Source organism: Neltuma alba, unplaced genomic scaffold, assembly GCF_004799145.2.
Source record: "Neltuma alba isolate B1F8T4 unplaced genomic scaffold, ASM479914v2 tig00010558_pilon, whole genome shotgun sequence".
Lineage (NCBI taxonomy): Eukaryota > Viridiplantae > Streptophyta > Magnoliopsida > Fabales > Fabaceae > Neltuma > Neltuma alba.
The window spans coordinates 219885-291973 of record NW_021635425.1 but is presented as its reverse complement, the minus strand read 5'-3'; the positions used below and the strand labels follow the sequence as shown (position 1 = coordinate 291973).

Sequence of the window (72089 nt, the reverse complement as noted above, 5' to 3'; positions counted from 1 at the left end):
GCTGTACAGTGGAATAAGAAAGGACAAGCTGTACGGTCAAATAAATTTATCAGCTATATTGGGGCAGTGGCACGAAGCACCGTGCCCATTACAGCGCAGCACTGGAGGAGGGTTGATCGTTCAGTGCGAGACACTATTTGGACAGATGTATCGGTAATATATTATAACAACTCAAATTTCATTTTCTTACAAGCTGCGTGACACTAATGTGTTGTTTTATATGTTTTGCAGTCTGCATTTGATATAGATGAGAGCAGGAAGAAGTTTGTGGAGGGGAAGGCTGGGAGGGCACTGCGCTCTTTTCGATATTTTGTGACACACAAGTACTTGAAGGATCCTTCCACAGCCGACGAGTCCCAGGTTCTAGCTTGATACGGGACTTGGTCAAACCAAGGATTGGGCTGCTTTTGTGACGTCACGTCGTGATAGGCAATTTCAAGTAATAATCCTCGCTCTTTTTATATTAAATAGTCCATTTTGTTTAATTATATATTGTTTAATTGTGAATCTACTTTGTTTTTGCAGGAATTAAGTTCCCAAAATAAGGAAAGGATAAAGAAGAATGAGTATCCCTACCGAAAGGGGCGCTTGGGTTATGCAGGCCTCGAGCAAGAGGTGACTCAGAAGGAGGGATCAGATGTCACTGTATCCCGTCAGATGCTGTGGGCACTGGCCAGGCAAAATAAAGATGGCCAAATTGATAATCCTCGCGTTAAGGAGGTCGTGGACAGGATGGTGAGTATTATTCTAAATTAAATAATCCTCACGTTATTGTCAAATATCTTTAAGTATGAATAACTATATCAATGTTTGTTTCACAGGAGAGTTTGTCCCAGGAAGTTTCGCAGGGGGCATATTCTGCAGATGACCAGGATATATTGAGGAGGGCATTGGGGACTCCTGACCATCCTGGTCTTCTTAGGGGCGTCGGTTATGGAGTCACCAAAAGAGATTACTTCGGGTACCGACAAAAGCCCTTTTCATCGTGCACGCCTTCCTCTGCTGAGTTCATGGAGTTGAAGGAAGAAACACGCTGGTTAAAGGAGCAAGTTAAAACGCAAGCGCTCCTAATCGAGCAGTTGATCAAGAATCAAACACCACAGCCGGCTCTGAATCTCAGCCCAAGTGGCAAAGACAGCTGCACATTCCCCTTGCTACCTGAGGTATAATACTTGTGTTTATATAATTACATTCAATAATTTATATATCTAGCTAACTTGTCTCTCATGTTAAATCAGGGTGAAGCGGACGTTCAATGTATGGCGGATAGCCCTAAACATCACACTGTTGCAACGGGCCGCATGTTCAATTTACCAGGGGAGAGTTTGATTCATAATGTGCCTCTCCCTGCTGATCATGTGAGGGTGCAGTTGAACACTGCTATTGATGCGAATTATGCCCTCCCGATACCCACCCCAGATGCAGAGACAGTGGCTCAAGCAGTGGGTAGCTTTGTCGCTTGGCCTGGCCGTCTTCTTATATTAGGACATCCTTCAAAGGTATATATGTATAGGTCTACAAATTTAGCTGATTTAAAATAAACTCTATTTTAATTACTAACAGTCTGTTTGTCAGTCTAAGGGGAAGAAGAGCCTATTGGGTGATCACTCATTATCATCACCACAGAAGCAGCCCTCTGAGCTCGTTCAAGTGGTATCATCAAGATTCCGAATATGTCTTGAGGAATATGCAATTGGGGCCAGATTAGAACATGGCGAGAATTTCATGATTCCCCTAGAGTTTGAGCCAGAGGTATACGGTCGACCCTCGTCAGATTATGTCACAAATGAAGTATTGAAAGAGATTCTGACGCATGGAATGGCCAGCACAAATGCCTGTAACTTTTATATCAGGTATTTGTTAAAACCTTAACTAAATACTTAAGTACTTGAACATTTATCCTATTGATATCTTCGTTTGTTGATTTAGATATCTTTTCAAGAACTTCATAGCCCCTGGTGGCCTTGATGACAAGTTCAAGATTATCAGCCTCCACACTTTTGCTGGCCACGGACCTAATATGAAGAAAGACTTATCCAGAGACTTGTTGGATATCTTCATTTCTAGGGCAACACCGGGGGCTCAGACTTTGTTTTTGGCGCCTTACTGTCAAGGATAAACTTTCCTAAATTCTTTCATTTTCAAAATAATTTGTAATAGTTCTAATTGTCTTTCTTATACTTAGGGGACACTGGATGCTGATTGTGGTCAATCCCACAAAGCCGAGGATTTGATATCTTGATTCTCTTTATGGGGATCCAACCAATTGACCATTTATGGTTTCATTGTTCAACAAGTAATATTTATCTCTATTATTTAAATTGAATTTAATTTCTTGTTTCAATCAAATTTTTGACAATTATTAATATTCAATTTTATTGTCTTCTCAGGGCTTTGTGGCTATACCGCACAAATCAGGCCTTACCCTGCCCCCAGTAAAAAACGCCAATTTGACGATACCTTCCCGTGGAAGAAAGTGAAGGTATTCACTACCATTATTTACTATTCTACTAAATATGGTTTATTTATATGATTGACTAATATTATTTCCTTTTCCATTCTTTACAGTGCCCACGTCAGCCCAACAAGAGCTCCCATTGTGGATATTGTGTGATGAAATTTATGAAGGAGATAATTCTGCACAATGCTGACACAATTCCCACGCAGGTAATATGCATTTGTTAAGGTTCAATTTATATATTTAAGAATTATTGTACTTACTGTAGCTTTACATTTCTATCTAACTTAAGTCATAATTTGTGGTTGCATACAGTACTTTGCCGACACATGTTGCATAGTGTATTCATCTGCTCAGATGGAAGAAATCGTTGAGGAGTTGGCGATGGCCTTATTTCGTCAGTGGGCACAACATAGATAGGGAAGCGTACATTAAGACAGTGTATGTACGTACAGCTAGCTTTGGTTTCAATATAATTTTGGTTTTGGTTCATTTTTGGCTGTTGGTTAGTTTTAGGCATTGCACAACTTTGGCAATTGGCTAATTTTGGAATTGGTTCACCTTTTGTACTTGCCAGAATTTTAATATATCACAGTTGGTTTTCATTGGTTCATGTATATATATGATAATGTAAATTATTTTTGGTTCATTAAGATATATGTATATGGCTGAATTGGTTTGAATGCTGGCCTGCATGATTCTGTTGAATGAGCCTTTGTTATCGGTTTCAAAATTGCAGGGGGCTGCTGGCAAAGGAGAACGAATATAAAAAAAAATAATACCAATAATACTTGACGGTTATTAGTTAAAACCGTCAAGTATTCTAACATACTTGACGGTTACTTTTACAACCGTCAAGTATTAAAGAATACTTGACGGTTTTTCAAAAATAACCGTCAAGTATGTCTCATAATACTTGACGGTCACTTTTGGAACCGTCAAGCATTAAAGAATACTTGACCGTTTTAGGAACCGTCAAGTATACTCCCAAAATAATTGACGCTTTTTCTGAAAAACTTTGAATAATAATTGACGGTTCTTTCTTTAAAACCGTCAAATATGATTTAAATATTTGACAGTTAATAACCGTCAAATATTTGCTGTTGAAATATATGACGCCAGTATAGTTGACGGTTTTTAACTGTCAAATATGATCCAAAATAACCGTCAAGTATTTTTCATTTTGTAGTAGTGAACCTATTACATTAATTAAGGTATGGAATTTATTATAAAACGTATTGTCAATTGTTAAACGGTACTGTAAATAGCTAATGAGATGTTGTCAAAATATCCAATGAAGTATGGCATATATCCGGGGACCTTTTATATTAATTTATTCAGGTGTGAAATTTGCTAAAACATATTGTTAATTGTTGAATAATGGCGTTGGTGAAAAGCTAATGAGGTGTTTTAAATAACTAATATAGTATAGTAAATATATATCTTAAAATATTTTTAATATAGATAATATAATTCAGAAATATGGATGTGATTGAAATTCAACAAGAAAGACAATTTGATATTATAATCTAGTTTTTTTTACCAGCGATATTATAATCTAGTTTAATAATTATAAGAGGAAATTAGAGAGGATATATTCCTCTCTAAAATATGATTGACAAAAATTTCAAGTGAAAATTCATAATACTTAAAAATATTATTTTTCTCTTCAATAACGTAAAGATCTGTCAAATCCGCAGTTGAATGCAGATCTTAAAAAGTTTCAGCGATGACACTACTAGTCGCTGTTGAAGTGAGACCTCCAACGGTTATTGTAGAAAGTCCTACGAAATTTATGCCCTTTAAAAACTTTCAGTGGTGACCAACAAAATTGCTGCTGAATGTGAAACCTTCAGTGGTAACTTTTATGCTGCCATTGAATGATACTTTTAGTGGTGATAAAAAAAGTTGTCGCCAAATGACATATTTTTAGTGGCGACTTCTTCTGTTGCTGCAAAAAGTCTATTTTTGGGTAGTGTAATCAATATTTGAGATTTTTTTAGGGGATAAAAATGCTTAAATATCCCGAAAGTATCCACTAAGGGGTACCCAGTACGTCGATTTTTTTCAACTCTTATATGTCCTGAAAGTTTTATTTCGTAGCATTTCTACCATGAATTGTTATATGTCGTTAAGTTTGACCATTAAAGACACTAGTCAAATTGCATAATTTATTACTCAAACTTAACGGTGGATAACGTACGGTTAGGGTATTATTACTATGAAAATAAATTTTTGTGGCATATAAAAGCCAAAAAAAAAAAATTCAGGTGTTGGGTGATCCTTCATGAACACTTTCAGAATATTTAAGTACTTTCTTTTTTAATTTTGATAAAGATATGTTGTAAGTGACTTAACAAATTCATCTCGTGATAAACCATAACCAACGTCACTTTCTTCAAAGATTGAACTAAACCTAGACAATCTTGAATGAGGCATGCAAGCCTACTGACTTTATTTAAAATAAAGTTCAATTTATAGAACAACAGCAGCAGCAAATTATGCTTCTGGGTGGGGTCGATTAGCTCTATGAATCAGAGTATTCTATGCTATCCAACTCTTTAAATAAACTAAGTTGCTTTTAATAAGTTTCTTGATTATTGATATAATCTTAATTTTTCTCCACCTCTGTAAGATTCAAAACTAATTATTCAATTATTTGTACAATAAAGCAGTTTTATAGAATTGATATGTGTTCATCAAATCTAATATTTTAAAATTTAAACTGAGCATCATCGTCTCATCGTAGAAATAAAATAGTCTAATTATTCTCAATCACGCCACTTTTGCTTGTTCACTCTTTGATCTATTGTTATTTTTTTTGAAAGCGAATATACCCTCATAAAATATGTATACCAAAAGTACTCATCTACTAAACTAAACAATTATGTTACCAAATCTCGTTTTTTCTTCCATTGTTTAATTAAGAAGCCTATATATATATATATATATATATATATCTCTATATATATATGACGTGCTTTAGGAGCAAATTAATTTTAAATATCAATAGAGATGTACGAAGTACGAATTACTAATAAATAATGTATTTTGTTTTGCCCTTAAAAAACAAAATATACTGTTGGTAAGGTCAGTCAACAAAAATAAAACAAAAGCTAGTTAATAAGAGAAACTTTTCTGTCATTAATTCAATATTGTTAATGATTAGGAATTGTGACCTATCAATTGAAGGGTCGTCCTTTGAACCCACCAATTTCTTATATAATTATATATTTAGGATACCCTAGTAGCAAATATTTAATGCTAATAAAAAGCTTATATATATAGGGTTAATACCATTTATAGTCTTTGAAATATAATTTTATTTTGATCTGTCTAACAATTTTGATATCTAAAACGAGAACTGAAATCAAAATGAAATCAAATTGTAGAAATCAAAACCATTAATTTCAAATTTTAAAAACCAAAATCCAAAATGAAATCAAATTTCATGAATCAAAACTATTGCATGGTTTCAAAGTTTTTGAACCAATACCAAAATAAGATCAAATTTAAGGAACTAAAAATGACAAATGAAGTCTAATTTCAAGAATTAAAACTAAAATAAAGTCAAATTTCAGGAATCAAAACCAAAATAAGGTCAAATTTTAGGAACTAATTAAAAATGGTATTAAATCTTAATAAAATTTTAAATTTCTGAATGATGAAAAGCTTATTGGATGTGGTACCATACGATACAATTCATTTTTTAATATAATGATTGAGAAGTTTGAGATCAACATAATGGGTTAATTCATTTTAAATGATGCCCAATACACCCAAATAATTTCTTTCAACACATGTTACTTATTTTGCACGTTACTACGTAAGCATTGTTAAACTAATAATATTCTTTGGGTGCTACTCTTTTTCTTGAAATTCATGAAAATAAAATTGTTAAATTATGTTTTGGCAATGTTTAATTAAGTTACTTCGTTCCGGTGTATTAAAGAAAGCAAGTGGATGCTTGTGAGGCTGGTTAATTTAAAAATTGGTTAGAAACTTGTTATGAAAACTACGATGCTATATACATATCTTGCTTCTTTTCACAAAATAAAATAAAATAAAATAATTTCTTCCAAAATTAAATTTTAATACAAATATCAAAGTATTCCTTCTAATTTAAAATATGAGCATTAAATTTTTTAAGGAGTCTGATTTTTTTTAATAAGTTTTAAAAAAAAACCTTTGTGGGAGTGTTAAAGGGAGGTTGGCAAGAATAATACCATAAGGTTTTTCTTTTAATTCCATTAATTAGCAAACAAAAGAAAAAAGTTAAGCTAAGCTAGTGTTTGCAGGAATGGTTCTTTCAAGACCATAAGAAGAGATGGTGAAGAAATTGGTACACGATGTCATCAAGGCGTGTGCAGTACTTTTTTTCATGTTTAATTTGTCCTCACCTATATCTATTTTATAGGGTATAAGTTGAGTTGACTTGCAAATTTCTTTTAGGATACAATAAAAACTATTGAATATGAATTGCACTCTCAAAGTTCAAGTTAAGACAACAATGACATCTACAAAATGATGATTTGACTCTATCTCTGTGTGCACTTAAAGACAAAAGCAATAGGTTTAATCTTAATATGCTTGTATTGTATTCTATTTTTCCCCCTCTAAATAGAGTGATGGTGAGAGATTTATATAGATCATGAAAATAATGGCTTGAAGAGATGGCTCTTAGAGCAATACCTCTTCAATTAAAAATCACAATTATATGTTGGTATATGACCCAACATAATTTAAATAAACAAAGGTTATTTGATGACTTATCCATGAAGAGTTATATCTTTTTAGTATGTAGGGTTGACTTAAGAAAACAACACAACTTTTCACCAAGTGGTAGTTACCAGCCACATCTTTATTTATATATCTTTAGAAATCAACTTTTGTGTCTTTTGATGTTGTAACTTCCTATATAGTCCTTCATATAAATATATATTAATTTATATGAAGATACCCGTCATACAAATATATTAATGTGTATGAGAATACAATTCTTCATACAAATTTATTAATTTAATAAATTTGTATAAGAACATGACTTTTTAAAAATATATCTTTTTATTTTAAAAATACTCCAACAGCTAGGTGGAAAAAAGTTTTTTTCCAACCAATACTAAATGAGAAAATCAATTAATACGTGAAATGTTCAATTTACCACTTACCTACATACCTCTGCGTGTGGGGACTCATGAATTAGGTCAATAAAATTATTATATATATATATTTGATATTGTACAATTATAATTATAATTATACTCCTCCGGTCCTAATTATAAGACCCAATTGACTTATTTGAGGAGATTAAGGAAGTAAGTTAAGTTGGTTATTTATAATAAATAAGTGTTGTTATTCCTAAAATATCCTTGCTAATTAAGTATATTGACTAAAACTATCACTATTAGAAGGATTATTTTGGAAAAAAATGCATAAATATAAGAGAGAAAATGGATTGGGTCTTATAATTAGGACCAAATAAAAAGTCAAATTGGGTCTTATAATAAGGACCGGAGGAGTAATAAGTTAACTGCTGCTACTTTTTTTTTAATAAATTAGTTAAAGCAACTTATATTATAAATTGAAATTACTATTCTTTTTGGTTGATTTTTATAATCATAGGCTCAAATTCAAAGCCACGCTTATATAAAATAAAGGGAAAATATTTAGGTCAATTTACTTTTATTTATTATGTTAAATTTTTCAATCATACATAATTATCTGTGCTACTTTTTGAAATGCGAGTTTATACTTTATACTTAAAGGATAATATTTCAAAAATAAAACACATGACCACGTGTAATTAAAGAACTTAATATAAATATTATCTAAAATAAAAATCCTCCATTATGAAAATGTGAAATCTTAAACTGGGTAGTTAATATAAGCACTTAAATTAGATACCAATTGCGGACTTTCCCGTGTCTCCATCTTCCATTAGCAATTAATAATTAATTAGTTTATTAAATCCATCATCAATTATGCTTCTTAATTTTTTAAAAGAAGAGAAAGAAGACAAGGAAAACCATTCCATGCGGCCGTGGCGGCTATTGTTTTTTTAAAGCGGGAAGATCTTTTGATTTTTTTTTTTCCTGTTTTCTTCATGTTTGATGGACAGAATAATTAGATAAACAACATGACCATAAAATAAAGGTGATAAGAATGCCATATTTTTTTTCATCAAATCGATAGTAATAATTAATAAACCAAATTCAATCGTAGCGTTCTGACAAAAAAAAAAAAATCAATCGTGGCGGGTGGCTCCTCCGGCTTTGGTTTACTCCTTTTACTATATATGTGTATTTTTTATTTTATCTTTTACTCCACCATCCACAAAATATTAATTACTACCTCCAGTCCTTAATATAAGACCCCGTTTGACTTTTAGTTTGGTCCTAATTATAAGACCCTAATCCATTTTGTCTCTCATATTTATGTATTTTTTTTCAAGATAATCCTTCTAATAATGATAGTTCTAGCTAATATACTTAATTAGCAAGGATATTTTAGAAATGACAACACTTATCTATTACAAATAACTAACTTAACTTACTTCCTTAATTTTCTCAAATTAGTCAACTGGGTCTTATAATTAGGACCGGAGGTAGTATATGGGGAAAAAGATGCTTGTCACAATACAAATAAATAATTAAATAATAATACGAATAATAGATCTTATATACTTAAATTTTTCTGGCAAAAAATATGTGTTTAAATTTTGACAAAAGTTAACCTTTGATCCTCTAATTTTATATAAGATTTTACTTTATTCTTAATTTTATAAAATATTTTTATCCTTTTAACTAAACACTGTTAATATTAAATAATTATTCTTTTATATCATAATTTTAATATGTCAGCACATTTATTAAAAGTGCTGATCTAAACTTAATATGTCAGTAAATATTAAAGCATTAAAAAAAGACACTTTATAAAATTCATAGATGAAAATGACATCTTGTGTTAAGTAAAGAAGCAAAGCCACATTTTTATCTGATTTTATTTACGTATTTGACGTTTGGATTCAAGCTTGAATCCAAAGGGTTGCACCACATTACCTATGAAATAAAATGACTTCGTACCATTATTGTTAATTCTATCAAATTGCTTTATTTTTTTTCTTTAATTCATTAATTTAAAGGCACTGAAAATTGAACCGGTGAGTGAATCAGTTGAAATAGCAACTCAAGTATTAGTGCTTCAAATCAATCAATCATAATTAAAGTATTATAATTTAATTAAAATATATAAAAATATTTATATATAATCATTCAAAATAATATTTAAATATAGAAGTGTTAATCTACAAGTAATCCAGATGCATTATACTTGTCAAACTAACATTATTCCCATGATTTGATCCACTCATATCTCTCTGATGACATAGTCCCAATGCGGGGAATCAGACTTCTAATTAGTCAAAACGAAAATCTATTTTTGATGAGCATTGAGGAAAAGGACAAATATGATATCATTTTTTATAAATAAATTCAGCGAAGGGGGTGTTTGGCAATTGCCCCAGAAGTGTTTCTAGACCCCAAACCATGGTTTGGGGAGGCTGATTGCCAAACACCAACTTTTTTTTTAAAACCTTGGTTTCCAACAAAACCTTGGTTTTGAGTAGACAAACCATGGTTTGGGCTTAAGCATCACGCGGGTTGCTTCTGAGGAGTAACAAATAGTCGTTGGAGTAATTATTACTCCTGTCAGTAGCTCCCAATGATGAAAAAGCACCTCTTCTCCCATTCTAAGCTTAACGAAGGCCTCTTCTCTCATTTCTCTTCTCCCATTCCGTCGCCCCTTCCGAAGATTTCTCTTCTCCTTTGCCGTCGCCTCTTCTCCCATTCGTGCTGTGCTGTCGATGAGTCGCCAAAATCATCCAACGACTCAATCCTCCCATAGGGTGGTTTGAAGACAGGGCTGGAGAGAATCGGCACTCGGCGTGACTTAGCGAAACGTACCATGGCAGCCTGATCGGACGACGTCGTATTAGAGTGGATAAAAGCGATACCACCAAGGGCAGCCATGGCAATGGCCATGGGAGCTTCGGAGACGGTGTCCATCGGAGAAACGACACGGGGGATATTTAGATGCACATTATGACTGACTCTGGTAGCAAGCTAAACGGCATCAGTAGGGAAGTCAATGTAGTGAGGGAGGAAAATGACGTCGTCATAAGTGTAGGAGTAACCTTGGTAGAAGAGCTTCTCGGCAGTGAAGCCGTCGTCAAACGGAGGCAGTGTGTAGTCCATTATCGTTACCAGCAGTATGCTGTGAGGGTTCAACGAAGGAGACAGAGTGACTTTGTTTTTTGTTGTTTATCAAATAGAGCGACTTCACTGCAAGAAATCAGAAGAAACAGACAAGCACAGAGTGCGACAAAGCTTTAAAGATAGGAAAGATAAACAGAAGGGGATAAGGAAGGAAGCAGGGAAAGCTCGAAGCTTGGGAGTACTTTAATAAATAATAATATTTTTATTGGCAAAATAATATTCATGTTTAAAATCTTTAATAAATAATAATATTTTGTTATTAGCAAAATAAATCATTTTCCTAAAAATATTGTAATTATTTATAAATATATATACACATTAATTATTTATTATTTATATTATTTATGTCTTATTTATTATGTTACCAAAATATATATTATTAAAAAATTTATTACTTCAAACAAACATATATTATGAAATATATTTTATATGTAATTATCATTTAAATTTATGTTCTTTTGAGTAATTTCTACATATAAAAAAGCACTTCTAACAACAACTATCCAAACACTCTCACTTTATCAGAATCACTTTTTCAGAAAATCTATTCTTTCAAAATCTATTCTTCCCATAATCTATTCTCCAGAAGCTATTTTCCAAACCATGGTTTAGACTTATCCAAACACCCCCTAAGTATGAGATATATATATATATATATATACATATATATATATATATATAAAGTTTTTTGCTTTAGGAAGTTAAACTCAAGAATGACTCAAGAAATTTCAGTCACATAAGCAATTCCAGATGACTCAAGTGTGGCCCTTTTGATGCTTCTTTATATACACAGCCGCGCGCGTGCGCACATATATGTATGTATATGTATATATGTATATGTATAGGTACGTATGTATGTACATATATGTACATAAATAATGAGGGTGCGCTGCAATTTAAAACATTTTATTCCCTCAGTTTCAATTTATGATGCATTTTAATTGTGGAGCGATTCTTAATGTTTTATAACATAAGATATTTTGAAAAATAACAATGATTCATATACACATAACCTGTTAATGAAGGATATTTTTGAATGTTTAATTTGTATATCTTTTTGAAAAAAGCAAGGTTTCTAATTGTATTTAATGATGCTTATTGGCCTTTATAATTTGCTCAAAAAACATCTTATAAATTGACATGGAGGAGTAATTTCCTAAATACGCCAATCAATTGCAAAAATCACATAGTAATTAATTAAGTGAAATAACTAATTAACACACGCAAAAAAAACTCACTACTATAGTAGTCAGTCTTGGGATGAGAAATTTTAACTACTAATGTATCAGGTTTTTCGGTTCATAATTCAAGCACGCGTTTCCCGTTATATCATTTATAAAAGGGTTCGATTTTACAAGCTCACATTTAAGAAAAGAAGGAATTTGGTGTTGGTTGAATAATTGAATTATAAGACCTTGACCCAAAAAAAAAAAGGAAAGGAAAGAAGTTATAAATTGTAATTAATTAAGAGCAATATTAATCCACGTTATTTATTCTTTGAATATATTTTTAAAAAAATACGAATAAACTATAAAGACATTGTATAGAGGGTGTCAAACAGTGTGAGTTGAAAGAATAAAAGAAAATGGGATCAAGGATTTATTTTATATTTGTATACTTTACTTTCTATATATAGTGCGATTCCTAAGTAAGTGTGTTCTCATTATCACAAGTAAATTGCTAATTTCATCTTCACCACACTCCACAATTATTTTGTTTATTGATTAAAAGAGGTCATGTTGAGTGGCAGAAGAATAGATTCTGGATAAAATAGATTTATAAAATTGATTCTCTTAAATCATGATTTATAATAACTGATTATCATAACCTACTTTGAATAATTTATGGTTAAACTCAGATTTTTAGCTCAAAAATATTTTTTAATTTTTTTATGGTTTATTTTATTATCTTGATAGATTCAAATAATGTTTATTTCTCAATTTGAGGTTTTTTTTATGATAACCATTGAAGAATTAATTTTATTCGAGATTTTTTGGCACAATAATTTCTTCAAGAGTTGCCGACTTAAGAGAGTGAAAAATAAGGTAATCTAGCTTTTGGTTTTTATTTAAGTAAATTAGGCTGGCATTATTAGCTTCACATTTGTGTAAAGTTTATTGTAAAAATTGTTGTGGATCGGATATTTTGACAATTGGAGTTGTAATTTGGAGTTATACGCTTGACTATTTTGTTATGAAATGATTTATATATGACAGGTGCTGAACAGCTCTAACAAATGTCTTGCTTATTTGTTGGCGTTCTACTCTCTCTCTCTATATATATAAGCATTTATTAATGGGAAAATTCTAATAAAAAATGACTGTTGAATTTTAAAATCCTAAATAAGTATTGGTTATTACATTCGTAAAGAAAATGACTACCTTTGAAAAGCAAATGACTACACATTTTTATAGTAATTCCTAATTTGAAATTTTGAAATTTAATAGTCTTTTTTTTTTTGGGAATTTTTCCTTTATTAATTGCGTGTAATTTTTAGTAAAAAAGAAACCCACAATTAAAAAAGAAATAGACATAGATAGTAATGTTCTTACGTCTATTCACTCAAAACAGACATAAAAACATAAGTAACAATATTTGTCTGCATCCGTTTTGAGTCGACATAGATATCTTTATCTATGTCTATTCTAGAACAGGCTTAGATAAGCATACTCACTACATTACTTTTATTTATGTCGCTTCAAATGTAATGTTAAAATTCTTTTAGAATATATATACATATATAAAAAGACTTTGCTGACACTGAAGCAAATCTTTTTAAACTCAAGAGTTAAGGATATGGAAAATTGGGCTTATAGGGTTTTCCACTTGTTAGAGCTTGACCTTGGCTCATGTTGAATCTCACTGAATCAATAGTATCAAATATCATACACTTGTTTTTTTTTCCGGGAAAAAAAATACTTTTAAAAATAACTACATTGCTAATTTAATTAATTAAGTGGGCCTCTTGTGTAGAAAATATGACAAATGCATGAGATGTACAAAAGCACAATCATATAGAAAGAGAATTAGCAAAATCCTACCTTTGTCACCAATAAAAAAAATTCTTTTTCATCTTCTAATAAAGAAATCAACAAAAGCTTTTCTGGGACGTGTCCATTTATCTTATAATTATCAATTAATCTATGAGCAGTGACCGTTAATAGACTATAAATTAATAACAAAAATCTACGTTTTAATTGCACACACATATGGTCAACGTCAAAACACTTTACTGTAGTGGGCCTTGTGTAAATATAAAGAATAGTGAATACTATTTGTTTTTCTCATTCAATTTTCTTTTTCCCCCCCTGATGCTGAAAATCCCTGTCTTACATAAATCATCCTTCAACAAATACAATATGGAAACTACAGATATATATATATATATATATATATATATAAAACCTACACTAAATTAATTTTCTAACCTAGGTATGATCATATGCTTCTTAGATTCTTGTATTCGACTCCAAGGCTAAGCCTAGTTGAAGATCCAAAGCTTTCTGAGAATGATTCGTTTTCTGGGTCGAAGTCTCCGACATGAAAGGCCTATCAGTGCGAGAGAAATCAAACATACAAGAAGGCTCCTGAAGAGAACGACGAGGATGATGATGAGGATTTGATGAAGATCTGAAGCTAATCTGGGATCCTTCATGAAGATTGAACAACTCGGCTGAGTTGTTATACGAAGAAGGATCGTAGAACCAAGAAGAAGAATTATAATTATTACTATTATCAGATCCAGATCCATAATACTGATAATAATAATTATTACTAGCTTGAAAAGATCGTTGTTGAAGATATAAGTTGAAGCTAGCCTTCCTGGCTTGAAGCTGAAGTCTCTTCTTCTTCATTCTCTCTTTCTTATGAGCATTTTGATGGCCTCCTAAAGCCTGTGAGTTTACAAACTCCTTGAAGCAGTATTGGCACTCGAACTTTCTCTGCTCATCTGAGGAAGAAGAAATCTTATTATTATTATCATTATTATTAGGTTTTTGATCTCTTGAAGATGATTCTGTGACGATAACGATCTTCTGATCTTGACCTGCTTCAGATCTGTCTGCTCTTTCTGATCCTGATGAAGAAGAAGACAGAATTGAGGTTGAAGAGTTCACACTTTCGTCTCCTTCATTTGAACTGGTAATTTTGTTGCTACATGGATTTAACTCAAACCCAAATAGCTTCAACCTCTTCTCCATGGAGTGTTCATTTTCTGAACCTTCCCATGTTGAAGAAACATCACACAGAACACTTTGCTTTTCCATCTTCTAGAGAGAGAAAGAGAGAGATAGATAGAGAGAAAGAGTTTTGAAGAAGGTGGTATTGTACCAAGAAGTGGTTTGGCTTCTTTAGCTTCTCTTCCTTTTATAGTAAAGCTGATAATGGGATGCTTACATTAAAAAAATCAAAGGGTCAATACAGAGAACATATAAAAGATGTGAGAAAAAGAAAAGTCAGATCAGATAAGAGGAAAATAAATATTTAATTGATTAATTGATTGATGATTAATTATGATACTAGTTAATTAATGAAATTAAAGTTTTGTTTATTTATATTGTGTTGTCTCTCTGTCATGCAATGGTGGTTGGTTCAATTACAACTCTTTTTTTAAATATTGTAGTAGTAGATAATGATACACCTCAAACTCCTCCAATAAGACGGTCTGGGAAGCACTTTAATTATGATATAATTAATTAAATTACCACTACTTAATTGGTGGTTTTGTTTAATGTATTTAGAAAGATATGGTGATATAATATTCGGTGTGCTTTATTAGACATGATTAAAGTTATTAAACTAACTGTAGCTGCACAAAGTCAAAGAAACAAAGGTTATAATTTATTTATCTCTCTCTCTCTCTCTCTCTCTCTCTATATATATATAATATCATATCATCTGGAAGGACAAAAGTGATCGGCTAGCTAGCTCTCTAACCTTAATTACTAATTAATATAATTTCCTGCTTTGTAAGAATATTTTAACTGTTCATCCAATGATTTCTTGGCTTTATGTATTGTTATCTACCGCTCAGCTTTATCATCATATTATAATATTAAGAAAAATTCATAGAAGAGCAAAAAATATGATACAAATATTTTATGAAATCTTTTAATCAGATGCTTGTTATTCACGATTCAAGAAAAATAGTTCTGCATCTTTATAATTAATTAGTAAGTTTCACATAAAATATTACAAATGTCTTCTCAGGTATTTTATACTAATTAACCATTTCATGCCAATTATTTAATTTATCAATTACACCTTTGTTGTAACTTTATTGCTATGGTAGCTAGCAGTTATGATAATAAAAATTAAAATAAATTTTCAGAGAGTTTATTTAAAGAAAATTCTCTATTAAATTATCCTCTCACTCCCTAATTAAAGTGGCCATATTGGATTAATTATCCAAAATATAACTAATTTATCTAAAAAGTATGTCTTTTTTTTTGTTGGAATCTAAAAATTATGTTTTAATCTCGAATCAACTCTCTCCATCTTAGTCTCAACAAGCGTAAATAGTAAATCTTTTATATCATACAAAGTTTAACAGTGAGTCATATTTCACCATGATGAATAATACAATTTGCCAAAATTTTAATAATATACTATAAAATTTGGTTTTAATACTCCTATTAGTTCAATTTACACTACAAACTAAGGATCAGAGGTAGTTTATAAATTAAATATTAATGTGAATGCCCTATTGGCTAGTACCATCTACTACAGCTCAAATGCAAATGAAGTATTTACAAACGCTTCAAAAAAAATGTGATTATTAATTCAGCACTAAAGGAAGCTTCTTTGTAATTATCCTTCCACCCACAAATAGATAAAGATATGGGAATTAATAATTAATTAATTGATTAACTAATGTGGGTTATCTTGACCATGTGATTAATCTATGATGATAGGAAAAGAGAAAAGTTGCTAAATGAAGGAATATATATATTTTTACAAAAAGTGGGGAATGAGGTAAGCTGATATAGTGAAGGGTCTTCCATAAGATCTCAGCATATCTTGTTAAAGCAGGAAAACCCTAATATTTTATACTCCAAAAGCATATGTTTTCTTTTCAGGAGAATTAATTAATCATCTTTTGCTTAATTTTTAATTCAAAAAATATATTGGCATTTGCCTTGGACAGTTGTTCATTTTCGACCCCACCTTTTGTTGCTTTTGGCCCATTTTTGAAACCATCAGATTGTGTTCTTATTCTATTGTCTCTACCCACATCTTGTCTATATATTATATTTTAGTGGGACTTCCTCCAACAATAAACTAATAAGATTTTCAAAAGATAACACATAAAACGAATACAATGAACTTAAACATTTTTTATAACTTCACGTTACATATAAATCTTGTTATGTTGATTTTATTAAAAATAAAATCAAGCCTATGAAATGACATATCAATATGTTTAATTATTAATATCAATATATATAAAGATAACAAGTTTCATCACTATTAACAAGTTGTCAATAATATAATTCATTTAAAATTCTATATGTAATCGGATTCAAATATAATTTTGTAAAAGAGTAATGATTTTAATTTATGTACAAAAAAGAATTATTTAGTTCTTATAAACTTGACTTAGTTATAATTTCTAAAGTTTAACTTGGTAGAACTTAATTTCTCAACTTCTACCGGCTTTAGTATGTTGATCTTTTTTTTTTTGGGGACTGAAATTTAGTATGTTGATCTGTACTCTTTATATCCCAACTACAACCTATACGGTCCATGAAAAACTGTGATTTTTTTTTTTAATTTAACAAGCAATGAATTCAATGATGAAAATTTTAAAGAATTAAATTCAACGAGTTAAATTTTAGGAATTAACTTGAGTCAAAAATTATCAATGATTCAATTTCCAATCTATTTATCATACTTTAACCAATTTTTAACTTATTCTTTATTATTATATTTTTTTTTCAATATTTTGGCTTATATATAGGGGTAAATCTTATTTCATTAATTACATTTAAATTTTTGTTTTATCAAATATCATATATATTCAGAATATCAAAACAATTCCTAATTAATTATATTTAACGACAATATTTTTTTTCATATTTTTAATATTAAATTCCTTTGAAAATATTAATATTTTATTTCTAAATAATTAATTTTATACTTTTAATATAATACTCTTATTTGGTTATAAGTCTTAAGCAAAGAGATCCCACCAATATAAATGTGTGTGTGTGTGTGTGTGTGGGTGGGTGTGTGTCTGTGTGCATACATATCTCATTGTGACCATCAATTCCCCCTTGTTTTTCTTTCATAAAAATCATGTTCAAGTTGGTTTCTTGCTTTAGGAGGAAAATTCCAAGTGGGCATATATACATGCAGAGTCATCAAAGCATGTTATCAATTCAAAATATACTTAATTAGTGGGTGGGTTTAGTGATTGATTTGATTTAATTAAATCAATTATTTTATCAATTCATTTCATTACACGTTGGTCCTTGAGGGCATATTAATTAATTGAGAAGATGATTTATTTTCATGAGGTGGTCCCTATCTTGCAACCTAACCATTCTTATTTTGTTTCAGTTACAGTTGCGATCCTATTCCAGAAACCTTGTTGCTTTTCTGGAAAAGTCTCAAATGCTTGGTCGTTTATCAATAGTTTTTCAAACTAATTGTTTTAATTTCTAAAATTATACCGGCCTCACTGTTTTAAATTGATCGAGCTTGAATCACATGTGTAAAAATCTCTCAGCTCAATAAATGCATAAGATCATCACTAATGAAAAATTCAGTTTTTACAGCGGTTTTTCTACACCGATTGCGACCAAGATAGTGTAGAAACTAAAAAGTATGATCGGTAATAATTTCATAATTTTTTTGGAACCACGACAAAATAATATGATAGAGTTCAAATATTATAAAATGTCATATAACATATATTAGCACATTAAAAGAAAGAAAATTACTTTTAGGAATTACATAACAAAAATTGTAAATAAGCGAGAGAATCTTCTCCCAGGTGATGGAAGGTAATAATTTCATAATTAAAAAGTGATATTATTACTTTCCTTCTGATTGTCAATGTAACTTGTGTAAAAATTTTGTGCCATTTAAGAATTAAAGAAAAATAATAATTTTTTTGGGGATTATAAGTAGTATCCTCTTAGTAGAAAAGACTAATTTTCAAGGTAGTTATAGGTATAAAAGGTAAATCCTTTGCAAGAAAGTTTCTTTTTAAGCAGCGAATATTAACAATTTGGAGTTATAGGTAAGATTAAATTCATGATCTTCCACTAATAAAAACATATTTCATGCCGAGATAGATAAATCCTTTTCAACAAGGTTAACTTTACCGAAAATGGAACTTCTAATTATTTGCTTAGTGACTGCAAATCCATATTACTTCTCTTTTTTTTGTTTCGTGAATTGAAGAGAGATCATAGACTGCCATAACTGACCAAGTGAGAAAAAAATATATTAATTAATTGCAAATTGCAATGTGATAAAGTAGTTGTTATAATTAAAAAAGATTGAAGAAAAGAGATTGATTTGAAATGTCTGGTAATGCCGAATATATATATATATAAATATATAATGATGGATTAAGCGCACTAATGGCACTTCGCTTAATGTCACAACAACGAAATTTCCAGGCTGCATCTCTCTTCCTCCTCGTTGCTTTCCTTCTGTTGTAGCTAATCGCTCAGAGTTCTAAATTTTCTGAATTCTTAATTTCAAATATATATATATATATATATATATATAATGACATATAGTTCCATGCTTCTTGAAGGGATATATTTGAGTTAATTTTTGAAAAAATGAAACCAAAAAAAGAAGTTGGAAATTATTAAATTCTAAATCAGGTTTAATAACAACACTTTATTTAATGTTGACAACACTAAATTTACAAGTAACAACAAATTTTTGTTGACATTCTTTATTTAACATTGAGTAATTTTTAGCTTCTTCTTTTATTATGTTTTCTTAATTTTTTCAGAAAGGAAATATATTCTCTTAAATTTTCGTTCATTTTCACACAGAGCTTCTACTTTTGAAATCATTAATCTCAAAATTTTCACATCCCAACAAACAAATTACTTCATCAAGGTTTTTCAACAATACTACGAACAAAGTATTCACTATTCACCAAGGTTTTTGTTGGCAAACAGGAAAAAAATACTCATCAACATCTAAATCCAAAAATTTTTTTTCTTTATGTAAGTTTCCTTGATTTTTTTATAATAAAAAAAGAAAAAATTAATCTTTTAGTCCTTATGGTTATGAAGCATTTGTAACTCAGTTTTTATATTTTGACTCGATATAACTCAATCTATATAGCCTTAACTCGGTTGTAACTCAGTTCTTAAAACTCGACTCACTGTCACTCGATCCCTATAATTTTACCTATTTTATAATTTAGTCTTTGTGTTTTTAAAAAATAAAATTCTATATCTAATAAAAGGAATGACTAAATTATAAAATGGTTAAAAGTATAAAGACCGAGTTGTAGCGAGTCAAACTTCAAGAATTAAGTTACAACCAAGTCAAAACTATAAAGGTTAAGTTGTACTGAGTCAAAGTATAGGAACTAAGTTTTCAATGCGTCAAAACTATAAGGATGAAAAGATTAATTTTTTCTGGAAAAAAATACTCACGTTTGGACATTTCAACGATAAGACATCACAAACATCAAGTCTTTGCAGACAGCGAGATAACTAGCTAGGGCTATTCCATTTTTCAAAGAAGTAAAAGCAAACCCGGAAAATGGGAGGAGAATAAATGGGTTAGATCAATTGAAAAAAAGAAAAAATTACATTTTTGCTAAAGATCTTAAAGTTCAAGTGTGCAAATCATTCCACGTTATTACTCCATTCTTCTCTTTTTTTATAAGAAACAACTACTGTATATCTATCTTTTTCTTGTTTATAAGAAAATTTATAGGATATCTCAAATTTTTAGCTCATTTTCTATTTAGCCCCATTAGTTATCATTATTAGTACTCAATATACTTATTATCTCATTTCTTGAAACATCACTCATTCATCTCTCTTCATGACACATTCCCTCTCTTTCATAATTTTTTATTTTAATAATTTTTTCACTCTCTTCCCCATAAATAAGAGTATTCTTTAGGGGGAAAAACTTATAATTTTACATATTTATTATCTTTAATATTTTAACTAACTTTTTGGTATACATGATTTGGTCATATGTTTCTTATAAAAAGAGAACAGGGAGGGCAATTATTGAGCCATTTTATATGCATGATAATTAGCTTATCAAAATAAGTTAAAATTACATTATTTGTAACACGTCCCATGTTCACCTGAAGGTTCGCCCATCACTAATATCGCCAATATAAAGTCAGTTCAAAGCCTGCCATCGCGGTCATCCCATGCATTGCCGTTGAAGTTGAAGCTACTATACATCTGTTGAAATTAACCCTACATACAGTGAAGCCGCCAATGAAGAAGACGACTCCCATGTCAATGACACAGATCGCTTCCCACTTGTGATGACCATAAGCATTTTTAATTTTTAGTGTACTTCAAGGCATCCCCGTATCATTTTGTACTTGAAACTAATTCTTGACAGGTCGGGAGTGTTTAAATTAAAGTTAAAACCCTTCTAATAAGTATTTTTATTTATAACTACCTGTGGTATAGTGGCATGCCATTTATCTCGATTGTGGGTTCAATCTCACTTGCTAGCTACCGCTTAACATTTTTGATTATATTTATAAATCACTTTCAATATTTTTTTCACCAAAATTAAATAAAATTTTAGACTTCATTAATCTAGTTCGACAATTTAATAAGTTTTCAATTCTTTCCAGATTAAATATACATAATTTAAAAATTAAATAGCATGGGCCAGTATTTAATAAGGGGTAAAAGGAGAAACTAGTGATAAAAATTAATGGCATATGCTTTATAATTATTACAAAAAATTGTTTTTTCCTCATCTTATAAATAGATCAGAGTGATGCAGTACAAACAAATTTTTTTTTTAATTTCCTCTTTGCCTTCCCTTAAACTTCTTTCTTATAAGTATGACCTAATTGTGTGAATTAATTCAGCAAACAAAAAATAATAATTGTGTGACTTAAATGTGATAGTTGCATGGTCCTGCATATTGGAAGTCAATTATGAATAATGTGTTGTACCAAACTCGCAATAAATCACTCTATACAAATTTAATCCACATGCAAGAATACGAAACTGCTTGGAACGTGCTTCTTCTAAAAGTTCACCGAATTGTTCCTAGGCATATAATATACAGATTCTACACAATGTATTATTTACTACTCCTCCGATACTTAATATAAGACCTAATTATTGAGTTAATTTTGGTCCTAAATATAGACATATTTTTCATATTTATCAATTTTTTGTAAATTACCCCTATAGATTTCCCTTAACCATGATCAAGTAGAAGAAGGAGAAAAGATATTAAAGAAAATGATTATGGTGTTTTAGGAAAAAAATATTATATTTTTTTATAATTAACTAACTTACCTAATTTTCTTAATCTAAACAAGTTAAATAGGTCTGATATTAAGGACCGAAGAAGTACACGCATAGTTAAATAATAAATACTATAAATTTTATTTTTATATAAATATGATTAATGATTTTTTAATGAAAAATATCATTATTGATTGAGTATCCTCGCCCTTGGTTAATTTTGTAAGAGTTTGAGTGCATTCTTGAATGAGTTACAGGCACTTTAAAACCAAAAAAAAAAAAATTACACATGACAATGACGGATTTGGATTATGTCCTTATCATTTTGTCCCCTTTTCTTCTCCTCATATTATCTCCACATTTGGATAAAAAATTGAACAAATGAAATTTAATATCTTATAAAATTATATCACTATTATAATATTATAGAAAACATTATCACATCAAAGCGTATTTGTCAATAACATCTGGAGTCTAAGGTTGGAATGATTTCTTTTCAGCCATCTTTGTTACGCAACCTTTTATATTTTATGTTATTATAAATAATAAAACATAGCTGCATTTAGATTCAGATTCAGATTTAGAATAATTAATAACACCCAAACATGTGATGTACTGAAAAAAACACAAGCACATCGCATAAATTTAAAAGCACAGGGAAAAAAAACATATTATAACACATACTTGCTCATATGAAGCACAAATCTGATGAATTAACATTAATTGTTAATTAATAAATAAAATACATAAACTTCCCTTTTCATTTTAGCTGGCTTTGCCGTCCAAGTTGTTCTTATTAAGATCATTAAATTATATGTAGGCATGCTATAATTAAACTTGATTGTTACGAATTGAAGATTTATTTCACATTTAAATAAATATTGTTTGATTTCAAACTGAATGATATGGAATAAATAAACAAACAAACAAATAAATATTCAATTTGAAAGGTACTTGATCCAAACCTATAGCGGCACAAGTGTCTGTTGTTGAACTAAAGCATCCAATAAATTAAACGCCAAGACTTGGATTTCAAATGACATCCAATATATCTATACCTTTACAAGGATGGATCTGTAAATTTGCCCAATATTTAAAATAGATCGTACTATTTTATAAATAATATAATTTTAAGCAGTTCTTATACTTTATCTTGGCAGCATAGGGAATAATCTCATTCAAAACAATCATAATAATATATGTTTAAGCTTCTTATACATAAATTCCTATTCCTTGTATGTTTATTTTTCTTCCCTTCCATGCTTATTTGGTATATAAGCATAACTTGAAGCTTAGAAACCTGGATTAAAATTTTAAAACATAAAACTAGTTTAACCACTTCTTTATCAATTTCCTGTCATATTTGGACTAAATACCAAATGCGTTTTCTATATTAGTGCTTATTTGAGACAGTGTTAGGAAACCAAGAAATCAATTGGGGCAAAAAAAACAAAGTAGTTGGATAGAAAATGATACTTGATATAGATTTGGATCAACTGAATTTTTCACCCAAAAGTCACTTAAAAATTGAATCAACTTTTTCTGAATTTCTAGCTTTTGGATTTTTTTTTTCATATCATCCAAACAAATTTTTATTAAACTGATTTTTTTATAAAACCCTATTCAAACATAAATTATATTACATTAATTAACTTTTATCCCAACTTCAATTTGTAAAAATCGGCAGGGATAAAGATCGATTTTACCCACATTAATTCAAATAGACCATTGACACTAAATCATAGCACTTTAAAAAGGCACATGGCACTAGTTTCGCTTTGTTAATTATCATTTTTGCCTTTTGATGTATAAAACAACAATTAGAGGAATTTTAAATATCATGGCATCATTATCCTGGTATTGTATATTTGTATACAATATATGAAATACTTTTTGAAAAAAATAAGATAGAAGGCCAAATTAACAAGATATAAACCTCTTTCTGCATCACCAAATGCATTCGATTCTTAATATAAAATTTATTTTAAAAAATTTAGTTATTTGTAATAAATATAAATTAATTTTTCCTAAAGTATCATTTTTAATCATGACCACCTTTAAATGAAACCCCTTCATCCATGTAATCAATGACAATACTTTAAAGAATAAATTATAAATTTGAGAGATAAAATCTCATACTTATGACCAAATTCAATTATCAACTAACTCTTATATTAAGAACCAAAATGCCACGTCTTATGATATAAGCTGCTCAAAATTTATTAATATTTGAACCTCTTTTTTGAAGTTTTGGAATAGCTTATTTAACCATCCATTATGAACAAAATCCACACTCTCATGGGAGACAAGAGTTGGACAAAAATTTAGTGAAATGATGGTCAAAAAGATTAGTCAAATTTTAAGGGCACAATCCTTGCTCCGTGGAAAGCAAAAGCACAAAAGCATGTCAGAAATTTGATCAATTACTACTCAGGACAAAGTGATGATCCCAGTATGACATTAGCTATTTATTTAGGGAAAATAGAAAAAGAAAAGGGGGGAAAAAAACAAAAGAGATATCATTATACGCATATCAATATTCCCCACACTTTATAGATCATAACCCAATCTTATGTTGTTATCCACAGAAAGGAACCAGTATATATATGAATGGGATAATATCCACCCCATAGGTTAAAAGGCCTATGTTATAGTCATTGGAATCTTCATGTGCATACTTCATCATCACCCGAAAAAAATAAGCTGGTGAACCCAACACGCGTTAGTGTCAGCACCAAGCACAATAGATGTCACTGTTGACGTTTGGCGCGAGGCAGGAGTGCAAGAAGAATTTTTTTCCTTGGACCCTGCAATTCAAGCATCCTTCATAAGAACACATCAAATTTTGCCCCCAAAAAAATGCACAAGAGCACATAAAAAACAATGTAACCAAGAATTTACGCAGCATACTTCTGTGCTCCACCAAATTCCCCTTGTAACAGGGGGTACAAGTACACAAGAAGCACGAAACAGCAGCAAAAGACAAGCAAAGTGCCAGGAATAAATTCACCAAAAAGAAGAAAATAACCAGGAATAACACCTTTCACATGGTTCAGATGACACGATTTTACAGAACGTATTAAAGCCACGTGTCCATGGCTGAGAAATAAAACGTTCACAAACTGCTATAGGATGAGGAGTTCCTGAGGCAGAGTGTAAGAAAAGGCATCCTCACAAACTGCTATAGGATTAGGAGTACATCCTGAGGCAGAGTGTAAGAAAAGGCATCCAGCACGTCATACAGTAAAATGGCAATAGCCCAAGAAACAAGTCTTTTTAAAGAATCTATAAATAGCAAAGCATATTATAAAATATGACACCAAAATGATATATGCTGTGGAGACATTTTGCCGTTTAATGGTTTTCATTTGGTCTTATTTAATACACCCAGGGAATGGAGATGCTGCAGAGGAAAACAGTAAAAGATAGGCGGTACATTGAACAGGACAGATAACACAGGAGTTAACATGCAAACATAATACAACATAAACTCATGATGCATTTCTGTTTCTTCAGCAAAATGACAAGGCTTTAGCGCAAGCTTAGAACCACTGTTTCCTTCTGCCAAAACGTGGTTCGGAACCACCGCAACATGATTCCAAAAACACTCTTAATCATCTATAAGGAAAAATATTCAAGCTGAAATTTCAAGCCTCATGGGACATCTAACTGCCACAAGTGAAACAAGGCAATTACCATGGGAATTCCAAGCTCTTTAAGATCATTCTCTCCCATCTGCTTCAATGCAGCCATATCCACCTGCATATACATGAATGGATAACATAAATACCAAATTACAAATCTAACCCAGACAGGAACGAAACTAAAACATCAAACGTATATTATATTTACATTATTTAATTAATCCATAATTTCATAAAAACACTAATATGATGAGACGATAACTTACTAGTCTATGCCAAATACTGAAGGAACTCATTTTTAATTAAGTTAACATAACAATAAGGATTTTCCTGAATGCCAAACATTGCTGAAGCTTATGAATCATTGTATGAGGCACTTTGGACGATAACCAAGACAGGGTGTTACAAAAGAAATTCAAAACTGAAACATATTTTGAAGAAGTCCTTCAAGCAATTGGTGTCATTACTCAAAGAACCATATTTCTCAGTCACATCGTCATTGTAATTTACATAATCAAGGATGATCAAGGATGCATTCTACGAATAACATGTTTAGAAACATTTTTTAAACTTAGAAACAGTAAAGCTCATGACGAACTCAATAGGTTTTTGACGTAAATATTTAATGTCAATCTTGTAAAGGATTAACTACTCAAAGGAGCCCATGATTCAAAAATACTCGTAGGGTTCTATTTATCAATCACTTCCAACATGTTTAACAAAACTTAAAAAAACTTTAAACCCCTCCATTTTAAAATTTAACAACTTTCCAATTTCACCCTTTAAAATATATAAAACTTTCCAACAAAATAACAATTCACATAATAATCAATAAAAGGTAAAATAGTACAATTATGTCAAAAATTTAATAATGTGATTTATAAATAAGACTAGAGGAGTACATTTTTTCTAATCATATTCTAGGGCATAAATAGTCAATGGCATCGATCTATGTAGCCTACCCTACTTAGTGAGATAACGCTTTGTTGTTGTTATTCTAGGGCATAAATAATCGGTGCATCAATACTTTTGAACTTCCATTAAACAAATTATGATTTTAAAATATCTTTCAAAATGTATCAAGATGATCATTGTTTACACAAATATACGAGTTTCATACTTCCTCAGCCTTGAAGAGAATAGCATATTTTCCCAGTCCCAGCGCATTTAACAGACCATCCACAGTTTGGGGTGTTTGCTGTTCGCTTTCCTACATGATTATCCAGGGAAGTCACATGTTAGAACATACTCTGTATCAACTCAATTCAAGGCCAATTTGGTATAGTGGAAAGATTTATTAAAGGAATTCGGAGAAATCCATAGGAGCATTGAAAATTCATCTGCCTCTGCTATAACACTGGGAAATTCACAGATAAGACGATTTAAAAGGTATTAATAAAAAGGGGGGGATCGAACAGAAAGAAAATTTAAAAAAAAAAAATCATGAAATTACATGAACAAAAGAAAACATTATTTCACACAAACCTTTCAGATTCAAATTTTCAAGTAGGATCCTAGTTCTAAGGTAAAAGTTGAAGCAATTTCTTGATAGGCAAGTAGAAAGGAGAACTTGCAAATAACAAATATTGAAAAGACATAATCAATAATTTGCTGAAATTCTCACTCAATCTCATCAGAATATCACATAAGGCACATATCTCTGGCATCAGCTAATGACCAACCAGACAAAACCATTCAACAAATGATTGGTTTATATTGGAAACAACCTCTTTTATGTCAGATTTTCTCTTGTACATCCTCATTCTATCACCAAGACTCATTATCACTGTCCAAAACCTTTTGATTCTCCCAAAATTGCTTAAGCATCCTTCTGAACTTTCTTAGCCGTTTCTTTCCACACGTTAACATTTCCTAGTGACTCCCAAGCCCTTTCCTCTAAAAGATTTCTTCTGAAATCCCATGCTTCTTATCCTTTAACTGCCACCGCCTGATCCTTTGTTTAAAACTTTGACGATGCTTTTGCTTTTCACTCTTAATACGCACATCAAAGACTAGAACCTATATTGTGTTGTCATACCATCCCTAGGAATCATTTTGCAATTTTCACAAAGTCTTCTATCAAGATTCCTTACCAAAAAGATGTTAATCTGCGGCCATAAGGCTCCACTCTTGTAGCGATTAAATACTCCTCCTACTTTTTAAAGCAAGTATTGACAATCTTGATATTGTATGCCAAAGGGAAATCAAGAATAAATTGTCCTTCATCATTAAGCTCCCTAAAACCAAAACTACCATAAGCCTCGCATATTGTCCTGCCTCCTTGCCAATATGTGCATTAAGATCCCCGCCAATGAAAATCTATTCATTGGGTGGCATGCTCTGAACCCAACCCCCCCCCCCAAAAAAAAATAATATCTTCCCAAAAATTTTGCTTAAGGTGCACTTTTGCCTCTAGTAAGGAGCACAAGTCCAACAATTATTCTTAAAAATATGATTTCATCAACAATGATACCCAACACCATTCCTTTTTTCTACTTTCCCCATGTACCAAAGTTTGAAATATGCAATTTTCCTAGATTTTTCTCTGACCCATTTAGTTACCTAGGGGCATAAAATTTTACTACAAATATTTTACTAAGATCTTTAAGATCAACTTCTCATGAATCCTAGCTATTCAAAAAATTGTAAGCCATTGAGTAAACGAAATATTCTTTTTAAACCTAACATGAGTCATAATTGAACATGAGGGTGTCATGCTAAAACTAAAAGAGTTTATTTATAGCCCACGGTTTCATAGATGTGGTTGCTCCTGCACAAAAAAGTCCAAATAATGGATGCCAGACTGATTCTTTATAGAATAAATCCCCGAAGACAACTTACTGTGATCAGCAAAGAACAAGATATCCACAAATTCCATATCAATATACAAAACAGAATCTCCTCTAAAACAGTTCACAACTCAGCAGATCATGAGGTACTAATTGGTTAACTCACCCAAAATAATTCAATACGCGTATTTTAAGGTGGATGTTCAAAATAATTAAAACTGCATACGATCCTACTTAGATTATTTGCTTTTAAAATCAGCATAGTTCTCCTTATACAAACAATTTCTACTCCTAATGCATAAAATAACAGCAGAGGAGAAAACAGAACCAACCAGGACATGAAGCTGACAGCCATTAAAAAAGTTTCTCCACATAGCACTAATCTAAGGGGCTGAATTTTTTTTCTTTCTTTTTTTTTTGGTTGGGGGGGTGGTTGGGGGTCTGATGATCGAAATGTAACTGTCATTTACCATGTATGAAGTCCTCTGTGCTGCTGCTGCAATTCTTGGAGGAGGAAGTTGTCCAAGTTGTGGCGCTATAGGCTTAACTGTTATTGAAGGCACCGTGGACACTGTAGAATGTGACATTAAAGATGCAGGTGCAGCGCTTGGAGGCCTTGAATTCTCGAGAGCATCCCTAGTCACATAAGGAACGGGCCTAGCACTGTCGTATGCCCTGCTCAAAGGCCTTCTTTGGAGGTCTTTAACATTACTTTGAGGGGAAATGCCCCTGGAAGTACCAGGAAATCCATCTGGTGATCTCTGTCTCATATGATTTGATGACCAAGGTGAGTATGAGCTTCTCATATTTTCCATTCGCATTAAATCATCAGAACTTCTAGCTGAAGAGATTCGGCCTAACATGCTTGTTTCCCTATCAGACATTTGTTGTTTTAAACTAGAACTTGCAACTGGATGTTGAACTGCTGTTGACAATTTTTCACGGAGATCCATGAGCCTCTTAGTATTACCATTACCCTCAGTGCGCCTCAGTGCACTTTTCCTCATAAGCTTTAGGCGGAGATCATCTTTGTCAATTCGCCCTTCTGAATAAATTGATGTCAATAAATTAAACATATATAGCGACAACAAAGCAACACAGAGATGCAAACGTAAATCACTGCTAGGGAAGTTTACTACCATCCAGCCTACTTCGCATGCTTATATCTCCTCTCTGTCTGCAGTAAACATGAATAAAGGTATCATTCAAAGTGAATTGTCAATTCATGAAACAAAGAACAACATGCAGCATCGTACGTGAACCATGAAGTTTCTGAACAAACGCAGGACACACTAACGAAATATCAGATATTGATGTCATCAGGCCAAGGGCTACGGGTTCAATACTATCACAACACAATAGGAGATTAAGTGAATAGAAAACACACCGTTTATTGTTGCTGTGATCATCCTCATGCCATAAAGAACTGTCTGCATTATGTCCTATTCTATCTCTCACAGAGCGCTTAATCCCGGCTGTGGGAACAGAAGAAGAGAAAGAAGCACCCGACGCAGACAGATCCCTCTTTACAACCTAGCTCAATCACATAACAAGTCACTAAGGTAAATCCAAGCCGTGAGGTCTTAAACCCAACATTTAAATGCCCAGAATGCAAGAAAAAGTGAAAATTAAACTCTACGATGATTTAGTTTTCCATCAAAAGGGATTTCAAGCATCTTTAGCAAAACTTGTACCTGACCACTACGGCCAAGAGTAATGGTGACTCGACCCCTCGAAGTATCGGACATGTCAGGAATCAAAACCCTAAATTATTATCTTGGCGCGATTTTATGCAACCAAAATCCTCAAACTCAAACACGAGGCATCAATATGCTCGATCCAGAAGCCCACAAAGGCACCCAAATCCCATTGCTAGGAATAGTAACAAACAGACAGAGAAATTGACATGTGCGAAAGCTTCTAAGAACCGCTGAAGAAGTTATGGAAGTGCCCCGAGATTCAAGTAGAGGATTTTCTCTCCGAAAATATGGTAGAGAGAAGACGGAGTGTTCGAAATGAGCTGGATGAACTAGCACGGCGGTGCTCCGCCGTTGCGGTGCTTGAAAATGAAGGGAGAGAGAGGTCGTATCGTATGGTTGAAGCGAGGCCAATGGTCGCTTCTTTGATTAAACAAGGGCCGTTCGATTAACCGTGGTGTGCTCCCTCCCTTCTGGGTTTGAATAGCACCGGGCGGGCTTCGGGCAATGAGTACGGGCTAGCCAGTATCCAAACAGAGCCCATTTAAGCCCATTATAAATGGGCCCTTCTCACAGGTTTTAGGCTAATCCAAAGCCCTTTTTTTTTTTTTTCTTTTTCTGTTGGCATGTTATAACAAGCAAGAACTAGCAAAGGATTTAACTATCATCATAATTAATACCTGACAGTACCTCGAATAGAATTATTTCTAAGAAAAAAAATACATATGTTTTAACAAAAAAAAAAAGTATTCTCATAATTTAAACAGGAAAATACTGAAGAAGTACATATACGTAAAGTTTTCCACTCAGAAGTTCTGCCTCTTGATTAATTTAAGCAAATGTTTTGCGCACAAATGTAATATGATATGTATTAAAAAGCCGAAGAAAATACCTCTAAGAAAGTTCTAAATGATGGATTTTCTAATTTCTAAATAAAATTATTTGGATGAATTTTTGAAATATGTAACGAACGTACATTTATGAACTCTTGAAATAAATCTTAATTTGAAATTACCTAATTAACTCCTCATGTATCTCTAAAATTATATTTATTATGAGACTTATCATATGATTAAATTATAAAGACCCACAGCAACATCAAAACAGAAAAAGAGAAAACCTCAAACATTATTAAAAGATTCTAAATTAGAAACCAAACGTTAACTTGTGAAGCTCGGTTACTACTCCACCAAGACCCATAAACGAACGCAAAATGGTGTCCGGTTCAATTTGCAGAAGTGTTTTGGATTTCTCATCAAGCATAGTCTAAACCACGTAACCCCAAGCATATTTCCTTTTTCCTTTTTATCATAACCCCAAACATATTTTCTAAGAAATTATTGTAAAAGAAAAGGGCAAAAATATTGGTTACTAACTCTGACTGACTGAATCTGCTTGCACCTTGATCCCGTCTTTTACTATATTAATAAGTACTTGATACCATGCGAAATAAATAAAAATAAAAAAAACTATATGTAAATGGGCGGGCACAGACAGTCCATGCCCTTACCCACTACACACCCATATAACACACTAACCCAACCCATTTAAGTCCATCGATTTTGAGCACTTAATGGGTGGACTTAAAGAGGCAAAAAAAAAAAAATGCAAGTAATGGGCTGATCATACTTGTCACTAGCGCTTCAAGTAAGTTATTAGTATTAATCCTATGTAGTATAGGAGCTAACTCTTGGTCAGTCTCTTGTGGAGTCAAAGCTTGGCTTTAAAATAACTTTTAAATTGAGTTATGTGATTAAAAAGAAATAATGAGTAGAAGAAAATGTTGATTTTCAATTAAGGTTAACAAAGAAAATTACAGAGAACACAAAAATAAAAGATAGTGAATAAGAAAAACTTTATTGATAAGATGAGCTTCCCAAAGATTGATGTGTGGCTATCCCGGTCCAAAAGTTAATAAGAATTAATAAAAAGAGAGTACTAAGTCGAAATATAAATCCCAAGTGAACACATAGGTCATAACTATTTAATTAATAGCTATACCTAGAACTAGTATATAAATATCAACTAAATAATTATTTTCAGAACCACTTAGCATGTGAAAATTCAATTCCAATTATAATTTGTTCCTCAAAACAAGAACATTCAAACGATATATTCTTGAAAAATAAGCTAGTACTAAACTTAGTTCATAACTACTCATGCAACCCTAAAAATAACATATTAGAATAACATGAAATAATCATAAGAGGAAAAAGGATTTATAAATAAGCTCACAAATTATAACTGAAAAAGCAATTCACATTATTAATAATCAAAAGAACCACATGTAAGAGTTTCAAAACCTACAACTACGAAATCATAAAACTTATATATGAAATATTAAAAACTCTAATTACAACTCATCCAAATTAAAGCATAAGACTCAAGTCACAACATCTCTCCTCAAGAACAAAGAGACTAGCCACTCATATGGCTAGAGCACATCATATTGATAAAGAAAGAAAACAAAAATATAGAGATGAAATAGAAAGAATTTGACGCCTTAGTGGATGCTTGTGAGGGGTGTAGAGAGTGAGTGAAGAAGAGATGGCCTGCTCCTTGCTCTTGGACCTCTTTTTATAGCCTTGGCTGACCCCCTCTTTGCCTCCTTATAAGATAAAGATTATCACTAGTGCAAAATACCCCTTTTGGCTTCAATTAAAAATATGCTTTCGCTACTACATTGGAGGTGTAGTAGAAGGCAGAGAAGCAAAAGATAGGACTTATGATGTCGGTCATAAAGGAACAGACGCCATAAGTCACAACTTACAGATTCTGTTACGCACTGCAACAGACGCCATAAGTCACAACTTACGACTTATATTGCTCACTGCAACAGACACCATAAGTAGTCATTTTTTGGGGAAAAAAAATAAAACACAAATCCAATGATTGCCAATTACTCATGAACTAATTTGTACAAGCATCTCAGTACATATACACATATCTAATTTCAGAAGGACTAAAAATGCCAAAGCCAACCTAAATTTCAGCAATTGCATAAATTTGTAATAACACAAATATAAAAGCTAGATGCTCTGCCTAATTTGGCTAACATGCTCTTCAAGCTGCAAGTATTGTTGCAGGAATGAGAGAAACCCAAAGACAAATCCTTTACCTGAGAACATTATTTCATCCGAGATGTTACCTTTGACACATAAAGCTAACAAATAATTTAAAAAAATAACCTTGAAATCTGAAACTGATAAAAGATGTAAACGTAGTTGGACTTGTCCAAATAAGGGATCCAATAACAAGCACTAGGACGCACAAATGCCATATTTTCAATTCATTATAAACATGGAACTGTATAATAAATAAAGTTTTGTGTATATGCCACGTAGAGCATAACATGTATAAAGCTTCCTAAATTGTGGAGATACCTTAGTATGGTTAAGGGGGTAGTAAATATGAAGCAACCCATTCTCTCTGCTATATCTTCTTGTCTAACGAAGACATAACATTCTTTGTCTGACTCAATATCTTTACTTTTCCATAGATCATTCTCACTGACTATATCTTAAGAATTACCTTCTTCTATCATAAACCAAAAAACTTTCAAAGCATTCTAGAACTTAAACATAAAAAATAAAAGGCTTTTCTACAACTCAAAAATATGAATGTCTTGAATCTCAACATGGAAAGTAAATTACTTTGTAATGTAATAAGCAACAAGTTTTAAAGATAAAGTATGTTTGGACGTGTACCAGTTGTATTCTATGAATTTCATGTCTGAGCACATTGAAGTTTTTTAACAAAAGTATTACTAAAGTTGTTCACTATTAATCATCCATAATAGGTGGAAGATAATATCATATTGCACATCATGATCAAGCAGAAGGGTGTTAATAATGAGAAAAGACTCCACTCATAAAATACTTTACAAAACAAATATAAAATAGTATAGTCATACCTTCTGAAGACCATTGATTCAAGTTAATAACCATTGCATTCATGCAGAAACTACAGCCCACATTATTCCATATAAGAGAACTAAATAAATGAATGAATAATCTACTGACTCAACAACTTGATCATTTCCATAGCAGCTACAGATGCATTGCCTCACGGCATGGAGAAGTAAACATCAAAGCCAATCCCCTAACCATTCCAATTATATCTAGCAAGAAAGACCCCAAATAGCGGCTAAAATTTAATGAACAAATTTCATGATCAAAAGTTTAAACAACTTAATCTTAGAAGGAATATAAAATAAAAACAATTCCAACAAAAGAAAAAGCCCATGAAAAAGAAAAGAAATGCCAATTAAAGTTAAGGAACTTGGTAAGTTTAAGAGGATTGAAAAAATTCTCAAGAATTTGAGTCAGGAAGAGCTCTAGATAATGCAGAAGAAAATGGCCACAAAAGGTCAGTAGCAACTACTGCACCCTCAGGAAGAGGCAACAAAAATGTTTTCCTTGATATCTCAAAGTAAATAATAAACATATATGTTATATTGGAGTTGTTTCTATGTATTTCTAATTTTCAATGAGAAAAAAATTTGTAGAAACTTGCGAAATTGGTGGGTTTTTGTCAAATATAACCCAAGGTGCCTTCAAGAGTTCTAACACATAAGTCAATCCATTTTTCATTATGCAATCAACCCAAGCAAATTAAATGATGTCTTAGAAACCTAGGGCACAACAAAAACAATGGATCATTCCCTCTATTTTTATAAAGCAAAACTTTCAGTTCATTTTTCAAAATGATTTTTTTTAGCTATGGCCTATTAGTGTTTATTGATAAAATATTACTAGTTAATTAATAATGTTGAATTGAAATTTTGAACTCCATTTCTATGAGGAATCAAGATACTTGTATAGGTACTTATCATCTAACATTCAACAAAGTTCAAACGTAAGCTACTATATCTACACCAAATGCATACAGCACATGTTCCACATCGTTGATAATTCATCATCAGCACCATTATCAATATCTCCACCATGTATAATATCTATTAAATAAATTGTTCTAGTATTTTAAATATCATATAGATGTCAAACACAACCCAGTAATATAGCAAACTTTAGCAACAGACTTCACCAACAACTTCATTTCAATAGTATTCAAAAGACTTAGAATCTAGGGAAAACCAATGAATTGATTAATAGGCACCGATGCGTTAACTAGCACTTGCCTGTTGTATTATATAGAGCAATATAATAACAGCATATTGTTACAAAAACATAATAGCACTGTATTCGGTGGGAGAGAGGATATTCCTAGATATTATAATATACAATCATTATGTTACTATAGATAATTATAAGCATTTATCTATTTTCTCTAACATGCCCCCTCAAACAAAGGGGTGTGGGACACAAACCAAGTTTGCCTCGTAATATCGTGAATTGAGTATGTGTCAAAGCCTTAGTTAGACAGTCTGCAACCTGAGACGTTGAAGGAACATATCTAACATCGATGGCTCCTGAGAGAACTTGATCGCAAATGAAGTGAACATCAACTTCCACATGTTTGCTCCGAGCATGCTGGACTGGATTTGATGCGAGGGCGCTAGCGCTAAGATTATCACACTAGATAACTGATGGTTGTCAAAGCATGAGACCAAGCTCAAAGAGTAATGAATTTAGCCACTTAACTTCTACAACTCCATCAGCTAGTGCCCTGTATTCGGACTTAGTACTTGATCGAGAGATGACCCGTTGTTTGTGAGATGACCATAAGACTAAGGTCCCTCCCAAATATACACACAGTCTTGCCATAGACTTCTTATCATCAACATCAGTTGCCCAATCTGCATCGGTAAAAGCCATCAACCAAAATGAATTTAAGGGTTTAACATGCAGCCCAAAATGATAGGTTCCCTTGAGGTATCGCAGGATCCTTTTGACACCTTGAAAATGCACTGTAGTGGGACGAGAGAGGAATTGACTCAGCTTGTTGACCGAATAAGCGATATCGGGTCTCATTGAGGTTAAGTACTGAAGTGAGCCAATTGCTTTCTGATAAAGAGAGGGGTTTGTCATGAGTTCACCGTCAGAAATAGAAAAGGATCTGCCAGTGACCATAGGTGTGGGGACAGGTGCACAATCAAGCATGTTAAATTTCTTTAGCAGATCTAAGACATACTTGCCTTGGTTCAAGTAAAGACCTGAAGCATCTCGATATATTTCCAGTCCAAGAAAATAGTACAAAGGTCCCAAATCTTTCAGTGCAAACATTCGATTTAACTTGTCAATGAATTGTCAGACATACCTTTGATCATTACCAGTAACGAGTACATCATCGACATAGACCAAAATGAACACTGTGAGACAATGGCTTTGAAGGAAAAACAAGGAGATATCACTCTTTGCGTTTTGGAACCCCACTGTATCAAGGTATGTCGTAGGCGATCGAACCAGGCACGGGGCGCCTGCTTAAGTCCATAGAGAGCCTTGACGAGCTTGCATACATGATTAGGCCGTCGACGATCTTGGAATCCCTCTGGCTAATGCATGAACACCTCTTTTTGAAGGAAACCATTCAAGAAGGCGTTGTTGACATCTAACTGACGTACTTCCCATCCAAAAGTGACAACAATAGTTAATACCACTCGAATTGTACTCGGCTTAATTACAGGACTAAATGTTTCTCCATAATCAACACCCTGAGCTTGTTGGAAGCCCTTTGCGACTAGTCTTGCCTTGGGTTTAAGAATCGATCCATTGACCTTGAACTTCATTTTGAATACCCATCTATAGTCAACAACTTTTTGAGCATCATGGTAGGGCACTAGGATCCACGTACGGTTCCGTTGGAGAGCATCAAACTCCTCTTTCATGGCTTGCTTCCAGTGTGGAATAGAGAGTGCTTCAGTGACACTCCTGGGTTCAGCCGCTTGAGTGAGAAGCTGAGGGCTTTCAGATGCAAGCAAACCTATAAAGGGATACTTGGGCTTGGATATACCGACTTTGGCCCGTGTTATCATTGGGTGGTGATTTGTTGGCTCCTGAATTGGACCAAGACCAGGGTCCTGAGTTTGGATCTCTGCAGTATCTAGTGACTGGGATTCCAAAGTGCTAGGCTGGTCATGATGTGTTGGGCTTACACCTGGCTCAGTATGTGGAGATGTAGACTGCACAGGAGAGATGGGCTCGGTTGAGACTGCTATTTTGTTACTCAGTGAAGATGGCTTTGGGCATTCATGCTGCTGTGATGATGTGATCTGGATGGGAATATCTGAGATTGCATCACGAATTGAACTACGTCTATTCAGAAAACCTATGTCAAATGGAAAAATAGAGCCGTTGAATATCACATGTCTGGAAACATAAATCCTACTAGTTGCGCTTAAACATTTGAACCCTTTATGTTGTGGAGCTGGTCCAAGGAACACATTTTTGAGAATGAAATTGAAATTTGTGCTCATTGTATGGTTTAAGACATGGGTAACAAGCACACCCAAAAGGTTGCAGAGCTTCATACTCAGGTTCCTTTTTATAGAGTTGAAACAAGGGTGTTCGGCCTTGCAGCACTGGTGTGGGAAGACAATTAATGAGATAGACTGCTGTTTGGAAGGCTTCAATGTCAACTTCCTCTATCAACACCCACTGCAAGAGGCGATACTCATGGCGAACTGAAGAAAACCCCTGATGAGACCCAACCTAGGCGAGAACCAAAGACAGAGCCGAAGAGGAAGGCAAGAGAAAAAGAAAGTAAAGTGAACGAGAGACTCACGGGGTACTAAAGAAGATCGCCGACAAGTCCCAACAAAGATCCACGGCTAGAGGCGAAGATAGAACAAGAGCAAGGCAAAAAGTGATCGAGCAGAGTATAGAGGCAGCAACAGAAAATAAGTTAGGGAGGGGAAAGGGGAAAGAGTTTTTTTTTCCTTTTCTGAAATATGTGATTAAGAAAAATTAAAAATAGTTACGATGATAGGCTCAATCTAGATCAGATGCCGTAGATAAAACATAAAAGGCTTATGAAGACTGTTTCATTTTGGACCAGACACGGTAGATTTGGAATGGACATACAACTACTGGTCTGTATGGAACTAGATGCGGTAGAATTAAAAATGCCTCCTTTTTATCTAAATATAAAAAAATTACAAAATTTTACTTGCATAAGTTATAAAATCAATTAGAAACAGCGTAAATTTTAACCATGTGAAAGGAAAATTAAAAACTAATTAAAACTCATGAACCTAAATTTAAAAAAATTAAAAAATTTTAAAAGCGTAAATTTAAAAAGATTAAAAGTAAAGTAATTGAGCTCCAAACCCTCAATTATCTAAGACCGGATTCGGGTTGGCGAGCAGAGCAACTAGCTCAGCAGACGTGCCTCCTCCGGGGTCGGGTCGCTTTTGGGCTCGGACCAGATGCTCTAATACGTCCGGATAATTTGTTTGTGCCACCGCAACGTTTTTGTGGGTTGGTGTCATTTTGAGTTGGGATTGAGTTATAATAGATTCGTTAAATCGCGGGTGTTTTAATTTTAATTCGAATGAGAATAAAGAAAAGGATGGGGAAATATGACGTCATTGAATGAGGTGAGAATGACGGAAAAGGAGGCCGAATCCCTCGGGTAGCGTTAGCGTTTTCCGCCCACCCACCCTCGCTTTCCTTCCCTATCCCTCCAGTCGGTGTCTACTTATCATTCCAAGCACCCTTGAAACCATTATCAGTTCGTAAGAAAGATGCTACCTCCTCCTGTAAAATTAATTAGCTAATTTAAATAGGTTAAAAAATAAATTAAATTAGTTATTTGTAATAAATATATATTGTCTTTTCTAAAATATTTTTACTAATCAAATGTATTGGTAAAAACTATCATTATTAAAAAGATTACCTTAAAAAAAAGAATAAATATGAAAGATAAAATAGATTTGAGTCTTATATTTAGGATTAAAATAAAGTCAAATGAGATCTTATATTAAAAATCAGAGGTAATATTACAAGTTCAAATTTTGAAAAATATATTTATTAAGAACATGCACTTTAATCTTAATGTATTTGACCTGATAAATGTTAGTCTTACGTACAAATTAATTTATAAAAAACTCTGACTTTACATCAAAAAACCATTATTAAAAGGAAAAACTACAAATAAAAACTCTTGAATATGTAAAATTACAATTTGGGATCCTAAATTTGGAAAATAGAAAATAAGAATCCAGTCCCACTTTTGCAAATATAAAATGTGAGTGAAAATGTAGGAAATGCCCTCAACCAAATGATAAGTTGACTATGAGAAATGACAAGTTCAATTTAGTGAATAACAACTTTAGTAGACCAAATCAAAACTTAGCTGAGAGTATACCAAATGACGAGTTAATTATGGAAAATTATAAGTTCACTTTAGTAAATGATAATTTTAGCAGATCAAATCACAATTTGGCTGAGGGATATTTTAAACATTTCACCTACATTTCATATTTACAAAAGTAAGACCTAGTTCTTATTTGCTGTTTTCCAAATTCAAAATCTCAAATCGTAATTTTATATATTTGGAGGTCATTATTTGTAACTTTCTCTATATTAAAAAGACCTGATCATTTTTTTAATTAAAAGAAAAAAAGGTCACGGTCACGGAAGCACTTGGCTGTGGATCTGGCCTAGCGTCGGTGAAGCGAGTGGTATACACCATCATCGGGTTCTTTTATTACCCAAAGATTCTAATTCTTGGTACGGACGCCATCCCGATACTGTTTCCTCACTTAATTTCTAAAATCTCATATTCTACCTCTACAGATAATTATCGGATCCAATTTGTCCGGAGAATAAAATTGCGAGTAGTAGTATTTCTACAACTAAATTAATTCTGCTATTAAAATACAACGAACCTATATATATGATTTATACCACAGCGGGAAGCTCCCATAATTCTTCAATTACGGTAATTGAAATAACGCATTTAGTAATTGACTTCCACGAAAGAAAATGTTTATTTGCTCTGCATATACAGAAGAACCATAATAAGTTGATGTGGAGAGGAATGCTACAGACGACAGTGCGAACGATGGGGATGTTTTTGGGATATATCGGCACAAGTTGAATGAAGGGGGCGGGTTATTAGGAGATGCGAGATGCGAGAAATTGGTTAGGTTGTTCTTAGGTGTCCGTACACAAGTCAATGAGACTTCCAGGAAGCACCACCGACATGATATAATAATATTATTGATATTGATTATTGTTAATAACAATGGTATTTTTTTTTTGGAAAAAAGGAAAATAATGCAAATTGGGAAAAACAGAGATGCGATGTCAAAGTCAGCTCCAACGGCGCCGGGTCAACGCTGATAGAACTCGCGGTGGCAGCGAACGGTGGACAAGATTTCTATGCTGTGGGCAATGCAGACGGATTCAACTTGCCCTTGTCCATAGCCCCACAAGGCAGCACCGGGTGTGCCCGGATCCACTAAAAGTAATCGGGTCGGATGGGACAGTTATTGCTTGCTTGGCTTTCAATGAGCCGCAGTATTGTTGCACTGGAGATTTTAACACGCCAGAGAAATGCCCGCCCACCCAGTCCCCTCAAGTTTCAAGACGCAGTGTCCTGATGCTTATAGTTACGCTTATAATGTTAAGACCAGCACCCTTACTTGCTTCAGCAAGAAGCAAGCCCAACTATGCCATCACGGTCTGTTCTCAAACAGGGGTATTTGTATGAAATCAAACTATGGTTTAAAAAATAACTTCTAGAGATTAGATTTTGGAAAGAATAGATTTTGAAAGAATAGATTTTCTGAAAAAATGATTCTGATAAAGTGAGAGTGTTTGGATAGTTGTTGTCAGAAGTACTTTTTTATATGTAAAAATTACTAAAAATGACATAAGTTTAAATGATAATTACATATAAGATATATTTCATAATATATGTTTATTTGAAGTAATAAATTTGTTAATAATATATATTTTGGCAACATAATAAATAAGACATAAATAAGACATAAATAAAAAAATTAATACGTATATATATTAATAAAATAAGTAAATATGTTTTTTGTAAAATAATTTATTTTGCCAACAAAAAATATGATTATTTCTTACCAGGAGCTCGGTGAAGAGTGAAGGAAGAAGCAAATAATTGACGCATGCTCTGTGTAATATTCCCTGGACCCACCACCAACGTTCAATAATTTGAAGCAGAAGCAGCTCCTGGTGGCTTTATCCGAAACCATGGTTTCCCCCAAAACCATGGTTTGAGATTTTTATATGGTGTTTGGCAAATTTTTTTCCAAACTATGGTTTGGGAAGATAGGCAAACACCCCCTTAATCTTGTGAGCCAAGGAAAGTCGAAGCTTTATAAAAAAAAATTCGTTCACCGTGTCATCATTATATGTAATACTCGTATACCTACGCACAATATATTATGTATATGTCCACGTGTAAGAATTATAACACTTGTCTTGGCCGCAAGAAACGGTATAATGAAAATAAAAGAAGTCTTTAATTACTTTTGAGCCATCAATTTTATAAAACGTGCCTTGTCATAAGAACACGAAGAAGCATACACACGTGTGTGCATATAAAAGTTCTTTACGCCTTATAGTAATTTAGGTCAAAGCATAATTCAAAGTTTCTTTATAAATATCCAATGCCAAACATTTTGCAGAAAAAATAAAAAAATATTTTGTCAATTACTCATTTCTAGTCTTATTTAGAAGAAAATATTTTTATCCTATTTATACATCATATTAATAAAGATTTTATATAAACGTGCAACTCTTGCTTCTCTTATTATTATATTGTGTAAACTTTTATTGTATTAAAAATTAAAGTGAATGTATTAAATAAAAAAAAATTAAAAAGTTATTAAAATTAGTTCCAGATTACGAGGAAGCGCGTGTGTACACGTCAACCGGGAGTCAGAGCTGGATTATTATCCATATTGTACGTTGGGGGGGGGGGGGGAGTCCATTCCTGCTTTCGACTTTTCCTGATCCCTCCCTAAATGTATCACTTTTCTATTTTTGTGCTAAATTACATTTACGCCAACCTTAATGGCATAATTTTCTTCATTTCGCGTAAAATGATTTTTTTAATGAAAAAGTTATAAAAAGACAAGTAAAAAATGAATTCTTAAAGGCCAAAACTTCCTCTCTTTTTCCAAATATTGTACGCCGTAGCTGCCAAAAATACTAAAATGAAGAAAACTCCCCGGGTCTCCTTTATTTTTTCAGCTATACTCCTAACTAAATATTCTTTGCTTTCTTGCTTGACAAATTTGTAGTTTCTTGCTGACCTTTTCCTTTCTTTCATGGTTGCCCTTAGATCTTCCACTTTGCCTGGTCTGTTGCTCGCTCAGAACGGATCTTCCACCTGATGGATTTGGGTTCAACTTTGGCTCCGCCCGCCCGCTCAACTCATATACACGAAGAGAATCTCGTTGCTGGAAATCCCTCAACTGTTACCGAATCGGATTTCACAAAAGCTCCCTTTTCCCTCCTCCTTGACAGGCATTAACTCACAGATCTCGAGCACGACCGTGCTCTCTTCAAATATTTGGCCCAAGTCCTTCAAGCCATATTGTCATCCTCTACATGGCACGTATTTCAAATGAGGTTTGAAGCTCTGTTGGTCATTGGAAATCAAAGTGCAGGAATGGACGCATAACTACTTACGAGGGCCAATTTGCATCTGATCCAAAATTGAATAAAAATATAAGCACAGATTAATATGAGCTTATATATACTAAAACAAGAATGAATGATCGATATACCAAAGCAATCTATAATAAATAATAACAATCACGATAAATATATAATGATTAGTCTAAATAAAATAAGAAATTATCATGAATGGGAAATGACAAACTGATTATAATCCAATCATCTATAATTATATATTAACGTTAACAAATATCATTATTAATTATTGGATGCGACGCTTGTGACACAAATCCTCCCGCATATAATTGTTTGCGTTTGTCTGTATGAATACCATCGTCATCATCCCCATTATGAATACCATTATCAAGAGAGATATCGATCATATCATGGCCACCAACACAGCTCTTTTCAAGTTTCTGGTGCCGTTACTCTTACTCTTTCCAGGTTTTGCTCTTTCTTGTTTTCCGCTTCAATCCTAAACAGTAATTCCTTCCTTGTTCATCGCTTCATTCCAAGCATAATTCAGAGTCTCTGTTACGCAGTCTTTTTGCTGTGAAGTAAGAAGGCTTTAAAGATTATTGGACTCCCACTCATATATCCCCCTCTCCCTCTCCTGGGTTTTATCCGCAAGATCTCATCTTCTACTATGCAATAAAGACTCCGATCTCATCTGTGTTGTAATATGCAGGAGGGCGTTGTGATGCGAAATTTCATTTTACGAACCAGTGTCCCTACACCATATGGCGCGCCGCAAGCACCGACATGTTGGATGCGGAGCCAGAACTTCCACCGGACGTCCACACAACTTACAGCATGGACGATCGCTGGACCGGCTCCATTTGGGCTCGGACCCAGTGCTCCAACAATGCCTCCTTCTACTTCTCATGCCAAACCGGGGATCGCGGCACCGGCAAACTGTTCTGCGCGGGTCCCCAACCCGCTGACTGTTGGCGGGAATGATTCTCTGAAGAGTACAAGAAGAAGAGATGAAGAAGAAAGTTGTGCACTATGTCTTCAAGACGTGGATAACACTTTCCTTTAGGCTTAATTCGCCTCCACCTATTCCTATTTTTTAGGGTGCAAGTTGGGTTGACCGGTGAATTTCCTTCAGAATATAATGAAAACCCTTAAATATGGATTGCACTTTCAAAATTCAAACAAAGACAACAATGACTTTTGTAAAGTGATAATTTGACTCTATCTCTATGTGCACTCAAAGACAAAGGCAATGAGTTTGATCTTAGTAATTGTGTTGTATATCTCCAAATGAAGTGATGGTGAAGGGTTTATATAGAGCATGGAATGATGCCTTGAAGAGATACCTTTTAGAATAAAAACTTACTAAATAAAAGTCACAACCATATGTTGGTTCATGAACCAACATAATTTAAATAAATACAATGAATTTAGCATGTAGGTTCATTTAATGTTTTAACTTCCTACATGATCTTTTGTTAAATACAATGTATTTAGTATGTAGGTTCATTTAATATTTTAATTTCATACATAACCCTTTATATAAATATATTAATTTATATGAAGACACAGCCCTTCAAATAAATTTATTAATTTATATGAAGATATAACCCCTCATATAATTTATATAAGGACATGACTTTTTAAAAAAAACACATCTTTTCATTTTAAAAATATTCCAACAGTGACTCTCCTCATCCTCGACATCAACAACCCGGTCGTATCCTACGAAGTGAGCCTAGTCCACGGGCAGAACATGAGGGTTCGGATCCAACCCAATGGAGGGACGCTGGTGGACGGATCCGGCCCTTGCCCGGTCGTGGACTGTGCTAGAGATCTTAAGGACGTGTGCCCTTCATTTTTGGTAGCGGCGAACAAGGACGGTCGATGCGTGGGATGTTACGGTGCGTGTGATGCGTTGAAGGATCCCAAATCTTGCTGCGGCGATTGTAGTTGCCAGCCTGATGAGTACTCCGAGAAGAACAAGGAATTGTGTAGTATGGCCCACACCTATCCCGACGATAATAAACCTCCCCAATATCAGTGTAAAGGGGGCTGATAGTGATGACATCACTTTCTGTCCTGTATAGACTCTTGACTCTAGTGCGGCCAGTGATAATATTAAGACATTTTTTTTATAAAGGGAAAATGACAGATAAAGAAGCTCCAAAATGTGAAATGCCAATTTGGGAAGCTAAGGAAATGTAATTACCCATAGGGAAGTCCTTCCCAAATTGGGATTTTGAAATTCAGTGAAATGACAAAAATGCCCTTTGTTCTTTTTTTTTTTTTAAAAAAAACCCAGCCCCTCACCGGTGGCCGGCGACCGGCGACCACCGCCGGCGACTGGCCTCCAGCGGCTGCCGACCGCCTCCGGCCACCGGTGTGGTGGCTGCCGGTGAAGGATTTTTGTGACAAGATTTTTTTTTTTTGGAATAGGATAATATTGGTTCAAAGTGGCGGGGGTGGGATTTGATCCCACAACCCCTTGGCCACTTGGACCAACAAAAATATAAGTTAACTCTTTTACTGTGACTCCAGCTCGTGACAACAATTTATCTGAGGATGACAAGTCTTAATTGAGAAATTTAGACTTGTTATTTCTCAATTAAGACTTGTCATCCTCAGATAAATTGTTGTCACGAGCTGGAGTCACAGTAAAAGAGTTAACTTATATTTTTGTTTGCATTATAAGGTTAAGAAATCTTTGATGGCCCAATGGCCATCCTTTTGTTGGTCCAAGTAGCCAAGGGGTTGTGGGATCAAATCTCACCCCCGCCACTTTGAACCAATATTATCCTATTCCCAAAAAAAAAAATCTTGTCACAAAAATCCTTCACCGGCAGCCACCACACCGGTGGCCGGAGGCGGTCGGCGGCCACCGGAGGCCAGTCGCCGGCGGTGGTCGCCGGTCGCCGGCCACCGGTGAGGGGCTGGGTTTTTTTTTAAAAAAAAAAGAACAAAGGGCATTTTTGTCATTTCACTGAATTTCAAAATCCCAATTTGGGAAGGGCTTCCCTATGGATAATTACATTTCCTTAGCTTCCCAAATTGGCATTTCACATTTTGGAGCTTCTTTATCTGTCATTTTCCCTTTTATAAATTGAGATAAACTCTTTTATATATTTATTTTGTATACTGTAAAAGTACTTTTAAAATCATATTTTTGTTTTTACTCAAACACCCCCTAATAAATACTCACCCATCAAATTAAAAAAATGTGTTTAATTTATAAGTTTTATTTAAAATTTAAGGAAAATTATTCTTTTAATATTTTAACTATTAACTCATTTATAACTTAATTTTTTAATTATGACTTCATACGATTTAATCCCTCGTTTTTTTACCATTAATAAAGTTTGTCCTTTACCGTGATGCCTGTTTTCCTATGCAAGTGCCATGTCATCTCTCGCATCCATGTAAGTGTCATGTCAAATTGTATATGAGCATGAGTAATTTTTTTTATAGAAAAAGACTAATTAAATATTCTTCAATATTATTTAGATTTCAATTTTATTTTTGTGCTGAGAGAGAGTTTGAAATCGCACATCCTCCTCTCCTTGCGTCTTCATCCTGTTGTTCGGACTGTCAAAGAAAGCTCACCTCCATATGGTCGTCTACTTGGGTAGAACATCGTCCTCTTCTTTCCATCGATGGCCTCTCACAATAACTGGGTTAAGTAAGCTGTGGGTTCTATTATTCATTTGGGCATTGAAAAACCGTCCTGATAGAGGTATGGAGGAAATGGATATGAAAATTCCCTCTCTGCACCTTCTACAGGAATGATTTATTAAAAAAATTTCTAAATTAGGAATCACTATGATTTTTAGACGAAGAATTTCTTCTCGGCATCTCGCCTACAGTAATGTTTGATTTGCTGGCACTGGAGTCTTATCACTAACGACTTGTGTCTCTGGTGCGGAGAAGGTCGGCTTTGAGAATCCTATATATAATTTGAAATTAAAACATTAAAAAAAATTAAGATTTATCAACCGAAAAGAAAAATAAAAGGGGGAAAAAAACCAAACCTGCAATTGTAGCAGTGAAGTAGATGATCCATAAGTCAAATCTTTGGATGACTCCAACGTCATCAGTTTCAAACCCTTAGCCATAAGCTCAGAATCATTCGCCAGCAAAGACGAAGTAGCGGTTGTGTATGAACATTCAGGCGCCATCGCCGGCAATGGCAACGACTTAGCATTCAGAGCAACATAAGAATCGAATTTCAGACGTAAAATATGAGCTGACGGTGAAGTAACGATAGAGATATTATAAGAATGACGTGGTGATATGATGGAGGGTCACTATAATTTTCAGATATTACTTCCGGCTGGCTTGTTGACACCACAGTCTCATCATCAGCTTGTTTCTCCGACGGGGAAGGTGGGTTTTCTTCTTCGTGGCGTCTATATTGCACTTCATCCTCTTCATCCCTCTACCAGTAGTCTTTGTTCAGTCACCTGTATTTCACTTCTTTGTTTTTTTCTCTGAAAACCCTACCTTAATTGAATTTTTTTTTTCAATCTTAAATAAATTCCACCTCTCTGACTTGGCACCCACATAAGCAATCAGTAATGCCTTAATAACGTTTGTTCACAGGTTGGACGAGTTGGACTGATTTCGTAATGATAAAAAATTATTTTCTGAAAAAAAGGAAAGATAAGGGACTGAGTTGTAATCGAATCAAAAGTTAAGGGACTGAGTCATAGGAAGTCATAGTTAAAGGATTGAGTTACAAGTGAGTTAAAAGTTAGAAGATTGAAAGAATAATTTTTCCTAAAATTTATCTAAACATTTAATACATTTTTTTCAATTTTATTTTAATTATTTATTCTTTTTTTTAATCATACTCTCTCTTATTATATTTCCCCACACATTTCCTTTCATCTTTTATTTTTCTTATTTATTATAAGGGTATATTTGGAAATAAAATTTTATTTTTAACCTATTTGTGATTTTTAATTATTTTTTATTAACAATTTGTTATCGATAAATTAGTTATTTGAATCTTATAATAAAGATTAGAGGGAGTGATACTAACTTTGGTCCTTAATATAAATGCTAATTTGATATTCAATTTGGTCTTAAATATAAGATCTTAATTCACTGTCTCTTATATTTATCTATTTTTTTAGTTGCATGTATTAAAGATTCCATCAAGTGGTGACTTTGGTTAATACACATGATTCAAATAGCTAACTTAAAAAATTTTCTTAATATATTCAAATTAGTAAATTAACTCTTGCATTAAGGAGTGAATGTGGTAATAAATGAAAAAAAAGAATTCGCTGTATCATGGTAAAATAGAGTGAAATATGTTTATGAACAGAAGAGTGAAATATTAGAAATGTTGATAAAATAAAAGAATATCTGAGACAATAGATAAAGAATGTTAATTACATCAATCATCACCCATAGTATCACATACATTTATTGTTAATCTTCAATCGTATAAAGACCCAGTTGAGTCATGATGGTTGGCAGGTAAAAAGAAAAGTTAGGAGTCATGATAACATAAATAAAAACAATACTCTATACAATAGCACAGTATCATTTTTTGTACGATTATGAAATTTATATCTCTAAGAATATTCACTAAAAGGTATCAGATATTTTTTCTTGTCACCAAGAGTGGAAGATCATTGTTACGGATCATATGACTACGTTTGTAAATTGTGTGCGGCTATTTGTAAACAATGATATATAAATTATTGAATATCAAAGTTCCAGGCCAAAAAAAATATTAAAGTATTAGTATTTTTTTGACTGGCAATTAAAGTATTACTACTTTCGGTCCTTAATATAAGACCTACCCTAATCTACTTTGTCTTTCATGTTTGTTCATTTTTTTCTAAGATAATCTTTCTAATAATGATAGTTCTAACAAACAAACTTGATTGGCAAGGATATTTTATGAAAGACAACACGTATTTATTACAAATAACTAACTTAACTTGTTTTCTTAATCTACTCAAATTAGTTAACTAGCTCTTATATTTAAGTCCGGAGGTAATAGTATTTAATAAATAATTAATAATATATATAATATGTTGCAGTAATTACTTATCAATCTAAAATGATGTTTTAGACTTTTAGCAGTAAAAGAAACATTAGCCCATTATTAGTTCCCCAAAAGAAAAACACACCTTAGCCCATTAGCATTTATTTGTACTCATTAATGTAACGGAAAATTAATTTAATGAGAAAAACACTCTAACCATTTGTTTTTATTCTCTGCATTATGCTCCATCCAATTTTATATGTAAGTTTTAAATAATCGAATCACATTTAACGAACTAGCAATTTAAATTAGTAAAAAAATAATAAATATATCAGAAATATATTTTTTTCTTTAAATTTACTTTTATTTATTAAGAGAATAAGTAAGAGAGGCAATAAATGAAAAAAAAATGATGAAAGAGAACATATAGGGGTAATATTAATGAGAGAGAGTACTAAATACAATCAATTAAGAGTAAAATAAAAAAATAAATACTCAGACAAACTAAAAAATAAAGCTTATATTTTGAATTAGACTCCTCTCTATCCTCTGGTAGCACAACTAAGACAGCGATGGGTTCTCTAGCCTTGCAGGGATGGAGCGGCATAAGTTTTAAGAATTTAAGAGAATGTCATTGTGAGACGAGCCATGACATTTATATAGAGGATTAGAGGGAACCTTTGATACCTAATTAGTTTTAAAAAAATAATAAATATTTTTCTAAATTAGCTAATTAGGTTTTACTTACTTGGTTTTATACTCATCATTTAGCCTTAAATACAAGACCTATCTTATAATATAAATTATATTATAAAATGGGTCTTATATTTAGAATTAAAAAATTTATACTATAAAATAATTCTTATATTTAAATTTGGAAGAGCATCTCTTAGAATGACAATAAAATAATTGGCTATCTCTACCGCCCAAAAAAAAAAAAAAGGCAAAGTAATTTCTCACGCATCAACAAAGACATCCTCACGTTTCAAGTCCCAACTAGCGTTGGCAAAAAGGTTCAACTAGCAATGCCCGCAGCACCACCTAGTGGATTAGCCGGAGTGATCTCCTTCTCAAAACCCGCGCCTTGCTATTGCCAAACGCCTAATTAGCAATTTAGCAACTATTCAAGACACTCAATAATAAAAAGGAAAGGGAAAAGACTGTTTTTAATTCATCAGATGAATAAAAGGAAAGAATAGTGTCAACATTCTTGGCTGTGAAACATCAGCAGCTGTCTATATGCCCGGTCGGGGATGTGGTTAGGTCGATAGTGGAAGATTTCAGCGGGACAATTCCGCTTGACACTCGGAATGTACAAAGCAAGTGAGATTAGGATAACTATCGAAGGCGGCGAATTTTAAATTCAAGCTGTCGTCGAATGTTTGATGTTGCCAATCGCCACATTCTATTCTCATTGATCAAACACACCGTGTCTCTCTATTCTTGGTCTAGGGTTCCTCTGTTTTCCTCGAGAAACTTTTTGGCCTCCCTGTCTCTACTCTCTACCGACCGATACTTCCATTCGGAGCAATGGCAAAGAAGAGAAGAACACCTGAGAAGAAGGGCCTAAAGATAATCCCAATTGATTGTATTCCAAAACATTCTCAACAGCGTCGAAGGACACCACCAAAACGCCGCACTGATTTCTGTGTTTATGCGCAGTCCTGCTTGCCTCTCCAACCCAGGTTGCTTCCTTTCCTCGATTTTATGTCTGTTCTCAATACTCATACCACATTCTAGGAGTTTTCTTGGTTGAACATGTGAAAATTATTTGATTAACCGCCATAAGTCTTGATCCGTCGCCTTGCCTAATCACTGTTAAACATGTTTTGATTTTAAATTCGATTATGTTGACCACCATGGGGATTGAGTAATTGAGTTTATTATCAACAATTTAACTGGTAACTGAATTTCCTTCCAATTGGGATAAAAATCTGGAACTTTTTTCAATTCCTGCTGATTATTGAGGATCATCATGGTTTATCTTATTTTTATGATGCATGCGGTTTAGTCTTCCTTTGCTTCTACGTATACACTGCGTACCCAGCCGGAACCTGTGACCTTTGAGCTTCTATCTATAGATCCAATTTCGCTTCTTTTTGAATTAATTGTAAGTTGTTAGCTATGGATTATTGATGCATAGCTAGTACTGTCATGTGACTCTGAAATACTGCACGTTGAGTTGTTGGAGTAATGTTTATGCCATTTGTAGAATTCATCTAATAAATCGGAAATAATCAATCTTCGCTCTTATTGTAACCATTAAATGATCCAGTCGACACTGTAAAATGCATTCTCGCTCCTTTATTAGTCAAAGGGAGGATGGCTGCTTGTTAGCTTCATTATATTAATGGATGACTTTTCTTTCTGAACGGTCTGGACGCTAGTCTTAAAACATTGATGTATTTATTCAATAATTTTTTTTTCCCATGCTTCCTTGGTTAAGCCAGGAAAAGCAATGCAGTTTAAGACTGTTGCTCTTATAAGTTGAATTTTTTTGGCAACTGTCATGGTGCCGATATCACACTGAATGGTTCAACAGATGCCAGAGTAATCAATAGCAGGCACATCTTAGTGTTCTAGTTGTGGAGTATTTATATGCAGGGTGAGAAGCATTAATAGGGCTTTCAGTTCATAGATAATGATAATGACCTTCAATAACTTCCTGTCTTGGATTAATTAAATGATACAACAACAAGTTTTATCTCATTAGGTGATGTTGGCTATATGGATCACATGACGAATTGTGTTCTATCAACAATCAATTCCTTAGATATGTTGTTAACCAAAAAGTCCGTTCAATGACCTTGTTGAGCATTCTCCTCGGTCTCTCTCTGCTTCTCTTTTTTAAAGGACTCTAAACTGTCTGACCCACCCTTCTCATAAAAGCTTTAAAAAATTACACTCTTGTATTTAAATTCACATGCGCCAATATTTTCTTTTGGGGTTTAAAATGATGACTTCATTGTAATTTGTACACAAGGACTAAACACATCATTGCCTGTAGCACTGATGCCCGTTTTGTCTTCATATCATTGTATTTTGTTACTAAATAATGTTTAACCTTTATTTTGGGCAACATGTTTTGCAGTTTCTTCACATGGTTCATCTTCTGGAGAAGTTAGATTGGACAATGTCTCCGCAAACAGTTTACATGAGGATAGAATGAAAGAACAATTCCTTGAAGATACACTTGTTAAATGCAGTGGTTCTCATAGGGATGAAAATCTTGATGTTCCAGCATCTGAAGTTGAATCGGTTATCCAAGATGAAGCTCTTGACCTTGGCAGCAATAGGTATGTTTTGGATGACCTTTCCTCATGGCTGTGTAAATATATACAAAGTATTGCATCTCCTCCCTCCCTCCCTCTCATTATGTTTATTGAGAATTTAATGTAGGGATGGTAAACGAGGGAAAAATAACACACTCAAGGTATCAGAATCGACACAACAGGAGTCACCTGTTACTGACAGCAATTGTATTACTATAACCCCGGGGAGTGTTGTATGGGCAAAAACATCATGTCAAGTGTGGTGGCCTGCGGAGGCATTTACTCTCATATCCTGCCATGCTGCTTGTTTTCTACTGCTATTTATTACATGCTTGTGATGTATTGGAATAGGAAGTTATGTATTTCGAAGCAAATGAAAAGTAGGATTTCTAAGCCTTGCAGTGTTGAATATTCATGCAGAATCTCTTCTCAGTTTGCCAGAGTAGAAATATTGTATTTTGTTGAATTCAGTTATAGTCACTGATTACCGATTTTCTTTGGCTTCTTTGGTTGCCTCTAGTCTAACTTTCTCTTAACATTAGTCGATACGATGAATTAGTTTACGGCATAGGAGAGGTGAGGTGCTGATGTTTCAACGCCTCCTGTTTTTTTACCCTGACTTCATAACTTGTTTGTGTTTATTTTAAAAAATATTATTTCAGATCATGGAAGAAAGACCCACCTTAGCAGGCCAGACCTGCGATGGACATGTCTTGGTGCAGTTTTATGGGAATCAACCCTGGTAGTGTAGCCTACTTTCAGTATCATGCGAGTTTCATAGATGCGCCTAACATGTTTAAAGATTGAGCTGAATATTACTTTGTCGCTTTATAGTGCTTGGATTGATCCAGTGAAAGATCTTTCAGCATTTGAGGATGAGTTTGGTTCTTTTCTTACCGTTCTGTCTCACATGGAAGTTTATTATTGTTCTCGAGTCCTTCTTTGGGATATTGCATTTTGAAAACACCTTCCTGGAACTGAATCCTGTAGAAAGAGGACTAACAGGAACCTCTTAAAAGAAAAGTCATCCCGCTGCCACCCATAGTTGCTGCCAGGCAGCACGTATTTCATGAGGCATTTTGTGGACCATTTAGTGGAGAAGCTAGTAATTTTCACTGTTCATATCCTTCTACCCTACTTTGTCTTTTGTTTCCCAATCTCTGACCTGTGGAGAAGAGGGGCTGTTGGAGAAATAGGACCTTATTTTTAGCATGGGAGATGGTTCTACCTCCTTTGTTTCTCTTAACCAGTTTTATCAATATCTGATGTCTGTGCTGCATTCCCCCCCCCCCCCCTTTCCGGTCACAGTCTTTTGAAGAAAGGAGCGGTAACCCTGCAAAAGATTTCCAAGATGCTCTAAAACAAGTTTGTTCATATAAAGCAGTTCTGTATGCCCTGACTTAAGCATATTTTGTAGTTGTAGCCTAAAGAATTTTGTGTTTCATTTGTCCTCTTATTTTACCGTAGGCTTTGCAGAGGAAGGAACAACTTATTTCGCACAGCAAGTCCAGTCCCCAAAGGACTGTTCGCTCGGATCTGCAAGATCACTCATGTGGTATAAGATTGCTATTTAACTTTCAAACTAATATCCTTCTCCTTGTCAATGCATTGAAATAATCCTCTTTATTTGAGAACTTCACCACATAATAGCCATGACCAATATTAACTAGGTTAATGACTCCCCTGATAGCCCACATGCTCTGTAGTCTAGATTCCAGAGCTTTGTAGCCAATATATCTTCCCAGGAGTTTAACAATCACAGCCTTCCTCCATGCTTTATAAAGCCTTTTCTTCATTCTTCCAAAAAAAAACCAAAGGTTGGGAAGTTACATTTGGGGTCCTCCACAACCTTACAAGGTCGTTCTTGTGCCTCATCATCAGAATGAGCCTTCTCCGACAAGGAGTCTTCAGATGTATCAGTAGCAGCATCTTCTATTTCCTCATGAGAATCCCCATTTTCTCCATTCCCAGTTCCTTTAAGTTTGTCCGCGAAGGATACACTTCCTTTTTTCCTTTCTGCAACTTTCTCCCCCAGCAAAGGCCAATGACCTTCCAATAGATTACCTTCAGGTCTGATACCTGTATTCTTAATTTTCTTGGAGCTTCTTAGTAAAAGATCATCTTCCTTGCTAGACGGAGGTGTAAGATGCCTTTCCCACGCGAGAGAATCAGAGCATTCGACGCCATTTTCCCCGAGGTTGATGCTTTTCCCTCTTACGATAAGGTTTTAGCCCAGAGAGAGAGAGAGAGATATATATATATGTATGTATGTATGTATATAAATGCTTGGACAGTTGGGCTCGATTCAAAGAGCACTGAAAATTATAAAAAAAAAAAACACGAATAAGAGTTATTTGTTCACAGTATCGACTTACTATTCAGGTTGATGACTGTCCTTTGGTCTTTAACAGTGAAAAAAAAAGCACTTAGATTATTTTTTGCTTGAGAAAAAGACAATAAAATACCCTAAAATTTGCTAAAAGACAAGTTTGTATAAATGAATTTCAAAGTTTCAATTCATGCCTCTTGCACTGTTTGAAAATTTTCAAATCTTGTCAAATCATACAATTGTCCTTCACTGCTTTTTTAAAATAGGGAAAATTTCACTGTAGGACCGCAGAAGACAATTAATATCAAAGAGCCCCCAAAACTTTCTGAAACCTCACTGCAGGACCAAGGGACCAATCTGATATTAATTTTTAGAGTGAGATTACAATAATACCCCTCTTTTTTTATTTTATTATTTATTACTCTTGTGTAGTCAATAGTTATACAAAAATAGTCATTGAAACTTTGAAACAAAAGTTATCAATAGTTAAGATAGAGTAATCAATAGCAATATGAAAATAATTTTTGGGAGTAAGGGCAATATTACATTTTACAATATTTTAAAATTTCAAAATAGTATAATAGGTCTAATTTGAGATTCTAAAATTTATCAACCCTAATTTGTTTTTTAGCATTTTTGAGGATATTTTAGTTTCTTTTTTCCTTTTCGTCATGAGATGTCCTTTATTCATTGCATGATCAAACTATATTTTATTGGATATTAGCCGAAAAAATATAAAATCATATATTAGCACATTGGCTCGTATTTTAAATAAATAATAAATTCACATAGGCCTGCGTTAACATTTACTAATATTCTTTTTATTTTTAGATGGACTTTATACTTAACTTATAAGATTAAATGAATTTATATATTGGGAAATGCCTCCTAAGCAGGCATGCAGATGTGTTTTGAATAACTGTGTATACATACTTGTCCGGCTCTAAATAAAAGACTTAATTATTTTATATTATAAATTATATTGTAAAACAAATCTTATATTTAGGATATTGATAGGCATAAAATGGCTAAAAAAAATCGAGGAAGCATATCAGGGACCTGTAACTACCTCGGTCCGGTAATCTCCACGAAATAGCGTCAGAAATTTCATAGTGACGTGACTGACCCCGGACAACTTGAAGCTTTTATATCGTAGGTCAGAAGCTCGAAATAACATGACGTGGCTGCCAGTCCACCACACCCAGCCTTGCCAGCACAAGCAGTCTCCGGTCGCCCACCTTTGTTTATGTTTCCATGGTTGGACCACACGGATTATCAGGTCAACAGTGAATTGGCATTACTAAGTTACTTAGACCCCACTGAAAGGAAAAATCGAGGAAGACAGAAGGGCGAGATTATTGACTATCTAGAGGAGTCAGTCAGGGAGTTCCAGCGCTTGATATTTATCCCTTAACTATTATTAGTACGTATTATTTATTTACACTGTAAATATTATAAAATAAAACTTATATTTAGAACCAAAAGATTATATAAATTAGCACTAGCCCTCTAACAGCTGAAATGGCAAGTGGAGAAGTAGCATATATGTGTGTGTATACGCACCTAGTACGGTGAAACCAAAGTAATTTGTTCGACGATAAATAATATGCGCAACAGCAAACGAAAAGATCACAGCGATGTTAATTGACAGGGACGAATTTGCAGTAGTATCTAATACTAACTCCGTTCTCTATAAATAAAGTCTTATAATTAGGACTAGATCGGAAGCAGTATAATATTACCACCTGACCTAGATGTCTCTGTAGTTTCGCCCCCGCTGAAGACTACCAACAAGCATTGATCTCCACAACTTAACGTTTTTTTGGGAGGAATACATGAAATTATCATTAATGGGCCATTTCCATGATTGACGGTGTGGGAAACCAGCTATTTTTTCAATATTCGCAACGTGCACGGCAGGATATATGGCTCCACGCATTAAATTTCCATCCTTACTATTCGAAGCGCCGCGGCCTATATATACAGACCCGAACATGAGGCATATATCTCCCATCAAAACACACCACAAATTTAGTACACCAATACATACACTGCACCTCTTATCATGAATACCCGAGTTGTCTTGTGCCTTACTCTGGCCTTCCTCCTCTGTGGGAGCGTTATTGCGTGCAAGAGTGCTTGCGTAGCTTTTGGCAATCTTCAGTATTGCTGCACCGGAGAGCACAACAGTTCAAGCACATGCAAACGCACCAAATACTCCCAGTTTTTCAGCAGTCAGTGTCCTGAAGCTTATAGTTTCGCTTTCGATGATCTCAAAGGCACCTTTACTTGCAACGGCGGAACTAACTACGCCACCACTTTCTGCCCCCAAGCATAGGAAAATCGGAGCTTCGTTAGTCGTCTACCATGGGATAATAGTTATGCAATTATGTCCAATAATAACATGCGCTTATGTGTGGATGCAGATGAATAATAATGTAGTTTGATTTGATGATGTTGTGCTATATGTGCACAATTACATGAGCTTGTGAAGAACTCATCATATTGGTATATGGGACTAATAGAGTTTCATGGGAACAAAATCAAAATAAGTCGTTTTTATAATTAGTGATATTTGATGATTTGTCAACGGTCATGAACGCAACTATTCTAACTTTGAAGCCATCGGCTAGATGTGTATATTTTTCCACATGCTATCCATCAACTATATGTACTATCACTAAAAAAAAGACCTCTTCTTAATACATAATTATAAAACCATTTTTAAAATGATAACCATGGTAGAAAAAGAATTGAGTTAGAGCGTTAAAATACTACCATGGTTATAAAGAATTTGGCTTATTCCGAAAACATCCCAAGTGGCTTAGGATACATAAAATACCCATGGGCTTAACCACGCATAGAACAAAGCCTCAGGACACAGCAACCACCCACAAGCCCAAAATATCATTCATTCCACAAAGACTTAGGACACAAGAAACATAGCGTGCTCAAAACAGTCCACAAGTCATACACATAAGAGTATCACATACAGCAGAGTCTTATGGCCTTTAGCCATTTTAACAGCATCCCATCAAATACAGTCATCCAAACAAAAGAGAGTATATGTCAACACAGTCGTGGGTCCTAAGATGGCAATATACATAACATTACATGCCTAAACCAAAAGAGGACTACTGGGCTATACTCGCCTATGCCTCTGGTTGCTTCCTTTCTCGCCAAGCCAAATTAGATGGCTCTCCTAAAAAACATTGATGAATAGCGAGGTGAGACGTAAAGTCCCAGTAACCAACTATTAATTTATGACATATACAAGTAGGATGGCAAGTTGGTGAAGTAGTGCTTAAATATAGTTTAAGAAATAAATGGTACTTTAATAGATACAATCACATAAAAAGAGTATATCTCTCCATCCACAACACAAATTCATATAAAAGTATATATATGCAACAACACAATGAAATATACCCTCCCATCACCTTACTCCTCCTTATGACTCCTTAACAAGAACCCAGGCTTTCTGTGCTGAGTAACCCGGCCAAAGGTCACCCCACTCACATCAAGCAATGGGCCCCCTCCTGTACCTACACCGTCCAAAAATAGACTATGATGCAAGAGGTGTCTACCCAAGAGTTCGTTCTCAATTATAGGCCAAGGAAAAGGAGGAACTATAGGGGTCTAACAAAAAGGCCAAACACTGGGATCCGTAGTGTAGGCATGCCGCGCGGGCTTCAAGAACAATTATCCTCCACATAACAAAATCCCAACCTCCACATATGAACCCCATGCATAGTCACAATATATATATATATATATTAAAAATCTCATAATTTTTCAAAGTAAAATGATATAATTTCAAACAAAGTATGACACATTTTCATCATTTTTTTCAATAACATAATATTAGCATATTAAATTCAGCACCACAAGAAAACAAAATTTACAATAAAGCACAACTCAAGCATACTTAAATCAACATACTTCTCACTTCACCAAAATTTGTCATATAAGAAAATATACACTTTATTCACAGGTATAATTTCACAAATTAACTTGAGAAAATAAAAACATAATAAACACCTTACAATCAAAAGCATGTATATAAAATAAATTAACCCCGGTTACCTGTACTCCAAGCTTAACCTCACAACTTGAGAAATAAGAGTACAAATTACAGACTCCGAAGTACAGGATAATATACAAATAATGTAAATACAATTTAATATACATACCAATAAATAACTTAAATTACATAAGATTTATTATTATTAATATATATACATATATTTACTATCTACAAATTCTTACTTCAAATAACAATTTTTCTCCACCCAAATAACTCATTTAAATTATAAATATTTATAAAATATTGTTTTTATCTAATATTGTAAGAATCTCAATTTATAACTTAAGTTTTAAGTCTCAAAATTTTTCTAATAATATAGTCTTAACCTATTTTATATTTTAAAACCGATTAAAATATCAACAATATATTAAGTAAACCAAATAAGTTATTTAACTTAAATTTAATCGGTAAAAACATTCTATATATCTTGAATAATACATTTTCCAACTAAAATCTTAGTTTAAAATTCTCAAAACAATCAATAAAAAAATATAAACCAATTAAAATTTCAATAATATATCAAACAACCTAAATAAATTATTTAAATTAGTTTTAATCGGTATAAATATGATATATATCATAAATAACAGATTTTTTAACAAAATAAATTTAATTTTAAATACCAAAAGTAATAAATAGACAAATCTAAATCGATTAAGATTTCTTAATAATATATCTTTAAATTTATACGGTCAAATATTTTCAAAACTCAATACTTACTTTATACCCAAATCACAAAATTTCTCTAAACATTGTAATAATACTGCTAATATAAAGTTCTAAATATATAGAAAATATTCATAAAGAAAATTTAATAGAAAGAAGCGTTTTTATGTACCTAAATGATCTCTCAAAGTTTGTATTACTTTTTGAAATGCTAACACTTCTCTTCTTTTCTCTCGATCTCTCCTTCTATGCCTCTCACTCCCTCTTTCCATTCCCTGCTACCACTCCCTCTTTTTATTCTTCAAATTGCCAACCGTCCACCCCAAATTTTCTACCTTCAATAAATGACCTCCCTAAAATTCTTCTCTTTTGTAAATGTCTCTTCTCATTTTCTTCCTTCCGTCGATGGTCTCGCCCCATAATTCTTCTTCCTCTTAAATGGGATCAGCTTTTCCACCAAATTCGGTGGAAAAGCTGAATGCCTTGGTTTTTTTTTAATAAAGCATTATTATTTTATAATAAAATATTATTTTATATTATTTAATTAATATATATTTTTAATATTTAGGACGTTGCAATCACAATTATATAAAGAAATTAAACATATATAGGTCAACTTTTTTTTTTTTTAACAATTGATGCGTAAATAAAAATATATTACCTCCGATCCTTAATATAAGGGTTAATTAGTTTGACATTTTACTTTATTTTTCATATTTATTTATTTTTCTAAAAGTAGTCATTTGTAATAGTTACACTTATTAAATGTTCTATCTAATACACATAATCAGTAATGGTATTTTATAAAAGACAATACATATTTATTATAAATAACTAACTTAATTAATTTTTTATATATATTCAAATTAATCTGGTAGCTTTTATATTAAGACGAGATGCAGTACTTTAGATCATTTAAAAAACCAAATAAACAGCTGGCAAAAGAAAAGAAAGCCAAATGAACAGAGAATACGTGTGACAACTGTGCAAAGAGATGCATTTCAATAGTTCAATGGAGACGATGCTTGACCCTATTTCACACACACAAGATATATATACGTGTGATTTTTCTTTTTTTGATACACTGAGATAAATCATCCTTAAGAAATTCATTCATACCATTCCCTACAGAAATCTAAGTTTAAAAATAGTACGTACTGAACCCAGAAGGGATATTTATTTTTAAGTTTTTTCTATTTTTCTTATAGAAAATATAACAGATATAGTTTGATAGAGCTTAACCATCTCAATTTATTGTCTAAATTTAACACTGCAGTTGCTAGTTTTTCATACTTCTTATCCCTGACAGATTTTCCGATATTATTAGCAGTGGCCCAGCAAAAAAAAAAAAAAAGAAGATTTTCCGGTATAAGCAACGTACAGGGCTTCCCACGTACTCCCAAAAAAAAAAAAGGACAAAAACCCTGCCTGTATATATCGTACCTCACAACTTGAAACTGTCTCTCATCAAAACAGAGGAAAACCTCTCAATGAATACTCGAGTTGCGTTATGCCTTACTTTGCCCTTCCTCTTCGATAGTATGTATCAATAATGTGTATACACCTTCCTTTCATATAGCTCCCATGCTTGTGTATACACCGCATTCACAACAATGGCAAATTTCCAGTTAATTGGAGTTGATGTACAAGTACAATACTCACTTGCCTAGTAAGTGTTTTATACATAGACAGTGCTCCTATTTTTCCTTTATTTTTAGAGAAGTCATGACATTTGTCAGTTTGAAACTGATGAGCTCTATATATATGCCCAACCCGATTTATATATATCTTACTTGATGCCAAGTGTTATATAAATAAACACACACACACATGGATTTTATTCAATTAAGACAAACATAAAAGACTTGAGTAAAAATTTACCTAATATTTTCAATATATATATACTTGACTCAATATGTTTGTAAATTTTTGTAACAAAGATGTTTTTAAAAGTTTTAAATTATAAATTTAAAATTATTTAGAAAGTTTTTTAAACTCATATCATTTAAATTTTATGATAAATAAAAACTATATATTTGAAATATGTTTTTACAATTTAAAAGAATCAAAGTAAATAATTTCTAATGAATGTGAGAAAAAATTAAAATTATAAAATTTTATTATTTAAATCAAAATTAATAAATTTTATAACATATTAGAAATTTTAAAAATATATGTATCAGAATTATTTTTTGATTCTATAAAAAACCTTTTTTGGAAAATACAAACGTCTAAATAATTATTAAGTTAAAAGGGGCATTTTTGTCAAAAAATAATTTAAAATGAAACTTAACGGTTAACTAATGGTTTGGATGGATATACATGGAATCTTAAATATAGGAGGAAGGTTTATATAGTCTACGTTTTATTTTAAAGAAGGTTTATATATGTCTTCAAAATAGATTAGAGATTTCTGTGATTGAGATAAAATAGAAAGGTAATAAGTGTATTTTACTCTTTTATTATTATTATTAATTATTAGGTTAATATAATTTTTAGCACCTGGAATTGAATCTCATTTTGGGTTTTGATCCTTAAAATTCAAAACAAGTGATTTTGGTCCTTAATAAACCTTGTTTGGGGCCGAAAATCTTTTGGTGAATCAAAATGAAATCAAATTTCATATCAAAGCCAAACTGAGATGAAATTTCATAATTTAAAATGATAGTAATCTTTAATTATTTAATTATTTTGATTCGATTACAACTCAACAGTTATTCAAGTTTTAGCCACTTAATCCGTTAGCCCTTGCACTTTTTAAGCAGTAATTAATCCTTCATGGACTTAGATCTAAGTAAGGCATAGAATCTAATAACAAATTAAATAGCTAAAATTTGATAAATTAAGCTGAACAGGTTAAATTTTAAGGAGTGAATTATGATTAAGGCAAAATTATAAGAAATAAATGGTTACCTTTTTATTTTTAACTTTCTTTTACATTAAAAATTACAATGTCCAAAATCTCAATTATGAATTTTTTTAATTAAAAAATTACAGCGACGAGGGTTTGACCCCTAAACAAGTGCTTGTGATGAATTTTTCGGCTTTAATCCATTGGGTTTTAATTTCAATATTTGTTTGTTTACTTTTTCAAATTTTCAGATACATATTCACTACTCAACGTTCTTTTGTAACATTGACCCTTGCAATTTTTACTTTTGATCTGTAATGAGTTTTGAGTAGATTAGGCAACAACAGAAAAAGTAATGAGTTTTGAGTAGAGAAAACGGGTAATTTATTGACTCCCTTGATTTATGTATATTTTTAAATCGATCATCATATTTTAACTTTCTTTAATGATCATACGAAGAGTTACTTAGTCAATTGAAGTCAAATAAATTAGATGATCATAAAAAATGAGTCATGATATTTCTAAAATTTTGCTATGGTGCATTAGATTTTATATAAATTTATAAGTTAGATAACTTAATGTAAGAAAAAAATAATAAACATGAGATATAAGATATATTGAAAATTTATACCTAGAAGCAAGTATAATCTAATCTCCAATTAATTGTTACGTTAAGGAGTAAGGACTGGAGGTAATAATGACTACCTGACTGACTATTATCGTGCAAGTATATATATTTAATTATTTATGACTTGACTTGATTATAAATTAGAATTGGCATTTTTCATGTTGAGTAGTGCATCATGTATCAAACATTAAAAAAAAAAAATCTTGGAAATGTACATACACAGGGGCATTCATTTTTTTCTTTCCAATATGTAGTTATATAAAATAGGATTTTCTTCAAATTAAGAACCAAGCATGCATTAAAACATGGATGACATCAGATAAAAAAGAAATAAGAAAAATTAAAGGGTTAGCTTGTAAAAGTTTATAATTTAACGTAATTATCAAGTGCATGGTCATTGTTATTAATTAGATCCTTAACTTATTGAGTTCTGATTTTTTATGTCTGGAAAAAAAAAACCCTTAGAAATTACTTTTTATTCTCGCATTTTTTCAAATTTACAAAAAAAGAATCATCAACAAGCTAAGTCTTGACACTCCTTTCTAATCAGTCAAAACATATAAATATATAATTAACAACATGATTGGGTTGAAAAATATTTCAAAGCTAAGAGGTATCAATTCGGATACACTTGTCAAATATGACAATTTTTAAAAGTAATATAAAGATATTCATAATAAACAACTAAAATATTAATCTGTCTTAAAAAAATTCTGGATTATGTAGATATATTTTGATGACAAAAAATAGTACTCCTCCTTCCTTAATATAAGACTTACTTTATAGTATAATTTATACTACAAAATAAGTCCTATATTAAGTAGAGTACTTGAAAGAGTAATACAAATGCTACGTTGAATATATGGCATGTATGCACATATCAGATACGAGTACGTTTACTTTTTTGAAGTATTGATGCTTTGCACAAAGAAAAAAATACATTATTCGTTAAAGTATAACGTTCGTGATGTCAAAAACAATAATGTGCTATTGGAAAAAAAAATAATTTCCATCAATGATATATTACTGAATTTTACCCTTAGATCAGACACAACTTATTTCACATTTAGTTTCTAATTAACAATTTGCATATGAAGATCACAATAGATATTAAATGACCATCGTAAATATCACTTATTAATGTCATCTAGTTATCTAACTAACTAATTAATCAGACCAAGAAAAGTGAATGAAATGAACTGCAGTGAATTGAAACGCGTCATGGTAAATACTCCCTCCGTTCCTTATTATAAGAGACATTTGATGCTTATAGCATGTTCCTATATATAAGAGACACTTACAAGTTGTCTCTACTTTTTTGTGTTGATTTACTATTTTACCCATATTTATTATCTCCAATTCACACTCTCTCTCCCTCCCACTTCTCTTTCTTTTAATAATTTAATTGTTATCTCTCATGCTCTCTCTCCTTATTAATGAGGGCATTTTTGAAAAAAAATTATACTTTTACACATTAATTGTTCTTAACTAATTTAACTGTTTTTTTGATCAACGTACTTCGGTTATTTGTCTCTTATAATAAGGAACGGAGGGAGTAATACTTACTAAGAATAACATATTCAATGGACAACTATATATATTCATTTACGTGCCTTTTCATGTTTTCTTCAAAATTGAGGAACCTAATGAGAAATACATATTACGAATATAATAGATCTGTGAGCGATCATTGCAAATAAAAGACGCATATCTGGATATCCTAAGAATTAGGAACAACATATAATAGTATATCATAAACGAAACCCTAGTTGAAGAAGAAAGGAATCGTACGTGCGGAAGAAAATAACACAGTTTGAAGTTTGAACAAAGCAAAACGTTATTCTCCTAAAGAAAAAGAAACATTTCATCATAAAACATACATATAATACGAGGATCATTGATCTCAGTTTGCAGACCCATCAAATCTTCAAATATACATTATACTCATCTGGAACATCTAGAGAGAGAGAGGGGAGATCAATAATCATCCATCATCACTTTATGGATACAAGAAGACCAATCTGCTGTGTGAGGCAGGCCGGCCATAAAGTAAAATAAAATCTGGAATCATTGTAAATCAAACCAAAGCTGGAAAAGACGTATATAGGCAAAGAAGACGAAGGGTATATAACTATATAATAGGGCAAAGATTCGGACCATAACGCTTCAATTCCCCGATCGAGAGATGAGAGAGAAGAAAGCAGCAAGCTGTAAAAGACGGAAATATACCTTCCTGTATATATATGTATATATCAATAGAAGAGTAAGAGAGTGGTATGGTAAAAGTAGAAGTGATGGAAGCAGGAGAAGGCATAATAGGGTTTCTTCTTCTTGGGGGAAGCCATGATCTTGGTCTGGTCTTCCTCTGACGCTTAGCTTCTCTCTGTGATCTGGTTTCTGATAATTGGAGAGAGGACTCTGAAGAGGAAGAAGAGAGGTTGGTGTGGGAGGGTAGAAGATAAGATGGTGATGATGAAAGTGAGGGAATAATGATGATAGGAAGAGAGTATGAGAGGACATGATCATGACGCGTTTTGCTTGGAAGCAAGAGATTATCAAAATCTCATTTACTCTATTTTGGGCTTTCATAAATAATTCTACATATAATATAGAGAGAGAGATGGAAGATCAAAGTTATGATTTTTGTATGGCTTCTTTTACATGAGGTTAATTATTTGAATCCACCATGAGACACTTTTTTTTATCTTCCTCTATCCCCACACATAAGCACTCGTTTTCTGTAGGCACAATTATAATGAAATTCCAAGAAAAAAAATATAACTATCAAAAAAATCTTAATAACAAGTTAAAAATTATCATTTTTTTACTTTGAAACCAGTCATTACAAACTATTTAGGTGTTATTGAGGTTCTTTTAGTAATTATGTTTCTTTATTAAGACTTTATTGCAATTCTCCATTGCATTAATTTACAAGGAAATGTAAGTTCTTTGTTTAAAATAATGTGTAAGTTTATTGACATAATTATTAAGTTCTTATATTATCCAGTCAAGTTTGAGTGTTATGCATAAAATACTTCGAATAGGAAATAATTTTTAGACAAGCTTTTAACGTTATTGGTGTAAAATGATTTAAAAAATATTTTATTCCTTTTCTACGTAATCTGGTTGTAAGGTGCGGTAACCGGGGTTGAGATTTGACTTTCGTCAGTTATCTGAACCAATTATGTTTTTTTTCTTAAAATGATATATATATGTATATATATATAGCAATATATATTGATTTTCTTTCCTTCACAGTTAATTTTTAAATATTTTCTTTTCTTTTGAAATTATTTTTCTTGATTATTACCTATTAGTTATTTGTTAATAAATGTACAATAAAATTAAATAACCAGAAGAATCAATATAAAGTAAAAGATTGTAAGAAATAATTGTGAAAATTTTCAGGATTTATAAATTTAACAAAGATAATTAAAACACATACATATATATAGAAGAAGTAAGCGTTTTACTTTTCATATTAAAAAAATATTAGTGTCATCATGGAAAAATTACATTATCTGTTTCACCTCTTCAAGAAAAGCTAGGTTTGACTTTCTAAGAGAGGCATTAAAACTCTAAGGAGGTAATGGAGGTTAGCTGTGCTATGTATCCTTTTCACATAGCTGTTTTATCACTTTATGTGTTATGAGTCACGTATTTAAAGACAAACAAGATTGATTAAATCTGAAGCAAATCATAAGGAAAAGGGGTTAGATTGATAGCAATAAAAAATAAAAATAAAAATGTCCACAAGCAATTAATTAATTCCGTTCAAAATAAAATCACCCTATGGTACTTCAATAAATGTTAAGAAATGCAATAAAAAAGTTAAAAAGAAAAACCTACTGACCGAGCATGCGTGATTAAAAAGCTTGATTACGAACACCAAGGTCTCTAAAAATATAGACACGCAGTTTAAACTGCATATCATTGGCTCTCAATGCGCCATTTTGGATTTGCTTAAAAAAAACACTTTAAGTTTATGAATTAAATATGTGAGATGTGTTTTATCTTATAAAACTCCAGTCCTAAATATAAGACCTATTTTGTAGTATAATTCCTAAATATAAGACCTATTTTGTAGTATAAATTATACTACAAAATAAGTCTTATATTTAGGACCGAAGTACTATAATGTAACAATATTATTTTAAGAGCTTCCAACGTGAACTTAATAATCTATCACCATTAGGCAGCTCCAATAGAGAGAGGAATTAACTTGCAAAAGAAACTCTTCACAAAAATTGTGGCAAAAAAATTTAAGTTTACCATAAAGCCCTCACAGAATCCTCACAAAACAATTCGTTATAAATTTTTCTTCAATGAAAGTTATTACTTAATTCGACTTAGCAAACCTTGCCAATAATTAATATCATGAATGTGATTCTCGTAACAATTGGAAAATTCTAGCTTACGCATATATAATTGACAAATCTCCAAACATTTTACGTACCCACAAAGAATTTTGCCACAAATATCATTAAGATCCATAGAATATTGGGGGAAAAAATATAGAAGAAGCTGATATTCTTTTTGCTTCTTTTATATATATGGTAATGATGAAGAAAATGACTCTATTACAGATATGATTACGTTGATGAAATTTATGAAAGATGATGTCGTTTTGATTAATTGGTTTTAAATGTCTCGTTCTCATTCTCTTTTTATCTCAAATTAAATGTCCCATTCTCGTCGTTTTGTGATTATACTAGATTGACAGATTCTCTAGCATTATCAACCAATTAATATACACACACATACATATTACTGTACTTTCCAAGGTCACGTATTAATATATTCTAAATTAATAATATCCTGTTGGAGAAACATATCTTCATATAAAACTTAGTTGGTTAATTTGAGGAAATTATAAAGATAAAAAATTTCTTAATTATAACATATGTTACACAATATAATCTCTTTAGAATACTTATGTGTATCATTAGATTATATATTATTTTATAAGATGGATAATTTAGTTTGGAGAAAAACAATAAATATAATGATTTGAAGTTATTTATTTAACTTCTCTAATTTTTTTTAAAATTAATTAACTGAATTTTATATTAAAAACAGTTACTACGTTTTTTTTTCCCGACCATTTGCTGGTGGGTTTGTTCGCTGCTAGCTGGTGCTGCTTTTCTCCACTAAAATATTGATCATTACGTTTTTTCCCTTCGGGTTTCCTCTTTTTGTGACAGATCGATCATTACTTTTCTGGTAACACTGCTGAGCATAGGGTTATTAATCCCAAGAATAATTCACCTACATTTTATTTTTTGAAATATTTTAAGATGTTGTGAAATAATGAAATCGTTTTAGGCTTAGGAAATTTGGTTCTTTGGTCTGCAATGTAATTAATTAATCATGAATTTTGATTCGTTAACAAGGGATACACACACACACACACACACACACACGGAAGCTTTGAAAGCCGCAGCTGGAAGATGGGCGGGTTTGTTCTGTGCTCAGTGATTTTACAGTTGGAAGAGGCTCATGAAAGGATTATAGCTTTGGAACTTTTGCATAACTTTGTTGTTGGAAAGCTACGCAACGTGCTGGGTTTTAAGAAACATATTGATATTGATTCCACTAGCTCTTTTATATATATATATATATATATATATATATGCGCACACACTTGCTCAACTTCTTAATATGTCAACAAGATAACTAATTTGAAAAGATTAAAAAGTTAGTTAATTAAGTTGGTTATTTATAATAAATGTGTGTATCCTATTTAATTATATACATTGGAATTATCTTTGGTGAGAACTCTTATAATCAATAGGGATATTTTAGAGAGAGTATTATAAATTTAGGAGACAAAATAATTGAGGTTTTATATTTAAGACTAGATATAATTCCCAACTAGTTTTTATATTTAGGACCGGAAGTAATTGTAGGTTTTTTTTTTGTTTTTTGGCCAAACAGTTAGTTGTAACATGTATACAGGATCCGAAGGAGTAACTTAGCAAACACATTCGATTAGCTAGCTTCTTTTTGACTCTTAGAACAATGAGGTTGTCTTCTTGGTGTTGCCATGGACAAGGAGTTTCCTGGTAACGCCGCTGGTGTCTTGTTTGCCCCTATTTGTCTTTGGGGATTTGTTTTTAAGTTTGGCCTTATTTTGTCTCTTTTATGCGTTTCGGCTATCTTTTTAATAAGGCAATTTTACTTTCAGAATATTTTCTGAGGGATAATCAGCACGCTAGAATATTTTTTTATATATATTCTTATGCCCTTGACATATTTTTTTCTCAATAACCCTCAGCAATTTAAAGTAATACTTTTTGGTGTAATTTTGCCCTTAACATATTTCTTCAACAGCACTAAACACCCTAAAATGTCATGATCAGGATTGCACCAAAAATTAGTTTAGGCTGCTCATTGTTATTAAGACAATATTTTAAAAGTAAAATTGCGTTAAAAATTACTTTAGAATGGTGAAAGTTATTGAGAATACCCTTTAAGAGTAAAATGGCACATTAACCCCATTAAAATAAAAATAATTTTATAAATAAATAACACTTCTTAAAATAAATAAATTTATCATTGAAAATATTGGAAATGAAAAATTTTAAATCTGAACCATCTAAATTAGATTTTGAACGGTCTGAATTTCATCAAAGCAATGAAAATTGAACGAAGAACAAATAAAGACCAGCGAAACCACACTAAAAACAGGAGTTTGGAGTCAAATACAAAACAGAGTACCAACGTAACGTAGCGCTTTCATTTAAGCCAAACTAATGAAAAAAGAAAACAGAGGTCTCAAAGTAATTTACTTATTTTGGCCAAAAGAGAAGTAATTTACCTATATTAATGACAAAATGCTTAATGTGGAAACTTCCAGTTGCCTAAAGAGTGAGGAATTTTGTCTGGCTCCTCCTAAGGAAAGACTCCTCACAAATTCAGAAAGATGCAGAAGGGGAATGACGTTGGATTAGCGATGTGCTCTTTGTCACGTGGGTTTGGAAAATATTAACCATGTCCTTTTTTAAATAAAAATAAAAATAAAAACCACACAGTATCTCTTAGCTGATAGTTTGAGACTAATCCCCCGATGTGTAGAGATCACCAAACCAAAGTGGCTTTTGCCTTTGCCATGTCTTTAGTCCGTAGGCTTGAGATATAAATAACTTATAAATAGGAACAAAGTGGTAAACAGTAGAGAGTATTTTAGTACATGTTTATATTATAGTTGATCACACTTTTAGAGGATTTCTCTGTTTTTAGATTTATTCTGTAAATTCTCTCTCACTGTGTTTTTGCACTTGTACAGTTTTCTTGAATGAGATAATCTTTTTACTCGAAAAAAATGACAAACAATAAGGAAAAGCAAACCATATATTTTCGGTAAAAGAAAGAGGACTTAATAAAGGTTATTTGCAATTTTATTTATTAAATTCTTCACCATACAAAACTATAGCATATGCTTATTGAAAACATTTAATCATGAATTACTAGATTTTCGCTTGAATTGTTGTTTGCGGAACAACTGTAACATCTCAACTTTTAGGCCTAGAAGTATCAGAAACAGTCTAAATTGAATAGGCTACCATACCCCTATTAGCAAAGGTCCCAAAGATGAGAAAAGAAATTAAAGTAGTTTTAGGGACTAAATTGCAAAGTGAAAGTTTTAAGGGGCTAAAGTGTAATCAAGGCTAAAAGTTCCAGTAAAGTCTCGAAGGCCCAGAGAGAGAAAAGAGGCTAGATACAGGCCAAAGATTAATTTAGAAGTCTCAAAGAGATGGTTGTATGAAGTTAAGTTCAAGTAGGGACTAAACCGTAAATTCAGAAAGTTACGACCAACAGGGGTAAAAATGGAAGAGTATACAAAGAATTCCAAGAAAATCCCAAAAAATGGGAAATAATATTCTAAAGCTCTTCCGTGAAGAGAAAAGACGAAAATACCCCTGAGACAGCTTAAATGGAATTTATGAGGTTATGGCAAGTAAAAAGTGTACCGTTTGAGGTAATTATTTAAAATAGTAAGAGACCTCAAAAATGTATAAAAAAATGAGATTAAATTTTTGAAAGGTTGTACTAATTTATAAAATTAGTTCTGCAACCAAAAGGCCAGTGGAGTGGCTTTAATAAATTAAAGAGCCGATTATACCGATAAAAAAGGTATTTTAGTAAATGAATTTTTATGCAAGGTTTAAAGGAAGTGTTATGGCCTGAGAAAATTTATAGATATTCTCTAGAATTAAAGAGAATTTATGGAGTAGACAGAAGAATTTTCTGAGCTCCGGAAGGCCATAAAGAAAGTCAGAGAAACATGGGCTAAGTAAATTCGGAGGAAACTTAAGGATTAAGTTTTGATCTAACGGCTAGGATTTAATCTCCCTTCTCCTCCACCACATTTGTGAAACGTGGTATCTTCTAGAAGAATGAGGTAAGGATGATGCAAGAAGATGATGCAATGATGATGAAAAAGTTAACTTGAAGTTTCAAGATTGTTTTTACTCTTTCTATTAGCCACCAAGGGCATTTTGGTCCATTCAACCCAAAATTTTGGCTATAAATACCCTACCTTGAAAGAGCATTTTGGCAGCCATTTGTAGAGGGAAAACTCTGCTAAAATTTAGAGAGAAAAACGTAGGGGTAAAGGCCAAGAAGAAGGAACAAGATTCAAGCTTCAAGGTCAAGGTATGTGATGGTTGTAGCATCTGATTTGATGCCTATTTTGAATAAGTTACTCTTCATATCTGATTCTGAAATTTGGCATGATTAAAGTACACTCTGTACGTTTTAAATCCATGGGTAGAACACTTCATTTGGATATGTGTATGATTTATGGTGATTTTTCAAAGTTAGGGTTTAAAATCTGGAAACAGTGTTTAACCATTGGAAAAGTATTGAATTCCGTACAATTATGGTACTGTTCAGCATAGAATTGGTTCATGAAAGTATTTTTCTTTAAAGACAACCTAAAGAGCTTTCAGTGAGACTTGGAACCACTCAATTTTATTTTTTTAGAATTAATTATGAATTTTCAAAATTGAGCAAAAATTTTGGAATTTCTGTGTGAACAAATACCCGCGAAGCAAAATTTTCAGATTTGATCTTCTTGAATCTAAGGCCATCTAAAGTGGTCCTAATTCACAAGAAATGGATCTTAAGGATGGGAAATGATGAGATTTATGTTAGAAAAGCTAGAAAGAAAACCCTAAAATGAAGAGAAAGGGTTGAGGTTCAAGAGAGCTGGTCTTGAATATTATGTAGTCTCTTGGTCCTAATAGATTGGATGATCATTGTGATTATGTTTAGGACCTTTGGAACATCTAAGAGGATATTTGGTGATGTTAACCGAATGCCCACATGGTTGGAAAGTCAAGGGAGTCAAAGGAAAAGTAAGAGGAAAGCTTAAGCTGTAAGGTAGTGAACTTACCTATTGTCATT

At 32.6% G+C, this 72089-nt stretch overlaps 5 protein-coding genes and 1 pseudogene across 7 annotated transcripts in view; 3 read left to right on the top strand and 3 right to left on the bottom strand.

Annotated features, from left to right (window-relative positions):
• Positions 1-316, top strand: part of LOC114757014 (uncharacterized) — a 624-nt gene extending 308 nt beyond the window's left edge. Inside the window, exons 2-3 of the mRNA XM_028946004.1 lie at positions 1-153; positions 248-316. The exon at positions 1-153 is cut by the window's left edge and continues 156 nt beyond it. Coding sequence (XP_028801837.1) covers positions 1-153; positions 248-316 — 222 coding nt within the window. The remainder of the gene's footprint in view (positions 154-247) is intronic.
• Positions 317-13972: 13656 nt separating this feature from the next.
• Positions 13973-15050, bottom strand: LOC114757033 (zinc finger protein 8-like). The gene has a single exon (XM_028946029.1). It carries the CDS (start codon positions 14994-14996, stop codon positions 14181-14183), a length of 816 nt encoding a protein of 271 aa, XP_028801862.1. The 5' UTR covers positions 14997-15050; the 3' UTR covers positions 13973-14180.
• Positions 15051-24673: 9623 nt separating this feature from the next.
• On the bottom strand, positions 24674-30618 carry LOC114757017 (uncharacterized). 3 transcript variants are annotated; one of them, XM_028946009.1, is made up of 8 exons: positions 30306-30618; positions 29999-30144; positions 29748-29788; positions 29520-29656; positions 29082-29372; positions 26943-27032; positions 25875-25937; positions 24674-24985 (listed from the first exon to the last, which is right to left on the bottom strand). In XM_028946009.1, exons 1-8 carry the CDS (start codon positions 30357-30359, stop codon positions 24929-24931), a joined length of 879 nt encoding a protein of 292 aa, XP_028801842.1. In that variant the 5' UTR covers positions 30360-30618; the 3' UTR covers positions 24674-24928. The 3 variants fall into 3 exon arrangements, with proteins under 3 accessions (XP_028801842.1, XP_028801840.1, XP_028801841.1); XM_028946007.1 differs by having other exon boundaries at positions 29082-29656; positions 30306-30616; XM_028946008.1 differs by having other exon boundaries at positions 29082-29656; positions 29751-29788; positions 30306-30616.
• Positions 30619-35863: 5245 nt separating this feature from the next.
• LOC114757013 (uncharacterized mitochondrial protein AtMg00810-like) lies at positions 35864-36493 on the bottom strand. The gene has a single exon (XM_028946003.1). It carries the CDS (start codon positions 36491-36493, stop codon positions 35864-35866), a length of 630 nt encoding a protein of 209 aa, XP_028801836.1.
• Positions 36494-43630: 7137 nt separating this feature from the next.
• LOC114757012 (thaumatin-like protein 1) lies at positions 43631-44934 on the top strand (annotated as a pseudogene).
• Positions 44935-47137: 2203 nt separating this feature from the next.
• LOC114757011 (uncharacterized) lies at positions 47138-53734 on the top strand. Its single transcript, XM_028946001.1, has 9 exons — positions 47138-47227; positions 50077-50168; positions 50457-50530; positions 51937-52141; positions 52245-52392; positions 52780-52859; positions 52952-52994; positions 53426-53482; positions 53585-53734. The coding sequence occupies exons 1-9, from the start codon at positions 47138-47140 to the stop codon at positions 53732-53734; spliced, it is 939 nt and encodes a 312-aa protein (XP_028801834.1).
• The last annotated feature ends 18355 nt before the right edge of the window (positions 53735-72089 follow it).

Coding starts and splice junctions, on each gene's coding strand:
- LOC114757033 (XM_028946029.1), bottom strand. CDS start 14,996: ATGGAAAAGCAAAGTGTTCTGTGTGATGTTTCTTCAACATGGGAAGGT.
- LOC114757017 (XM_028946007.1), bottom strand. CDS start 30,359: ATGTCCGATACTTCGAGGGGTCGAGTCACCATTACTCTTGGCCGTAGT. Junction 29,789..29,998: donor GATCACAGCAACAATAAACG/GTGTGTTTTCTA, acceptor TGTTTACTGCAG/ACAGAGAGGAGATATAAGCA. Junction 25,938..26,942: donor TTCTCTTCAAGGCTGAGGAA/GTATGAAACTCG, acceptor ATGTATATGCAG/GTGGATATGGCTGCATTGAA.
- LOC114757013 (XM_028946003.1), bottom strand. CDS start 36,493: ATGTTTGCACTGAAAGATTTGGGACCTTTGTACTATTTTCTTGGACTG.
- LOC114757011 (XM_028946001.1), top strand. CDS start 47,138: ATGGAGGGTCACTATAATTTTCAGATATTACTTCCGGCTGGCTTGTTG. Junction 52,393..52,779: donor AAGTGTGGTGGCCTGCGGAG/GCATTTACTCTC, acceptor ATATTATTTCAG/ATCATGGAAGAAAGACCCAC. Junction 52,995..53,425: donor ATCTTTCAGCATTTGAGGAT/GAGTTTGGTTCT, acceptor TTCCGGTCACAG/TCTTTTGAAGAAAGGAGCGG.